This window comes from Gallinula chloropus (genome assembly GCF_964237585.1).
Source record: "Gallinula chloropus genome assembly, chromosome: 2".
NCBI lineage: Eukaryota > Metazoa > Chordata > Aves > Gruiformes > Rallidae > Gallinula > Gallinula chloropus.
The window spans coordinates 113,493,793-113,565,881 of record NC_140086.1 but is presented as its reverse complement, the minus strand read 5'-3'; the positions used below and the strand labels follow the sequence as shown (position 1 = coordinate 113,565,881).

At 42.2% G+C, this 72,089-nt stretch overlaps 1 protein-coding gene across 1 annotated transcript; it reads right to left on the bottom strand.

The window, feature by feature from the left end:
• Nucleotides 1-34,804: 34,804 nt before the first annotated feature.
• Nucleotides 34,805-60,141, bottom strand: DCLK3 (doublecortin like kinase 3; the record flags this gene model as incomplete). The annotated part of the gene is made up of 5 exons (XM_084280192.1): nt 34,805-35,001; nt 35,878-36,045; nt 36,932-37,064; nt 44,092-45,983; nt 60,072-60,141. 5 exons carry the CDS (start codon nt 60,139-60,141, stop codon nt 34,805-34,807), a joined length of 2,460 nt encoding a protein of 819 aa, XP_084136318.1.
• Nucleotides 60,142-72,089: the final 11,948 nt, after the last annotated feature.

The window sequence follows — 72,089 nt, the reverse complement described above, 5'->3', positions numbered from 1 at the left end:
TGTAGTGGGCAAGCGAGAGAAATTTGGCCTTTATTCCTTTCTCTCTTTTCCTCGGGAACTTCCAGCGTTTGGCAAATTCTGTGAAAACTGACCATGACTAATGCTAGGAAGCAGAAGTGCTTCTGGTTGATAATGTGCAGGGATGCTCTGTATTAGTCCTGTCACTAACGTGTCACTTCTATTTTTTCCCAGCTAAGAAATAACAAGCTAGAAAACTTCTAAAGTATTCTAAAAAAGTTTTCCTTTCCCCAGGGCCACCAACCACATGTTAGCCCATGCCATACATCACTGTCTCTCCCTGGCCTCTCTCTATTCCAAAGAGCATAGCTAGTTTCAGGGGTGACTTAGCCCATTTAAAATTTTGACTCAGGCTTAAAACTATTACAATACGATACATTTCATTGACATTTCAGATCAAACTAAGTTGATTGATAGGGAGGGGAGGAGGGGGGAATTCCTCTGAAGTATAACAGTATATCTTTTCTACATTTCTTACATTTTCTACAATATTTTGTGTCTAGAGACCATAAACCGCTCTCCAAATATTAACACATTGAATTTATTCTTCTTAAATAATGTATCTTTCTCCATATTGCAGAGACCCGAAAACATCAAATGAGCTTGCCTGATTTCCACTTTCAAAAGAACTAAGAACAAACTAGGTCTGTTCCAGTTCTAAATCCAATCCTTGGGCCACATAGAAATATTTTTGAATCAGAGTACAATAAAGGGTTAACCACCCTATATTACACCAGATCAAGATTAATCCTTCCCTGTATGTAAGGAGCAGGCTGGAAGATTCCTTTGTTCCTTGCTATTTATCTCACATGAAAAGATAGAGCAAGGACAGAAATTGCTTTGGCTAACCTCAGGAGAATTCCAGCTCCTCAGGCTCAACCACGCTCTGACAACAGTGGAGAGAAGAAACTCTCTATGTCCCAGATATCTGTTATGCTTCCATAGTTTTGCTCCTATCCACACACACGTTACAGATTCAAGCAAGAAAGGGGGAGAAAGGGAATACAAACCTTAAAATGAAGAAATCCTTTTAAAGAATTGAAAGCTTTAAAATTCATTTTGTAATTCTCAACTTACATTGGTTGTCAAGTATAGGCATGGTGGTTCATCCATTTCTAATCCCGCTTTGTGGAATAGCAGGTCAAAACTTGCTAGCTTTCCATCAGTGGAAAGAGGAAATCACAATAACCACTGGCAGTTTACATCTTACATGTTCTCTCCTCTTATTTTATACTTGGGCAATGGTGAATACCTGATCTTTGTGCACGGTCGATCAGATGAAAGTGATCTATTTATTTACCTGCTCAAAAATGAGTTGAATTATCAGTTTTCCAATTAAAAATACAAATACAAAAAAGTACAGACTGCAAAAAACTCTCAAGAGCCTCCAAATCTCCTCTTTTAGGAAATGATGCGGACCCTCTTCCTTTCATAGAGCTTTCTGGAGCTGTCACCCGAGGAAAATTATACTGAATCAGGCTGGAAGATACTCATAGTCCATTTTTCCCTGATATCGTTGTCATTCTTTGGCAAAGGTGTGTATCTTTATGACTCAGTGAAGACTATTGAATATGTTTCCTAGAAAGCTTAGAAAGCAGTAGTTCTCTGTATAAAACCTCACAGATAGTGCTGGGATAACATAACAAACCCACTAACTACATACAAAAAAACCCCACAAAAATAACAAACCCAAGACAAAACAAAACAAAAAATCCAAACAAAAAACAAACCCAAGCAAGCCAAAAAAGCCACCCCACTCCCCCAAATTGTAACCAGCAAATATATTGTATTATTCACATCTCTGTGGACATCTGTAAGAAATGATACTTTGTTCATCTCAACGTTCACAGAACTTTGGCATTTATTGCAAAATGTGAAGAAAAATACCATTTCTTTCAGAGATTCTCTTACAGTGAGGTGCCTTTATGGTTTTACATGTGATTTCACTTCCCAGTCTGCTGGGACCAGTAGCTAATTGTCTCTGTCTATTGTTGAACTTAATAGTCAAGGCTATGATTTTGCCTAATTAAATAGGTCCAATACTCAAAGGATACCTGCCCTTCAAAAGAACTCGCATCAGTAAGTACCTCGAGAGTTGGTTTTATAGATACACTACGGATGAACTGTCCTCAGAGATAAACCCTATAAATGTTCCTTTAATCGAATTCCACCTTATCTCAGAACTTTCTCTCTCCCTTTGGTACCCTGCACTGGCTAACCCACAAAAAGGAAAGGAAAGAAGGTGAAGGGACCAGCCAACCTAAACTTTCAAGACACATTGTTCTCATTGGTGATATGCACACGTTGACAAAAATGCACCTGGGAAACAAATAACCTACATGAGGGCTGTGTGTGCAGGGCAGCATCTGACAGGGACAGTTTTTTGGGAAGCCTGAGAAAGGACCACACCTCCAAGGTTTTCATCTCCTCCTGGGAAAGATACAGCCCAATGTAGAACCACCTCCTATAGCCTGGCAGTCCCAGGGAGGCTTGTCTGCAAACGAGGTGCGTACGCAATCTATACACACGACAATCCCCATGCCAATGCTCAGTCAAGTGCCAGAGGTAATCAACCACCATGTCTGGCTGTTGCTTGCCAATCCTTAATTTCTGAAACCTTCACATGCAGCATCTGTAACTGCAGGATCTCCCCAGAAATGCTCAAGAAGAGTGCTCTGTTTCATGCCAGGCACAGGGAAGTCTGGGATTTAACCCTTCACATCACTAGTTGCAAGCTGAGTCACTAGCTCCTGACACCTGGCAATGAAGCATCCTTACTTATCAACGTGACTGTAACTTCTACCTGCTTCCCACACAGGGAATCCCAGACCAGAGATCTGGAAAGTGTAGGGTTGTGTGGAGGGGCACATTTCCACCATAGTAAAGTCATTAAAAAGTAAACATTTTAAGGGGGGTGGGGAGGTGGTGTTTGTGGGTTTTGGTTTTGTGCTTTTTAAACCACCAACCAAAATGCTTCAGAGAAGCTGCACTTTGGATGCCTTGCATCTTAATTTCTACCAGAGCCCATGCTGTTTAGATCGAGCTACAACTCCCATGGTATCTCTTGCTGGTCTAGGGGGACTTGAGATCATGGCAATTACACAGCAGCTTTGGGAGACAGAGAACAGCCACGGTGCTGGGGAGGAGGTTGGAGCAATGAAGGCTTGAATTCAGCACAACAGTGGTACACCAGTTGTGCTTTCAGTTTAGGTTGAAGCATTTCAGTTTGCAAACAAAAAGGGCACTTTTCACTTTCAGTTGCTCCATTTTCTGAGTAAATGGAAGGTACTGAATGACATGCATGGAACATTTCAGTCCAGAGGAGAGAAATAGGTGCAACAAATCAATATTTTTTTAATAATGTAATTTCAACAACCACTGTTCTGCCAAAACAGAAGAAATGACAGGGCAGGGCTGCCTCTCAGAACCCTTTCACATAGTGGATCATCCCATCCTCCTCCCCACTGCATCCCATTGCGTCAGGAAACTACAACTGCAGTTTGTGTCAGAGCAACTCTTAACAACGCACAAGAGGGAGGTATTTTCCCGAGCTTGATCCCTTCTGAGCTACTGCTGTGCCTCACCAAACACACAGTGCTCCCACAGCTAATCCCTGGGAACGCTAATCCTGCCTGTGAAGTTTTGCCCAGGGAGTTTGTCAGTCGGTGAGGGTGCCCTCTCATTGCAGCTGGATGGGTAGCACCATCCCGCTCTTCCCTCCTTGCAGCCCACTGCCTCCACCACAGGGACCACTAGTTTTACTTCAGGAGCAACCCTCACCACGATTTCAGAAAGAGCCACATGATGAGAAACATGAGTGCAATTACCTCATTCGGTGGTTACAGGACAGATCAGTGGTAAATCCAGCATTAAAGCCCCCGGGGGTCCTCCCAGTCAGCTGCTCATTCTTAGTGCAGAGCACACCTATTAAAGCGAGACAATACTATTCCCTGTAGTTTTCATGACAATAGAATGCAGTAAGATTACATTTAACATTAAGTTTTCATCTATAATTTATTAAAATTGCTTACAAATCTAAAGAGATGTTGCATCAGTAATGTATCTACCTGTTATGCTGTTAGTTGTAAGGCAAGGTTACAAGCAACACAAGTCATTAACTTTAAGGCCAACTGACAAACTCTAATTAAGTAATCACAGACACTTTATTACCAGTATTCTCTATGAATTCATGCCAACAACCTATTGGACACACGGTTTATCTGGGAGAATTCTGGAAAATTTTGTTGTGGGAAATGATCAGTAGAAATCTACAAGTCTTGATAAAAAATTTCTGGTTTTGGGAAAATGATGCTGCCATCCTGAAGCTTTAGTATTCAAAAAATAATATTTCCAAGGAAGATTTCACTGAAGTTGGGTTTAAGTTAGACAATCTAATGGCCCTTCTGGCCTTCTAATCGGTGACTAAGAACTGATACTAAGAAACTCGTTGGAAAGCAACAGGGAAAAAAAAATCAAAGGAATGAAATAGTGCAGCAGATAAGAAAGCACTATTCTCAGTTAAGGTTTTGAATGGTGATGATGTCGTCATCTCACCTTTTTCTAACTGACTAGGACACTGATGTTTCAAAACATTTCCAACCATTAACATACACAGTAAAGTTAAAACTGAATATTCAGGAAACATTCAGGACACCAGTGGGAACATTGTGTTTGAAGCAAGTGGCTGGGCTCCCCCTGTGATTCCTGTGAACACACAGAAGCCATCACAAAAAACAAAGACTGAAAATAAAGAAGCCCACCTCAGATTTAACAGTGCTGAGCTCAGATATTACCAGCAGAACAAATCATTCTACTTTAGAAGGTCACAGTGGTTTTGGGCCATGGGTAGCACCCATGGTTCAATTTTGCACCTCGAGACCTTTGGAAGCATCATGCTGCACCAAGGGTGGTTGAAGAGGACTGCAGCACACTTGATTAATAAGAGCTACTTGACTCTTCTTGCCCAACCAAGTTATTTCTCCCTTTCTCTTCTCTTTCATGCATGGTCAATTCCTTTTCACTCATCCCCACAGACCACTGTGCTGTGCCCACCCCTTCTCAATTCCAGTTTTTGGGTTAACACAACATCATTGCCTTTCACAGATCAATCTTTCACTACCAGGGCTGGAAAGCAAAGTAGGGAGAAATTACAGAAACTAAACACAGGCTCTGATGGTCACACATTGGGCTGACCCTTAGACCTGACCCAGTAGTTTCAATGTGTTATTTGTTCAGATTCATGCCTAGAAGAGGAAAGAGCAGCCAAGGAACATACAGGGCTGGGCAAACACCAGCAAGGAAGCAGAAACTGGAGATTTTTTTATTAAACATCAACAGAAACACATCGGCTTCATAAATGAACATTTAAGGAGGCTTTGTTGCTCCACAGCCCCTGAGATAAATACAATTTTGCTGTTTAACACATGCGGAGGCAACTTGCTGAGAACAGCACCTCTTTTGCTGGGCATGAATTAGGTCCTTCCAGAGTTTTTCTTTGTAATGTTTTGTGTTCGTTCAAATAATGAGAAAGGTTATATCCTCCGTAATAATTATCTCAAACAGAGACATTAATGAATCATTCATCAAATGAAAGGGAACAAGTGTTATATAAAACACTTTAGAAAACTTGCCTTTGTTCTAGTAATTTAGCAGCTGGCAGCTGTCTCATCTTCACGCACACACACACAGGGATTAAAACAAGAGAAAAATTTGGCTTAAAGCAACCATGGCCAAAGGCTAGAGGGTAAAATTTTCAAAAGACCCTGTGTGGTTTATGCACTCACAGCCTACCCAAGAGCACAAGTTTTGAATTTCCATGACGCTCCTCCTCTTGCACAACCGTTACGCAGAAACCCCAGCTCCCCTGCCTTCACTGCAGCCCCCAGGCACAGGGCAAATGCACATACCCCCATCTACAACCACACTGTATCTCTAGGATCCCCTGCACCCAGACATGTGCCCCACAATGCTAGGCTCCTCTCAAGGACTGGTCCCTGGAGAGGTAAACCAGTGTGACTAGAACAAAATCACTGGTACATCCCATGCCCAGAGCCCCTCTTCCAGGCTGAGTGTGGGTGCTATCTTTTGCACACTCTCATCAAATGCTCTAGCTGAAATGTTCTGTCTGCCAAAGGGTCAAACCTGCCCACTCCAACAGCCGAGTCTGCTTGCCTCATACATGTGCTTTATCACCCTTAGCTGCTTAAACAGCCGTTGGGCAGGTTTGGTTTTTTTTTCCATTTCTCTCCTTAGTGTGATGGGTAGTGTGTTATTAAATAAACAGACAAGCCAGATCCTGGGAAAGGTCAGGATTCGTTATGAGTAAGAGGAAACAACTTATCCCCCACATGCACATAATTGGGCCTGACTGCCATTAACATGAGGCAAACAGGCAGCTTCCGACTGGGTACCTCCAGGGAATGGTATAAAAATAGCTGCAGGCTGAACCAAGTTTAGCCAGACAGGAGTGAAGACTAGCACAATAGCTAACAGAGAACCACAAAGATTAGAGAGACACACAAAGAAGACCACAGGTGAATGCCTGCCCCCCAGAAAAACATTTTGCTCCATTAATCATAAAGCCACCCCATACCCAGTTTAGTCTGGAAGGGACAAAGCAGAAAGTCTTTCCAAGTACTTTCATCACATCTTTTGTGAAGATCTGATAGAATCATAGAATAGATCACAGATACTAAAGCAATACTGCATCTTCTGAATAATACTTACATGTTTTTCACATTATTCTTTTCCTGCTGTTAATTTTCAGCCATGCAGAGTCTAACTTGGTAGTCACTATCCCAGGAAGATCAGCTGTTTGGATATCTGTTGGCTTTAGGAAGACAGGAGCATCAGCACAGTTGATGCTACAGCCAACTTTCCACTCTGGTTGAACAAAGGCAATCGTAACCCATGTCTCCAAAGTGTTAACTGAGATCTTGTGACAGCCCTGGAAAAGACAGGCAGTGTTTCACCAGCATGTTATTGCTTTGAACCAAGACAAAGGAGAGGAAAACTCAAGCACGACCTGCCACAGAGAGCCTACATTGATATGGTCAAATCCAGTTCAGATCAGGCTAATAGCATCATTATAACACTCAGGATAAACAGCTGCACCTGCCTAGACCAGTTTAACTTAAGCTTACTCAGCAGATGTTTCAAAACAGTGCAAGCACTTGGTATAAGTCTTTGCAGCACAGGCTAGCTTTGCAAAACTACATCAGAACAAGCTCACACAGAGAAAATGGACTCAGTATGTCAGGCACTACGTCCCTGCTGCTTTAGGAGCCACCCCAAGTGCTCAAAAAACAGCTACCAACCACCTCCCACGCGTAGCCACACCAGTCACCTGAGCCACCTTCACAATTCCTTGCATCCGTGGAGATGGAGAAACTCAATTAAGCATCTCTAACCTTCCATTTGTACTAACCACATTTTTAAAAGATAGATTAGTCGTTCCAGTGGAGGTCCACACCTGGATTTACTCATGTCTTTCATGGTTTTTCATCTCTTTGTGAGGTAGGGACCTCACCACAGAAGCTAAAGACTGACTTCCTAGAAAAAAAACAAACACCTAAAATGTATACAGTTTCACAAAAGTTTAAGAAAAAAAATGAGAGACAGCTCTAAACTCCTTTCAGATGAAACCAATATATAGAAATTGGTACTGAATGCAAAAAACTAAACAAAAAAGGCATTATGTGACACCCTCCATGCCTGCAAAGTTAGTGGTGTGATTGTCACAATAATACCTTTACTATGGAAGTCCAAACGAAAATATAGGCTCTTCAGAATACACAACAGTTCTCAGCTTAATTTATCCCAAATCTGAAGTGAGGTAAGTGCAGGGTTAAAGCCCAGCAGACTCACCTACTTGTTTTTATTCATATGCTCATTTCTTCTTTCTTTTCTTTTTTTTTCTCTGTCTCCTCCAGGAGCCTTTAACTATTTAGAACTTGGTCTGATGAGTATGCAAATAACTGACCCAAGTTTTAGCAATCCACATCTAATTGGATGAACAGCAATGCAAAGCAATATAATTACTGTAAGCTGCCTGTGCTGGGTAGCGAAGAATCTGCCCAAAGAAGTGAAAAATCGTGCTAGTCACTGCCTTTGCTGACAGCAAGAACTTTTCAGATTAAAAATGCTTCCTTTTTGCTATCCCATACCCCTGAAATTATCATAGCCTATTAATATAAAAGCAGAAAACGGCACCATTCAGCGATGCAGGCTTGTTACATAAAGTACCATCAACACACCATTAAATTTAGACTGTGCGTAAGCCTCCCCAGTTTCAGAGCAGATTCAGACGCTCTTCTGAATGGATGCCTAAATGCACTGCCTAAAGACATGTAAGCTGAAGAGTGGCAGCATCCTCCTAGGAGGTCCAAGCTGGCTGGAAAAGCAGAGCTTCCCTGCAGAAGAGTGGCTGCTTTCCTGCTCAGCCTGCACATGCTCTTGGGACACTGCAAAGAGGCGCTGTGGGCCTAGCCTGAGTCAGCATGTTCCTTTAGGTGCTAAACCATAGGCGTTTGAGGGAGCCTGGTTTGTAGAGCCATGACACCAGGAAGGAGCAAGGCAGGCCAAACATTGCTGGGATCAATGAGGACGGAAGCCTAATGTTCTCTGACAGTGGAAGGGGCTGGAGATGGCAGCGACCTGTGACAAGGAAAGTGAAGACCAGCTTTTGATATGATGCACGATCATTAACTAGCTCCTCTGTGCAAGGTGAGGCATTTCACCTCCCTCCCTGGAACACTACGAAAAAATTAAGGAGAAAATGCTACTGGTACCTTGTGCTGCCAGGCACTGTTCTTTCATGGGAGGACAGGGGAATTTGGTGTCAAAGGCTCAGGCTTTTGTCTGCGGTCTCCAAAGCTCATATACTTCTCCATGGACTTCGTTCTATGCCAAAGGCTGGATCTGGCTCTGGGTGGGTCAGAGGGACTGCAGCTATCACAGTGGGATATCATGGGAACCACAGGTACTCCAAGCTTATCTGCTGCCCTGGGCATAGACGTGCCACCAAGGGAGAGCAGAGGCACTAATGAATTGGTGAGACTGGTCTGACAAAATAATGGGAATAAAAAATGCTACTGGTTGTACTAATACGTGCAACTGAGATGAGCGAGGTCCTCCCAAATGATGATGTGTGTGACTAGTCTGGTTTGGGCTGAGGGGAAGCATGATTTGCTCCCGCTGGTTTAACAGAGAGAGGAATTAAAAGGGTTTTTATACCTTTTCTGTAGTTCCTGGTGAACAATATTGGTAATGCTTTCAGATGAATTGGAAGATCCCTGAAATGCAGTAAAAGCCTCAATTGTTGGCTAAGCTACAGCGGGAAAGATACTCAACATTGAGAAACACGGGTAAGACTTTCCTGCCAGTCTCTCATTAACCACAGAACAAGTAGGGGGGAAAAAAGTATCTGTCTTATCATAAGAAATACAACATGATACTTTGCCAGTGACAATCGATTGGCGACATTGCTCTGCCCTCTGAAATGCTTTGGCAACTTTCCCAAGAGAGATATGATTCTTTTTTGTTTTCTTTTAATCTTTAGTGACTCTCAAGTCATGTAACAGGCAGCTCACGTAATTCACTAAGCTATATAACTGCTTTCTTCACCAGCAGCAAGCCAAAAAACACAGACTTGCCCTTGCACTGGTTCTGTGCCTATCGATTATATCATTAGGTAAGCAAATTGGTTACCTCACTTGAAACTCAGTGCTAAATTACAGTCACTAAGGTTTGTCATCACCTTAATAGGGTATCGACTGCCATGAGAAGAACACATTGAAAATCCCTGTATCCCAGGAGAAGTGATTCCGAAGGAGCATTCCTAGCTCAGGTATGCTCTAGAGCATGACATGCATCGTAATAAATTGTAATCTATAGCAAGGTCAAAATTCAGATCATTGAATATGCTGCAAACACTCATTTTAACAGATCAAACAGGCTACCTATCAAACACAGGTTTTCCTAATACTTAAATTGCTCTGTCAATGGACAGCAAACTGGCCTCCCTGCAGACAGAAGCACTCACGGTGCATTAGTGATGGCTCAGTTTCCTAGTGGACAGAGGATGGGACGGCAGGGATGCTAATCTGGTCCTGAAGGTACAACTCCTGGATTTTAGCTCTGATTCTGCCACTGCCTTGCCTGAGGACTCTGGGTTCTGCTCATCTCTGTCCTTTCGAGAAGAGGAGCTCATGCTGCTTTCACCCATTTGCAGGATAGCCCTGATGAAGGAGAACGTTCATCAAAGTGACTGAACCTCACCAGACACAGGACTAGCCTAACCCCCTCATCTGATTCCTCCTACTCACAGAGTGCATGCTTTGAGCAGGACCCACAGCCAGCAAATAATCTACTTCAGCCTGCACTCGGACCCACTCTTCACCTTTTAGCACAGATATAATGAGTATGTTTCCTTTTTAGGCAGGTCAGCTTAAAGGGACATACTGACTCAGGGCCAACAGCGCATCCTGACTTCAGCCACAGGGAAAGCATCTTATCGCTGCTCTGCAAAATGCCTCAGCCTGCATTAAAAGGGCCAAGGCACAAAGCAAATTTGTTTAGGTCCTGAGGGCAGAAAGATGGGCAGAGCTGGCTCTTGCAGCCAGAGAAGATACCAGGCAGCCTGCAGGTAAGGTCTCCATCCCACAACAGCCCATACAAACACTTAACCCATTTTGTCTGGACTACTGATGAATGAAAAAGTAGATACAGTCTTCTGGAAGGACCTCTCTATTAGTCATTGAAAATGTTCATTGATTTCCATTGGCTTTTAAATTAGGCCCTTAATTACTATTAACTTGGGCTGGGGGTTACAAAGCACTTACAAAGCAGCAAAAAGGCTCCATTTTCTCCTAGAACATATCTGAACTCCTCAGTCACTCTGCCAGGCACTGTGCTGGGCTCAGCTCAGGTTTGGGGTGGATATAACAGGTTTTCACACACTGAGAGAAAATAGACTTTCTTCTTTTTAACTTTATTTTGCATCTCACACGCATCAGTATTCCTCCTCTTCATCCATATATACTCTTCATGGGATTTTGCTAGAAAGGACAATTAGCCAGCAAGTTATTTATATTTCCCAAGAAGCATCGTTAAGGGTATGTGACACCCCTTTCTGCAGCGGGGCAATTAAAATGCTCAGCCCAGAAGGCTGTCCAGGCAGATCACACAACATGAACCCAACACTGGAAGGAGGCAAGATGTGGGGAGACAGGAGGAAACAAAGGAGGACACTGCACAGCCTTGGAGCTAGGGCTGAAGGAAAGTAATCCCTTTACTATTCACTGGTATCTCAGCTGTCATTTCACCTAAGAAATGGAGCTCTGCATTTCCCTCTACAATGGGAAAAAACCCCAAATTGATGTGGTACAAAGTACATGGAGCTGTGGTTGCAGGACAGGCCACAGGCAGGCCTTATCACACCTACATAAGCAGCAACTACTGCCAGAACAGTTCATGTCAAGTATAAATGTATCCTTGGTGTACAGCTCTCAGGACCGCAATACCTGGATTATTTGAGGAAGCTTATCATCATCCCAGGCATTGAATTCAATGGATTCACTGAAGCAAACACAAATCTAAGCAGCTCCAAGGAAAAGAGATAACTTAGATGAACTGACCTGTACCACAGAAATTAAAGTCTGAGGCATATTTATCCATAGAACACACTCCCTTACGAACAGTCTGATGTTTGTTTAACTGATGTCTAACCAGCTTTATCAATAACACATCTATTTAATGGGTATCTTTTATGAATTCTCTGGAGCAGAAACATTAGAATCCCATGGAAAGACACGTGGACGCTCTCAGAAAACTGAGCTGAACAGAAAGCAAGCTGAAGCAGATCAGGTGTAGTCATTCCCTGCCATGCAAATTGAAAAGGAAATTCAGGGTTTATGCTCCACATTTTGTTTACCTCCATACTCCCATGAAGCTGAAAAGCTCAGTGCTTTTTGTGGCAAGACTTCCTCACCCCAAAGCAGGAAGGGCCTCCTGCACTCGTGCTTAAAAAAGAAAATGCAAACACACACGCCCACATAGACAATCCATAAACACTAACTTCACCCTCAAAAAGGCACCAAGAAAGGAAAAACTGTATGGAGAGCAGCCTTGCTACCTGGGGACCTGATGGTTCCTTGAGGTTCAGTAACACTTCTGCACCTGAGCACACAGCTTTGTAAGGAAGCCATCTAACATGCATGTCTTCATCTCACCAACCCTGGTGCAAGGACAGTTAACCTGCTCAGTGGGTGCTGAGATGAAGAATCAATCCCTGCTGGGACATGGACCAAGGCTACAAATGGTTGTTCTTCCACCCAAAACATGAGCGGTTTCCACATACCATCATTCATGGCTAGGCAGCTCTTTCCCCAGCTCCAGCCATAGGGCATGACACACGTGGACCCCACATCACTAACCCCAAACTGGCAGGAGCAGGAGCAACATGCCCCATTTACTGTGAAAGCACCATCAATTCAGGCAATGGGGGGAAATGCTTAACAGCTGGAAAGGACAGGTTGGAGAGCCTGGACATGGAGTCTCAGTGACAGCAGCAGCAAAAGCAGTGGCTGTTCTCTGGCCAGGCTGAGCTGTTGAGAGTCAAACAGATCTCTTTATGCTCTCTATAGGACACTATAGGATCCCATGTGTTGGCTGAAAGGACAGTCCTCCAGCTGAGACTATGAAAACTGGAACTGTGCACTCTGCATGTACGCTGAAGAGCTCGCGGCTTTGTTTCACTTGAGATGCTCTTTCCTGCAAGGGTCCTTAGAAAAATCATAGTGTGGGTCTCATTCAATAGTACCTTGGGAACTTGAGTCCCAGTTTCACAAAATGATATGTTTTGGTGCACCTAATCCACTTGGGTGCTTTCAAGTAGTACTACGACAGGTAATTTTCTTCTGCCAGTTGGAGAAAGAAACAGAAATTACAGCGACGTGTGGATACCTGCACCTGAGTACTTGAGAAGGATGCAGGAGTCAAGAGAGCTTGCAAGTAAGGACCTGAGACACTGGTGCTGAGAAGGCACCGTTCCCAAAATACACCAGAGGAAATGAAGGATAACAAAGTTGGCCTAAGAAAATGATCAGATGAATTAAACAGAAATGGGAGGGGAATTACCGAGAGACTTCAGGAAGGGTATCAGCTTGGAAACAAGCGTGAAAGATGCATGAAAATTTGCAGCAGTGGAGAGAAAAGTGGCAACAACTGCAGGCAAACCTCAGTCCAGCACCGCCAGAAAGTCAGGAGTATTAGTTATTGGTGGGAGTTTAGGCATTTATGAGCATTAATTAACATCTTGTAAGTGTCTTTGTCCCCAGGTTTATCTTTTACATTGCTAATACTGATGCTGAATATATAGATCAGTGGTTGCCTGGTTAATACACACACGTAATGAAAAAAACAAAGCCCTTTGACCCCAATTTCATTAAAACCACGCGAGTCAAGTAGATTTTCCCTGCGACACGCCAGAAGTTTTCCTGACTGCAGGAGAGAACACAACAGGAGGATCAGGCTTACAGGTCCAAATCCCAAATCCTTCACTCAACTCTGAAAACATGACTCACCCAGCTGTAATGGTTCCCACCGTCTGGAATTTTAGAGCACCATTTTAGTGCTTCATGGAGTGCTTTGAGATAAAAGATGCCATATAAAAATATTTTATGTTTAACACTTTGGCAGGTGTGTCATTCCATCTCATAAGGGATAATCAGAGGTATATACGGGATAACACGTTACAACTTTATCATATGAATCAACCCCAGCAGAGCTTAAGTGCTTATCCAGCAAGTCAGACAGAGGAAAACCAGAAACCACCCAGAGGATTTTTCTTTTTAAATGTTATATTTGATTCCCTTTCAAACCCATTTTGTTTTTTTTTTTTTTTCAAGAGCTGAAAGAAGTCAGATTAGGTATTTAAACTCAGGTGCCTTTTCAAATGGGAACAGATAAATTCAGAGCTCAACATTTAAAGCCTACATAAACCCTAGGTATTTCTGTAGCTCCAAGCAGAACCATATTGCCATTTATGCTCCATTCAAGGCAAGACAGATGCAGTCCCAAAACCAAATATGCCTAGATAATAAAGACTGCTATAAACCAGGCATTTTCTGAACTTGTGCAATCGACCGATTCTCTAATAGAGACTACTTGGCAGACTTCTCTTTTTCTCACCCCAACAGCTTTATATGTACTGGTTAAAGAACCCAATCCTGAAGTTTCTGTTCACAAATTTATGAGTATGGCTAATCTCAACCCTCATTATGAGCTGAGATGTTTTTTCCTTCGGTAAGTTTCTTACACCCACTGTTTGAGGTTTGTTCCAGGGGATTTATAAAACTAACACTGAAGAAGAAAATCCAGGACGAGAGAAATTTGTACACTTAGGGCAGTTTATCAACTCAGTATCAACACAGATTTGAAACATGATGGGAGTTCGTAAGGTTTGGGTTTGGTTTTTTTTCTACATAGGAAACAAACTGCAGGAGAAACCTGGCTCAAAGCAATGCCTGCAGCACAGGGACAAAGACAGGTTGAGGAAGCAAAGGAGGCACAAGTTTGTCTTCTAAAGGTTTTCCATGTTTTCCAAGGATGTTACAGAAGCACAGCAAAATCTGTTAAGGAAAACTGTGTGCATGATTCCTAATGCTCCTCCATCTTTGGTGCACTTGGATGAAAAAAGTGTCTCTCTAAAAGGCTTCCCTCCAAAATTTATTCCTTGTAAGCACCTCAGTACTCCACCTGGTCTGTAAAGTGAGCTATCAAATCCACATTTCAGGGGTTTACAAGAGTAGCAGACCACCCACCTGCTCACAGATGAAGCAGGTACACAAATGCTCAACAAATTCCCATTTTTTTTAAAATACAAAACCAAAGCACTAGCCCTTGTCACTGTATCCTCAGTCCTGTACATAGGGATATGCCTGACATCTGGCAGCTACTAATGAACTTTCGGGTACTGCAGTGACCTACTTTTAAATAGAATCTACACAGCAGGTCTAGGAAGCTCACCCTCGTCATTCTTCTGTGCTGAACAGTCAGCCCAGGTAGCAAGTGCCTGTAGCACAAACAGATATTTTCTTTGTGGTTTCATAGAGTTCTGGCCACTTTTCACTTCAAGGCATGCAAAGCAAATTGCATTTCATGTGTAGACTTTTTCCCCCTAAGCTACGCCTGTGAACCGCTCCCTTTACTCTTTCAAAAGCATCATTTTCTTGTTAAAAACATGTTCTAGACAGGGAATTTCTTTTAAAGCAAATTACTTACCAACAGCTCAAATCAGCCCATTTAGTTTCCAGGCCACTGAATCGGTGCAATTTTGGTTCTTTTCAATACCCAAATGTCCTTTTACTTACGCCAGTACGACACTGATGTATCCCTCACCTGTTCATACATAGGCTCAGGCCTCCAGAGGCAGTTCTAATGCCCGCCACAGAATTTCTCAGCCTACCCCCCATTTAGAAACCCCAAGACCTGAACCTTGTGCCTTTTACCAAGAAGGAGCCAGCAGCACCAAGGAGAACGACAAGATGCTGTGGGACTCACACCAGGGAAGAGAAAATGGTGCTAACCCAGAGCAAACCCACCTGCCAGCAACGTGCCCACCTCTGCTGGAGGAAGCAGGTCACCCCAAGGGCCTGAGCCATGAGTAACCCAATGTTTGCACGACTGGGTCCTTCAGGCACTGCCAGCACAAGAAGGGCTTTGATTTTCACCTACAGCCGAGAAGAAAATATTTAAAGAAATTTAACATCCATTCAAGAGTTTTGTCTCCATTCATTTACATCTTATTTTTGCACAGAGCTTTTTCACAAGAAAAAGGACTGTCCAGGAACTGAACAGTGTGTTCAGTCTCAAGAACTGAAAAGTCTCAATCTCTAGATCAGTTATTTATCTAGATCAGATAACTTATTTCCCGTCAAAAATTAATCAGCTCAATTTGATTTTAAAAATCTAGAAATTCTATCAATGCATGCTGTTAAAAGGGGTTGTGTATGGCAAAAAAAAAAAGGTCATAGGGATGTACAAAACATATCCCAGCTCACTCTGGCACCATTTTCAATATAGAAGCATCTGCAGAGGGGGACTCTCGTAGCTCGACTTTTTATTACCAAGTTCAGCTCCTGTGAGCTTTGTAAGAAGACAGGGAGACCTCTTGTGAAGGAACGATGTACTGCAAGCACACATACTGCACCACCTACCTTGGTAGCTTCCTCGTCCTTTTCCTTTCCCCATAGCAGTGGGCTCTGAGTGAACACACCCATCTTCTATTCCTCATCGATTTTATCTCACTCACCAGCACCGTGGTGGAAGGAATGAGTGCAGGTCCTGCAGCTGACAGGATGCACAGGCCCTTTGCATCTGTGGGAGACCCTGGAGGGCTTGCACCCTGACCAATGGCTTCTACTGTAAGCTAATTTTGTGCTCAAAAAATAGAGGGAAATCACCTCAGAGGGCCTGCTCCTCACTGTCCTTTGAGTTGAGCAGCACAGTCCAAGAGGAGGGTCAGTCTAACCCAGGAAGGAGAATTTTTCATCCATCATAAAATTTTCCGTGTAGTTTAACAGACTTGAAAACAGATCCACATTTGTTTTCAAAGTGCTTTACAAGCATCTGAAAGTTCATATTTTATATTTTTGGGCTCTTAAAGAGTACAAGAATATAAGCAAGGGCAAAAAATAGTTATTGTGATGAGCAATAGACATGAAAAAAGCCAAAGATGATGCATGGAAACCTGTTTTCTCTAAAATTGAAAGCCCATTTGCATCTTAGGGAGCTTTTGCTCCTCTTGGTTGGTTGCAGGACTAACAGCAAAAGCAGTTGACCCAGAGTGCAAGTCTACCTGTAAATCTAGCTTCTGCAAGGGATCTATACACACATGCCATTAGTAAATAGGATGCTAAGATATTATCAGGTGAGGTTGTCTGCATATCAGTGCTCAAGAGCTCATGTACCCTGATTCAACTCTAGGAACAGCTCCAGTGTCACCACAGCCTTCCTCATCAGAAAACTTTTTATACAGCCCAAGGTTAATTCAACAGAGCTTGCAAAGCAAAGGCACCACACTAAGAGACCTATCTCCTGCAAGCCCAAACTCCAGCTCCTGCACTCACCCCTCAAAGTGGGTCTGGGGCAGGCACGTGCAGGTACCACCTCGCTGCAGTTGCAAGCAGGATGGCTTAAATCCATGACTGGAAAGATCAAGTCTCAAAACTTGGGATGAAAATACAGCCCAGCAGAACGTACAGCACGGCCCAAAGAATCAGGAGCCAGAGGTGGCTGCGATTGTTTTAGTAGCCATTGCAAGGGAAATATAAACAGCTCAGGGTCCCTGAGTACAGCTTGAAAATGAAGGAAGAAATAAATTTGCTGCCAGACAATGGTTTTTCATAGATTTAGAGCAGTGATGAGCCACTGAAGGATGACTGCACACGGACATGCCAGTGTTCCATTCAGTGCTTGTTCGTTTTTAATGTAACCCACTACAGGTGTACCAGCAGTGGTCAGTGTTTTCTATACTGGACCAGCTGCTCCCAGGCAGTAATTTGGGAAGGCCAGTGATGTCAGGCAACCTACCCTGTGCCCAAAATGAAAGCTAGTGGCCAGGTGCTGGGTTGCCATTTCCTGCAGCAGGGAGAGAACTGCTCACCAGCACCTCAAAGGGCCTTTCTCTGCCAGATGTCTCATCTTCTCATGATGACCCTGGAAGATGCAGGGACGGGGGTGCAAACCAAGTGCAGGAACTTGAAGAGGCAGAGCGAAATCAAAATTGAGCATTTAGTCCTAGATAAAGAAAGACATTGGGGAAAAACAAAAGAGGTGGGGAGAAGGACAGTGTGAGATCCCAAGTCCTCCTCAGAGATCCTGTCTGGGGATTAAAAACCCCTTTTCAGCTGCACCCTTCCTACACCAGCAGCTTCAGCTGCTTATAAAAGACTGGTCCCGGACCAGAGAGTCGAAGCTCCAGCAGCGCAGGGACAAAGCTCCGTGCCTGTGACTCAAATGAAAGGAAACAGCCCACAGAGCTTAGTAAGATACAGAACAAAATAACATGTTTTATCTCCAGCTTCTTCACCCACCCTCAGTCTATTCATCACTGAGATACAGAATCACAAGGTTTGAAAAGACCTTTGAGATCATCGAGTCCAGCCATACCTGTCCTCTACTAACCCATATCCCTGAGGACCTCATCTACCCATCTTTTAAATACATCCAGGGTCAGTGATTCAACCACCTCGCTGAGCAGCCCATTCCAGTGCCTGACAACTCTTTCACTGAAGAACTTTATCCTATTGGCCAATCTGAACCTGCCCTGGTGCAGCTTGAGCCCATTCCCCCTCGTCCTATCACATGTTGCCTGGGTGAAGAGACCAACACCCACCTCTCTGCAGCCTCCTTTCAGGTAATCAGCGAGCACAAATCTTGATGTTTACCTCCAAAACAGACAAGCTGAATAGGAGATGAGGACAAAACAGTGACCAAAATAACCAAGCCCTGAAACGGTATAAAAATGGCTGCTATTCTCTGCCAAAGAGTGTTTGCTACAGGCACAGTTTGCATCAGAGGAACCATACCAGGAAAAAAACAGGGTGTATGTATCTCCCCAGGGCAGCCCCTTGGAACCAGCAAGGGGAGAGAGGTTTTCCAGGGAAGCAGGCAGAGGAAAGGCATCTCCTCAGCATTTTTGCTTGGGGAGATTCAGAATAAAGATACCACATTTCCACCCCTGCTGCCCACAGCAGCTGTGGCACATGTCCCAAAAGCTATGCTGGCACGCCCAGCCCTCCCTCAAACAGAGGTAGGGCATCATCACTGCTCCCTGTCCAGGGGGAAGTTTCCCATTTTAGAATGTGTCCTTCCCCCGCCCCAAACACACACACAGAGCCTTTGAAGGAACTGGAAGGAGATGCCTATATTTAAACCGCTTTTCCTGGACTTATTTCAAAGCCTTTTGCGCATCCTGGGGATGAGAGGGCCGTTCGTGTCAAAGTTCGTTGGCTAATTACTGCCGGAGCCACCCCGAAAGCTTCGGTGCGCGACGGGACCGGGTGCGGAGAGAGGAGCATCCTGCTGCGCCCGAGTCCCCCCATTTCTGCGCCAAGAGCACCACCCCGTGGCCTCCCCCAAACCCTAACAAAGCTAAAATATTCGAAGGGGAGGTAAAGAGGAAAGTAAAAGATAGCAGCTTGGGGTCGTGTTAAGGAGCTGTATGGATCAGCTGGACCGAAGCCTCTGTGTGTTTGTGGTATGAAGCCTGGGCTGTAAGTGAGCAATGAACGAGGTCCTGCATTCCAGGCAGTTGGTGGGAAATGGAAGAGCCACAGGGTGGGTTTTGCTGGGACCAGATGTGCAGGGCTCTAGAGGCTTTCAGAGGGCAAGCTCTGGTCCCACTCACATCAGACACTTGCTTCCTCCTCCTCCAGCACCTCACCTCCCAAGAGAGCAACCCCGGGGTTGCTCACAGGGTGCAAATACCACCACCCCAAAGGTGCTGCATTGCACAGCAGCATGGCCCTGCTCCACGAGCAGCTCCCCAGGATGTCAGCAAATAAAGACAGGTCTGGTATGGCTGGCCTGGGCAGTGACCATCATCCACCTCCCCACTTCCACTCTCCCACCCCCAGTATCAGTTCACTTCTACAACAGGGTGTTTTGTGGGTTTACTGCACGTTTCTCTGAAGCTTTGAAGATCTTGGGGTCTAAACCCACATGTTTAACATATGCCTATCAGTAATTATCTACATACAGCTCCCAGGCTTTGGCTGGAGTTGTGCATTCACTGTGCTCCCTGGGGCACACTCACCAGAGAAGACCTTCTTGAGTGTGTTGGGGTTCCTGTGTGCATCCTCTGTCTGCCTGAAGCAAGCATACATTGAATAATTCATTCCTGGCTAGGGAGACAGCCCCGCAGGACATAATTTATACAGCCTGGCACTGGAGACCTTATCAAACGGGCAAGTGAACTCACTAGTTACCTGAAGTGCTAATAAATAAAAAGACCTCACCACAACACGAGCATGAAGGAGGAAAGAGTCAAACAGGACTAATTTAGGAGTGAGTAACACACACCAAGAAAATTATAAAAAAATAAATGGTAAAGCTTGTGGGTTGATATAAAGACTATTTAATAGGACAGAAAAGGAGGACAAAATAAAATATACAATAAAATATAAAGGGCAGGACAGCCTGGCAGGACAGGAGCAGCTGGACATGCAAGTTCAGGTCACCCAATGCACCTTTAATTCCTTAGGTTGCAGAAACCATGTCAAAAGCATTCAGTCAGCTTGTGTGGTCCTTCACCTTTCTCCTTCCTTTCAACTTTCATTTTCCTTAAGAATTTAGAAACAACATTTTCCATTGTCTGTAAATAGACCAGCTGGCAGGTCACGCAGCCCTGCCTGTGATCAATACTACAAATGTGTGATAAATACATCCAGCATGTACTTGTCCTGTTTATCTTCTGGATGTCACTCTACCTAAATGCATCCACATCACAAGAGCCTTCTTTTTTTTTTTTTTCTAAAAAAAAAATAAAAATCAAAGTGCTTTAGTAAAGATAGAATTACCTAAAAGGCTCTTCACTTCAAGAGACTGTTCAAGACACCGCAGCGCTGCAAACCTTTATCATTTTAGTTGATAGAAAAATCCTCTCAAGTGTTTTGTACAGTGAGCTGTATAGTTCCTGGGACCAGCCAGCATCACTGGAAAAAAATTAGTTAAGTGCGAACACATGCAGTCATTAGATTCAATACACACACACACATGTTGTGTTACAAAATGTAGTGTCAAGCTGTAGTTGCCTAAAATTGCAGAGGTCCAATTTTATAGGGAGACACTGAAAAGATAAGCCCAGGCTAACTTGAAACTTAAAGCCAGTATTACCTTCATATTTGGTTTTTTCCAGGTGTTAGCAGCCACTTGGTGAACATCATCATAAAAATTTCATCAGAATACAAAAACAAAAAATAAGGAAGAATCCAAAATGATCTGTCTCATGTTTAAAGCTCTTTGGGAGTTCATTCAGATGCTTTTGTCTTAAACCATCGTACCTTTGTTCCTAAGAAGCAGATGATCACAAAAGCTTTTAAAACACAGCAGCGTTATTGGATTTTACTTTGACATAAACGTTCTCGATGCCACAATATGTAAAGCAACATTTTCCACAGGTTAATACAGTTTCCTTAGCTGTATCCTTTCCTAAACACATTTTCTCATATTGTCTTTTTCCCCCCTCTGAAATGTCTTTCACACTGTAACACTTGTCAGCTTGAATCTATAGCCACATCTATTTTTTACAGCCAAACTTGCAGACTCTAGCAAAGGAAGGATGCAAGAAGAAGGTGGTTTCTCCACAGCAACTGCAAAGAAATATGGCTTGCTGCTCACTGTCATGGTGAATTACCACAAAGATGGCTTTCAGGAGTGAAATTAGGAAGAAAGGCATTAGGGAATTTTGTTTGTAAGCTGCTGCTTACACCCTGCTTGAACCTTTCCTAGCACAAGAAGAATCCACCCTGGGAGGTCTCTGGATGCTGCCTCACAGAAGGTATTTTAATTACTCTTTGTAGACCTCCTTTTTCTTAAAGCCCATAGTACCAATCTAAGTAAAGTACTTAAAATCTCTATATAAAGAGTCACTAAATCTCAGTTCATAAAAGTATTTCTCCAGCAGCAACTTCCCAAGCTAGGAAGATTTGTGTGTACTACAGCCACATGTAAAGGAATTAAACTGGTTCAAAGGGGGGGACAAGACTAGACCTGAAAAGTGCTTGTAGCTTACAGCACTGAAATGAGGTGTACACAGCAAAGTGAAACATGCACTTGAGCATAGACATTGATCCCACTGTAAGCTTGATCAACTCAAGCCATTGCTAGTATCTGAGAAAATGACAGTAGGCCTGCCAGAGGACAGACCTGAGAATGTCAAAACTTTTACCCATCTTCCAAGTGTTTTCACATCTCTGGAGAGGTGACTGCAGACGGAACAACCTTCAGGTGCAGAAGGAGAAAGGGAATAACCTGTTCTCCGAGCCTACTCTGGCTGTGAACAGAAGCAATAAGCTAAGGTTTTGGCAAGAGACTCTCACTTGGCAAGAGAGAAATTAGGAAACACTTTCTGACAGTAAGAAGAACAAATTACTATTGATTTCCTGAAAAGCATCCAAGATCTCTTTCTTCAACCTTGGGATCTTTTTCTCCAAGCTTTCAAAGAACACCCTCAGCAGTATCCATCTGAAAGGCCACAGGCATCTTACCTTGGAAGAAGGAGGAGTGGTGCCCTCCTGAAATGACTTGTAGTCCCCTGGGAAGTCACAGAAAACATCTAGGGGAGACAGCATCAGATAAGCAAGCTCTTAGCTACCCCTTTAAGCCTGGGGTTTTCTCTTGGTAACAATTACCAGCTCAGGTCCCCCCTGTTTGTGACCTTTTTCCTCCTCTCCACACTACCACGGTAGACAGCTTGGTCCAGCAGCACAGGATCTCACAGCTCACAGAGTTGCATCGTGCAATGTATGGCACAATGTATAGCAAGTGCAAAGGAGGGAGCAGAGTACACGAGTCACACACTTGTTGCACAAAGTCTGGTGGATTTGTTCACTAAAGTCATCTTCTGACTGTACCTGGCTGGCTAGGAAAAGTGAGTAATAATTGTATCTGCTCACTGTATTCATCATACATACAATGCTTATAATGTGCATTACTATATGTAGTCATAACTAAGGAATTGTTGCTTATCATTCCATCTCCAACTGCCCTTAAATATCTTCTGTCTGGGACACCTGAGTTTATCTCCCGAGTACCAGCTTCTAGCACTTTAAATGCTAACTACTGTTCAACACCACAGTAAGAAACATCTATGTTGGTGTATATCAGCCTCACACTGACCTCCTTCCTGCAAGACATGAAGGGAAGCTGTCATTCTCCAGCAAAACAAAAGTCCAGATTAGAGTCTGAATCTGTGCTTAAGCACAAAGCAGCCTACCTCAGTCCCTTGCTGGGGCTACTCCTCCTCCTTGCTGCTACTAGAGATTTTCACTTCGCAATTCTCCTGCTGAAACAACCCCAGTTACAAAGACTGACTTTAACTCCAGGTTAACTCAAGCCTCTTTGAAGATACTTTGCAGCAATCACAAACCAGTTTCCCTGGCTGCCTTTAAAGACACCACTGACAGCCACCCTTGCCTTTCCCTGACTGAAGGTTCCCCCTCACACTCCACATAATTCCTCCTTCTTCCCAGGCTAACCCTTTCTAAACACAACTTACCTGGGGGAGCCTATCCAATTAGACATTTAAGTCAATTAGGCTGATTGACACCAGGATTGTGTCTAGCATATTCTTAATTGTGAATGCAAACACTCAGCTGGAATAAATACCTGCCTCATAAGGGCTTGGTGAGGCTTAATTAGTTAATGTTTGTGAAGAGCTTTGAGCACATGAAGCTCTGTACAAGCACTAAGTGCTATTCTCACCATTCTGGGTAGCAGAGACTTCCAAGTTGGACATGGCAAAGATGAGGTGAAAGGATTTCAAGGACTAAAGGTGGCCCTAACCCACAGCTGCTGAGGACCACAGCTGCAGGAGCAAGAGGACAGACTAACATCAGGCAGGGGTTTGCTCTTACTGAAGGTCACTACTCTTCTGCACTCATGAAGCCTTTCTTGTTCCTCAGCAGGGTGTCAGCAGCCCACAAACCTCCAGACCTCTGCACCAGCCTTTTTTTTCCCAGAGCCAGGGTCAGTGGATGATCAGCTTGGCTGGCAGGGCAGGAGTGAATTCTATGACTCTTAGATCCCAGCTGTCCCACATCCTGAGCTCTAGCATTCCTCCCAGGATTGAATGCAAAGTTGCTCTGCTTTTCCAGAAGGCCTATTGCAAAGCCATTCTCTGAGGCAACGATAAACAAACAAGAGCTAAAGTTCATTAAAGGCCTCTGAGGATCCCCAGAAGCATCACTGTTGTTACTGTTACTAGCTAACACAGATGTAGGAAAGCCTTATGTTAACAAAAACCATCCACACACCTCAGTGATGCAAAGGATCTTTTTCCAAAGAATCATCTATAAAGAAATAGTCACCTTGAGAAACTAAACAAACGCTTGTGCTTGTATGGGGTTAACTACAGATTTTGTTTTGCAAGTTGTATTTTTCACCAAAAAACCCCACACCTGAAAATTGTTAAAGTAACTAAGTACATACAGCTAACATAATACCAATGAAAATAAATCATGCTTTTTTTCAACCCACACAGAACTGTCCTGTCCAAAACTGCAAGGCTGTATGCATGTGTGAACTGATGCTTCAGAAAGCCGGAACAGAAACTTAAAGGCCTTGGTGACTGTTAAGCAGGTATCCTTCGTTGCAGTGCTGGGCACAAAGGGGATCGCTCCTCCAGATGTGTGCCCATTTAAGCCAGATTTCTCAGATTTATACAGATTAACTCTACATATTCATTGTAATTTCTAAGAAAACGCAGGGTCATGCAAATTATTTCTAAGAAGTCATCTATATTAATTCCTCCCAGATAGAGCATGCTCATTGACACTCAGGGGGTCTTCCGGTGGTCTTCAGGGATGAAGGCTGGACATCTTCCTCTCTCTTAGCGCAAGCTCTTTATGTTTCTTCTCCATAGTTATCTGAGTTCAAAAACACATTCCTGCACAAACTAGTTAGGAACCCCTTTTCGCTGAAAACAAGATATATTCTGTCTCTTAATTGGTTGTTGGTCTCATTATCTTTAACTCCCCTATCTTCACTTCCTTTAGTTTCAAGGCTGTTGCACTGTTATGGCTAAGTTTTGTAGCCACTTTCACAAAACAGCTCACATGGATACAGCCAAATTCTGCTAAGATCCAAAGCTAATCTATTCTTAAAAACACACAAATACTGTCTATTCTAAACCACACAAATTCTTACTTCTTTATCTTCAAGCCTGTTGCGCTGTTATGGCTAAATTTTGTAGCTGCTCACACAGTTACAGCCATATTCTACTAAAATCCAAAACTATTCTTAATAACATGAAAATTCTTATATTAAACTTATATTAATTGTCTCTTAAGCTACATCTATATCAATCTATCCAGCATGACTACATTTCATTGAATCAGAACTGAAAAGTTTCTAGTTAAGGACTCACAAAATAGTTTGTACTGGCATTTCAAAAAAATATTCCCAGAATCCAAACAATTGTAGCCTACCAATAAGACAACTTCCACTTACAAACAAAGCTGTCCCATCCTTACCCTTTCTCCATCAGTCCATTTGACATTGAAAAAAACCTGAAGGACAGCAAATCCAGATTCTTGGTGGTTTGTCTTGCCACAATGAAGCTGCTGAATTCCTTGTCTATTCTCTTCTCAGGATCCCTCATACAGAATCTATCCAAGAGCTCATCCAAAGTACCATAGAATGGTCTGGGTTGGAAGGGACCCTGAGGATCACAGAGTTCCAACCCCCTTCCACAGGTAGGGCTGCCAACCTCCAGGCATAATCTAGACAAGGTTGCCCAGGGCCCCATCCAACCTGGCCTTGAACACCTCCAGGAATGTATCCTCCTGGTAAAGATGTGTTCAGTTACTGGTACAATTCATAGCAGTCCCATCACTGATGCATTAAACCAATGATGTAATGGCACTATTTTTGACAGTGTGTTTCAAATAATGTATTCATTTTTCTGCTACATGGAAAAGTAGTAACACCAGCAGATAGCTCCAAGAACTAAACTACAGAAGAGCCAGTGCAAAATACAGCTTTTAGATCATTAAAACACACGTGCACCCCTCATGGAAGCTGCTAACCTGAAAAACCTCAAGCAATAGTTATGTGCAACTGTGGAGCAAAAGCATCTCTCAGTGGACACCCGCTCAAACCCACTGAAACAGAGAGGAATGTCCTCAGAAACATCAGCAGGTCTTCCAGTTTTGAAATACACCCTTTGGAAGATATTTGTGAAGGAATCTTTGCTGCTGACAAGCACACAGGAGCCAAGTTTCATGACGTATAGATCTGTTTCTGTTTTCCTTAAGAACTGGATAAACAACCAGCAGAAAAGTACTTTAAACGGAGGATGGGATTTTCAAAGCTGATTACTGCAAAAGCATAAACCGTACCATTTTTTCCACTGAAAGCAATAATCTAACCCCCTTTTTCATGGCTTTTAAGATCCCACCCTCAGATCTTAAAATAAATAAAAAATATTTCATCACAAAAGAAGTATAGGATCATTTTTATTAACCACCCCATTTGGGGGTCTGTTTTGGCAATTAAAGAACCAATTCATTTTCCTGCTCATTAGGGTCAGATCCACATATCTTTGTTCAAGTTTTCTTCATATTTCCTGCCACTTTTCTTCAGGAGAACAGTGTACCCTAACACAGGGCTCAGATTATGCTAATTTTCCAACCTTACCAGTCATTTGCCAGTAATATATGTGAGGCTTCATCTGTCAGTAGGAGTTTATTGTTGTTATATCCGGGCATCCCACTGTAACTATTTGTCCCTTGAACATTAACTGTGTGAGTTATGAAGGCTTTTAAAAATAAACTTCCCTAAAATTCTTGTGTGCTGGAGATTTATTTACATGGTGGCACAGTTTTGCTTTTATTTCTTTTAAGGGATTCTCTTCCTGTCCCATTGTTTGGGAATTACGATCCAGGTGGGATAAAGCTAACGCTTGCTATATTGCCTGCTTGGAATCAGTTATCCCCAGCCACATAGAAGTAGCTGGGGGAACCATCACAGGAATGTTACACACCAGCAAGAGAAGAGACATTTATTTCGATCATAAAGTTCTGTTGGATTTCTCCAGAGCATTGATTTACTTAAAACTGAAACATTTTGGGAAAAGTTATGTTTTTTTTTTTCTTCAGCTTTTCTTTCTCTTGCTCTTTTCCCACATTTTTCTTTCATAATCTTTTTTTCTTTCAAATAGTATTTCTTTCTCTTTCTCTCTCTTTGTTTAAAGTACACATGTTTAAGGGCACCACATTTGAAGCACTGGTCAATAATACCCGTTTCACCCATCAGTCACCACGTGAACATTATTGTGGCCAGTACATTTCCAGCCAAGCTGAAACAAATAAAATGTATTCGACCCACTTAGTTCCACCCTTACTTACACCAGGCACACAGGTTTCTTCTGAGAATAAGTTTATATGCTGAAGCATTACACTGTCATTAGAACTGTTAACATTCCAAGCTGAGTAGTTGCAAACGCTTAGGATCATGAAATCAAGCTCTTTTTGAAAATCCAGCAATAAGATTTGCTGGGCAACTTACGGTAGTAGTTAATAATCACACGCTTGTATTTTCTAGTCAAATTGCCTTCATTGCTGAAATCCTTGACATTAAACATGACCTGAAATATTTTATGCTGAAATCCTTCATGAGAAACGCCTCCTTAGAATGCAGTGGTTGCATCTCAAATCTAGAAAACTTTACCAACTGACACAGCAATGACAAGGCGGGAATAATCCTTTGTCACATTTCTCCAGCGTTTAGAATGAGCACCCCTTGTCCAGTCCCACACCCTCTCTCTCGATATAGCAATCTCAAACACATTTGGAAGTTGGCTGTTGTACCACCCCTTCTTATCCCTAGCAATGTACGGCATGTCTCAGTGTCCTCACTGGGTGAATCATTCTTATTGCTTGAATTTCTGAAACATTTATTATAGAAATAATCCTGCATTTCTCTAAGTTTTTAGATATTCCAGCTTTTCATTTCAGTTCCTGAATTCAGAAACCAAAATACATTTCTGTCAGCAGTCTAAGCTCCGTAGCTTTACATTTTCTGGGTTTTCTATTTGCTATGTTATCAAATCAGTTCTAATTTCAATTTAAGATTAAATCCTGTAGAAATACAACAATCTGCTTATAGCACAAGGCAATGGAGTGAATCAACAAACCAGATGATATAAAGGATCACCTCTTCTTTAAAAAAATAAATAAATAGAAATACTGTGTAGCAGTAGAAACTTTAATGGCCCAGTTAGAAAAAAATATTGCCAGACTGATTTCAACTACCAGTACCACAGGAAACACAGCTGAATCCCAATTCCAACAGCAAAGCATTAAATCAATTTTAATTAGCTGCCTATACATAGCATTAAAATGCACTGCAATAAATGTGTGTGATTATCACAGAAGTCAGTCACTCCTAACAGGCTACAGTTACTCTAAGAGTAGTGGGGAGGATGTGGTCTCCTTAAGTACCAGTACACAAGGAATGAGAGCTGGTACCGATTCTCGCCTGCAGCCACTTCATCACACACACTCATATCCAGGGAAGGCAGCTTCTTCGAAAACACCATCAATATATTAGATGCATTTTTATTTCTGCTGCTTTAGCTGGTACTGCAGCCCGGCAGGAAAATACCATTTTTAATAACAAAAGTGAAATACACACAAGCTGCTAAGAAATGCCTTTGAATAAGCCACTTTTGCAGTCACCACAACTTCAATCGGAATGTCTGTTTCCACAAGCAAAGCAAAGCATTTTTTTCTCTAGGTAAACTCAAATTTTACAGAGTAAGAATTAATGAGAGGAGATTTCAGTTCTGTGCACATTAAGCTTCAATGAAACTAGCCCTGCTTGTCATGATTGCTTCAACGTCATAGCAAAGAGAATGGGGGTAAAAACAGTGTTGGAATGAATCTCAGCTCCATCTTTACAAAGAATTGTGTTGGTTTTAATGGGACTACACAGAGCAGCAAAGAAAAAACACATCTGTAAGCACTCAAGGGCTGCAGCATTAGAAGAAATCCTTCTAAATGCAAACAAATGTACACACAATACTTAATGAACTTGCAAAACTTCTAAAACAAGCGCGTCCCAAATAGATAAGTTGTTGTGGAGGGGGGGAGCGAACAACGACGCCAACAAACCACAAGTCAAAATACTTGGCCACGCAATTGTTTCTCGATTTATTGGAAAGAAGATTGAAATATAACATCTATTATATACTCTGCCTTTATTGGTGGGAGGAACAGCAACTTTTCCGCTGAAGTTTGTAATGTATTTTAATTTAGAAAATGACACATTTAGCCCAGTTGCAAATAAACTATACTTGTACAACAACAGTGTCAAATATATGCTGTTAGTCCAGTTAAAGTGCTCATATTCCTTTCAGGAGCAAGAATGTCAACAGCAAAGGATCATACTGGTGGACTCAGAGAGGACAGAAAAATGTATGCCCAGCAGCATAAAAGAACATTTTCCATAAATTGTTTAAATTAAAAGAAATCTAGGCAACAGAAGAAATGACAGGACAAAGATTTCAGACTGATACTTTCTTGTCTTTGGGAAGATCAGTTTACAAGCACAGCACATTTATTCTCAAACAGACTGAATACCACCCCAAATCCAGGTACTTGCAGTAAATCAAGCAGTCCACTCCAGAAATTTCACTTTTGCAGTAGGACCATAACCCAAATAACTCAAGCTCAGACAATAACATTCCACTACCCCTCTTTTACCCTACAGCCAAAAATTGTAATAACTGAGATACAACAGATACACCTATCATGCTGGTCAGAACAATATACTGAGATGGCAGATTTAATGATTTAAATCAGAGTTCAGCTATCCACAGAGCAGCTAAACAAGTCGTAGGTGAAGAAGTGGGGTCCCTGAGTTAGAGATATTGGAGTGTCTATGTCTCAGAAGCAATAACCTCTCTGCTGTACTGAGTTTCTGTCTCTTGGGCACTCATCTTTAAATATTAGGCGACTAAAGTACAGACAAGGACCAAATTCTCATTATTCATTTTAAGGCCTTTAAGCACCATGCAGGGTGAAATGCTAGTACCATTTGCACACTTTCTGATATCTAAACACTTAAAAAAAAATTTCTCATTTCCTGCACTGGCCACAATCATCAATGTGATGATACCAGCCCAATGCTGATTTACTTTTATTCTTATGTGTCCAGAAGAAAAACATACTGGTACGTGAAAATTTCACAATTTCTCAGTAATGAGTGATCTGAGGAGGGAAGATAGGTAGGTGACAACAGGCAGATGCTAGGTGACAGAAAACAGGTAGGTGAGGTGTAGAAACCGTGAAATGTAATAGCATGCATGAAAGTGAAGACATTGGTGGACAAACTGAGGAGGACTTCAAGGGACAACTTCATCTTTAGACACTGGAAAGTCTATCAGTGAAGAGAGTTACCACTTTGTTTGTCAGCCACAAGCAGCTACTAAAAGCCTGGACTTAATATTCAGAAACTCCTAACACACACACAGTCAAGGAAAGTTTATGATGCACAAAGCTAGTAATGCTGCCTTTCAATAATGCTCTAAATGCTTCACAGGACTCTCTAGCTGATCTTGGGGAGTAGCACACCCTTACATAGACAGCAACTATCCTGTAGTGATCACTTTTGTCAATACCATAGTTCAAAGCCCTGACTGTGATTTTAAGTGTTGATGTAGTAATAATAAAAATCCTATTAAAAAATTGCAATAAAAGTCACAGAATCACAGAATTGTAGGGGTTGGAAGGGACCACGAGAGATCATCGGGTCCAACCCCCCTGCCAAAGCAGCTCCCCAGCTCATACTGCACAGATAGGCGTCCAGATGGGTCTTGAATATCTCCAGAGAAGGAGACTCCACCACCTCCCTGGGCAGCCTGTCCCAGGGCTCTGTCACCCTCACTGTGAAAAAGTTCTTCTGCATGTTGGTGCGGAACTTCCTATGCTCCAGTTTACAGCCATTGCCCCTTGTCCTGTCCCCACAGACCACTGAAAAGGGGCTGGCTAATTCCCCCTGCATTCCATGCTTAAGATCCTTATAGACATTAGATCCTTATAGATCATTACTGGTTGTGAGACAGGAATCAAACACCACCTTTAGAAGGCATGAAAGGATCCCTACGCAGCTGACTCATGAAAGTTTTCTGAAAATAACCAGGTTCTTCCCTTCTTTTGCCTTAGACCTAGCAAATCTTCTGTAAGTGGAACTTTCCTATTGAGGTTTGCAATATGAATTTGTATTTTGTAATTTGTTTCCTGGGGTTGGTTGGGGTTTTTTTTTTCTTGCTTTTCTTGGTGGCATATTCTGACTTTCTTCATTGCTAATACCTAAAGAGCTAGGGATACTATAACTAGTTTTACTTTCAGTGGAGTATAAGCTTATATGAGAGTCTAAATCACAAAGATTTAACAAAGGGCAAGGAGTGATATTTCTTCCTATCGAATCAGCAAGAACTTGCTCTCTACAAGACTCTCATCTTCCCCAGCTTAGAGCTTCCTCAGACTTCCTGTAGACCAAGGGACCAATCAAGAAATGCAAGCGTAAGGGGAAGATTACTTCAGAAACCAAGCAGACAGCAATCAGGAACTCTCAGGAAAGGAAGGAAGAACAGCAAAAACTCTTCACCTCTAGACTGTGAATTTGGTTTGTGTATTAGAAACTGTCTTATAGGGCATAAAGGTCAGGTTTGAGCTGGAATGTCATGCAGTGGGAAGAGAAAAGCTTGAAAAAAGGCAGTAGGAGGTGACAGGGCACTGGAGAACTTCAGACCAAATAAAGGATATTTGCTGGGTTGTTGGCTTTTTTTTTTGGTCTGAGTCCTCTGTAATCTTACTAACTTTCAACATCAGCAAGCAATGCTTGAGGCTGAGCTCACCAAAATCTGACATGTTCTCATTGCTTCGAACAACTTAAACCCTAATGACTGGAGATATATAATAACGCAGCACAGAGGCAGAGCAAGAACAATGGATACAACAGGAGAAAAGAGGGACTAACTAAGTAGGAGAGAGAAAGAAAGAGGCGAAAACCCTGAGAAGCACCTGGAAGCTTTTTTGGCCTCCAACCTGAATAAGAAGGGCCTAATGCCACGTGTCTATTAGCAATACCAACTTACCAGTCCCCTTGCTGCCACAGCAGTGTCTGTACTTCCAGATTCAATGCAGGAACAGCACACAGCTCAGTCCATGTTTAGTCTGTCTGGGACCCAGAGCACAGAACTTGAGAAGAAAAATTCTTTGAAAAAAATAATTACATTGCAAGCAAGTTATCTGTCTTCTGCACTATGAATAAGGCTCTTAAAGGTGAAGAGGTGAAAAAGGCAACTCATAACACAATCTCCAAACTGTCAGATGCATTGCTTATAAAGTATTCTTTTTGTCACTTCAAACTTTATTCCTAAATGACTATATTAAAAATAAGATCATTACAAAATATAATATTGCAAGTCAAAAGTTATTTTTCCAGTTTCCTATCCAAAATAAAATTAACAGAGGAAAAATTATTACTAATGCTCAAAGACCACATAATGCATTTAGAATACGAGGTTACATGTAGCTTTAACTCAAGAAAGCACTTAAATCTATTCTTCTTTTCAGGAAAAGGGAAAGTCTTCCTGACTCAGGGCCTCTAAAGCAGAGGTATTGATATTTATGAAAAGTTTTTCACTTTACAGGGATAGAAACACATTTGGGTTAGTGCTTAGGGATAAATATACTGAATAGCTTTGCTAACAAATATACCCTTGAAGGGAAGCTGATGAAAAGGAAACATCAGAGAGCTGGGCAATTGCCAAAGAGGCCTGAAGTCAACAAAAATCTGCCATAATTGAGGGAAAGGTAAAGGTGACAGGGGGAAATCTCAACCACTGACTCAGTTAAAGGACTATGCAAATTAGCCCCCACAAGCACCCTCAAAGAGCATGCATGCTAATTTATATATGTTTAGCCAACAGCAGATGATGTGGTAATTAGTAACCAACAAGCATAATTTTAGGTAGGTTTTCTAGTCCTGTAACAAGATAAATATGTTGAAGTTCCTTTGTGTAGTGTGCTGGCTTTGTGGAATTACCACCTAGCACCCATGAAATAAACAAAAAGCCTCTGCTCTGTGTGTATATTGGCATATTGCACAGGGCTTAACTATCCTACTTTTGGGACAACAGTGTGACATATCATATACATACTACTTGGGCATACAGTAAGGATTTGACTGGTTTGTTTCACAAATTCTTGAACTCCACAGCAAGTCTTATTTCAGAATTCAAAGTGCAATTCTCTTTTAAGAGCCAAGTTGTCTCTACTTTCACACATCATTCTTGCAGCAAAGCTGTCACAAGTTGAAATAGAAACATGATGATGGTACCCCACGCTTTTTGGTAATTCATAAAGTTTGCACAAAATATTAGCACTCACCAAAAATAATATTCTGGGTCATACAGTTATGAAAACATTCTATTGATTCTACTGATTCTGAAATGCTGCTGACATTTCTCATTATGAAATACATAGGCAGAGCACCAGTTCTGCAGTTGTAAAATACCCTTATTTATTTATATAAACTAGGATTTCAATAATAATACCACTGATATTTTAACATCAATATTATTTGCTACCACATAGTATTGGTAGACAAAACATAAAAGACACAGCTCAAGTGCTTTTTGGATTTGATTAGTTAACCAAAATTCCGAAATTCAAAGGCTGTTCTAGGTCACGGCCCTTCTCAGGATGGTATTTCTCACCCCAGTCCCACAGGAATTCTTTAAAACAGCATCCAATCCAATTATAGAAAACATATGCATGATAATTTTCTGGGAAATCTTTCCACAGCCAACAAGTTGTTGTTTTTCTCCACGTTGAATTTTAAAGTAATTTCATGCCATTTCCCATCCTTACGAAGCAAGGAGAAAGAGTCCCCAGGGAAGGCAAAAGTTAAAAAAACCCTCATGAACAACTGTTAAACTACAATGAAAAAGTGCATAAAAGCAATTCAGCTGTGAAGTGTGCTGATGAAAGGGGAACCATAAAGATACGGGTTCTCTTAAGTCACAAAAGCAGCTTCTAATCTCCAACAGCTTGGAAGAGTCACAGATGTATATGGATGGCTCCTGAGAAGAAAATCAGTATGAAAAAATTCTTGGGTTATCATTCCATAAATATACTCTTGAGAAAAGAACTAAAGTTCCTTTAGAATTGTTTAACTTCCTGCTTTCCAGGGTAGGAAGAGAAGAACTTTGAAAGTTACTATTACAGCCTTGAAAAGGTATCAACCATGATATCTTCCCACTTCTTCTCACAAACAAAACTAGCATATTACACAGAACTACCATTGTTTAAACAGAAAGATTGTTCAGTCTATTGACCTGCCCATGAGAACATACAACAAAAGATCTTGCCAAGCAAGGTATCATAAAATATCTGATTTAATCTATAAGGATTTTTCTTCCCTCTCAATTTAATAAATACTATCTTGCTGCTTATTTAACATATTTTACTGCAAAAGGGTTCTTTTTTTCTTTATTATTCCTTCACTTTCTCCATTGCTAGCAAGAACTGGTGAAAAGACAGTTTAGAGAGTAAGTGCAGAATGTGTACGCAGACAGCTATTTTGAAAACATTAGAAACACAAAACATTATAAACACAAAACTCCTAGAAGGTATCATACAAAAACAGAGAAGAGAAAAAGCATTTCATAGTCATCACTAGTGTCAGCCACAGAAGCAAGTATTTGTCATCTAAAAGATATACATAATGTAAAAGCCCAAATCAGTATTTCAAGAAAAATAATAGATACCCTCCAGGAAATATCTAGTCCCCACTGCTGTCAAGGGAGAGACTGCTATGTAACATCAGAGGGAAGTGGGTGCAAATTTGATCTCCGTCCTTCTTCAGAATCTCAGAATCAAAAAAAGGCATGGCAACTGCCAGCAACAGCTATACACTAAAGGCCCAATTCATTTAGAAAACATAAATCACTTGTTAATCAATAAAAAGACAAAATGAGCTTGAAGAGAATTCATGTGTCCTTATCTGTAACTTCCTTTCGGCGCTGGGCCCGGAAATGACGCTCAATATTTATTGTTACTTCCCTCTGCAAATTTCTGCTGTTATTTTTTCCAGCTGTTCTGATCCAAGGGTGCTGAAGTACTTGTCGTGCTGTGTAGCGCTTCTGGGGATCCACTATCAACAGCCTGGTTATGAGGTCTTTTGCTGCTGTTATTGAAAGAAAAGGAGAGAGGGGAGAAGAACAGTGATGTGAAGATCCTCACAATTATACCTGCACAAAATGTCCACCTTATTTTTTCTTCTTGGTTTTAACTGCAATGACTTTTGTGACTATCCCCTGGAGATACTCTAACAATCGCATTGAGAAGTAGTAACAAGAGAAGCCAAATTTCCAACAAACCCTTTGCTGATATCATTCACCCCTTCCAAGGAGGAAGTGAAGGGAATTTAATCTTGAAAGCACACTGAAGGCATCAGGCTAGAACAGGAATTAGCTTTGGTGTCTCATTCCTCAAGGAGCGTAAAAATCATAGAAAGCTGTTGAGCTGTTGAGTCTGAAGACTGTACAGGGAGAGGTGGTTCTAGGGTTTCTGATTCTGAAGAGCGCACAAAAAACACTGTACTAGCCTGTCAGAAGGGAAAAAAAAAAAAACCCAACTGCTACATGCAGATCCGACTGATCCCAACAGAAAATCCACACTGCATTCTGCAAAGCAAAGATTTCAGTCTCAGCCCGGGATTTCTGTGAAAATCTTTACAATCAAACATAACCCTAGAGATTAATTTGGTAAGAAACCTTTTTCTACAGACACAATTCATGTAAGCAAGGTGAGGATAACCTTGCTCTTGCCTCAGAAAGGGAGTGATTCATTGAATCAGTCAGGCCTAATATTCAGATTCACAGCCATTGATACAACCAGAGGACTAAATTCACATTTAAAGCCAAGACAAAAACAACACATGAGAGACCTGTAAGACACCCCGAAGTTCACTGAGCTCACTGTCCTGAACAAAAGGGAGTTCTTCCCACTGCAGGCAAGAAGTCCACAACTTCTCAGATCTGCTACATATGTTGTGTCTTACCTGCAGAAATATTGTCCCAGTATGGGGACAGGAACTCGTAGTGACCCAGCTGTATGATCTGAAACAGCTCTTCTTGATCACGGTCCTGACTGCGAAAAGGGGGGAAACCGCAGAGCAGAATGTAAAGGATCACACCCGCAGCCCACATATCGACTTCGAGCCCATAGCCTAAGGAAAAAAAGTCAGACCACAATTCCTGTTTTAGAAAGAAACTGGTAAGGAACTGTTTCTTTGTCATTCTTTTTTTTCCCCAAGAAACACAGAAGCTCTGCTCAGCTTCTCAGAAACATGAGGTCAGCGGAAGAATAAGTAGCTGATAGACCACACTCACAACCTGAACTGTTCTGCCTGCTAATAACTGCAGCTCTCACAAAGCGCCTCTCTTCATCATCATGTTTCACAAACACTGTCTCACAAGGCCAGTGTCAATTGGAGACTAATTGAGAAAACACAGCGTATATTTCTAAAATAGTCCTCCTCAGACTGCCTCTGAAAAAGCACTAAGAGTGCCAAGTTTCCATTGAAATTGGATATAACTGGAGATGTGCAACCCAGCTCCACAGAACAAAAAACAGAAATAGCTTTGCTTGAGTCATCAGCAGAACTGACTTCATTCCAGATCTGAATCTTTTCGGATATAAAAATCTCCAAAATTTCCTCTGATGTGAAACATGTTTTGGCTTCTTATGTAAGTTTAACATACATATTCACAATGCTTTTGCATCATTAGGGGCTTTGAAACGTTGCTTGGGGGTTAGTCATGAGAAGTGGCTGACACCCTCAGATTGCAACATGAACTTTTGCTCACTTCCCCACTTCAGCAATTGCCACCTAGGATATTTTATGGACTCTCTGTTTAGAAATCCATGTTATATTACCATAGACATTAATAATGCAAACATGACTGATGTCATGCTTGTGTTTGTCAAAAACAGATTATTATACTGTAGCCATCCCCCTACCTGTGATTAGAAAAGTTCAGAGATTAGTTTAGTGATTGGAAAGTTCAGAGCAATTGTATGATTTATGACAAATTAGAAATATACACACTCACCCTTCTCAGCAAGTATTTCAGGGGCAACATATGTTGGTGTTCCACACACGGTAAATATGGGCTTTGTAACCTGCTTTGCCAGGCCAAAATCTGCTAGTTTCAGTGTAGTAGATTTATCAGCATTATGCTGAACCTATGAATGAAATGAAAGGTAATGAAAAATACCTATGTTTAGTCCAGATGCATTTTAAGACAGCAAAAGATAAAGGAAGCAGTTAATAATAAACAGGAAGAAGTTCCAGTAAAACAGTATTTTAATACAACAGTATTCAGAAAGTGGTTTTCCCCTCCCCTCACCCACAAATACCATGAGGATGCACTATTTAGGAGGACAAGAAATACCAGAAAAACAAAACTTTGTTCTACAAACTCTAACACACAAATTTCCAAGAAATTAAAAGGAGGAAGACATCAACAACAAAAACCCCACAAAAAACCTCCAACCAACCAACAAACCAAAAAAAAATCAAACAAAAGAGTCAATTAAATGTTATTATTTTCTCTTGGGAAAGTGATATTTTCTTTTCCCCTGGGAAAGCAAAGCATAGTGTTGTGGGTGTCTTTAAACTTAAATGTGATATTCCCTGGTAAACTACTGACTTGACTTTGTCACTTGAAAAGCGTATCTGCATCATAACAGACAAACAAAAGCTTTACTTTCTTTGCAAATTACTCTGCTACTCCACCTGATGCCCTGAAAATAAAGGTCATAGTCATCATGTAGTAACAGTTGGAGAAATGGATCCCTTCATAATGCTCTCCCAAATGTGTCTTTTCAGTAGTTTCCATCTCCTACATCCACCTGGAAAGTAATCAAAACACTTCTTCCCATTCTAATGTTGTGTGCACAGGTCTCCAGTATTAATTTGTAATGGAGTTAATGAAACATTGTTTTAAGAAACAAAATCTGCTAATGACATACAGTGGGATCGAGTGCACCTTTAGCAAGTTTGTGATTCTCCCCCTCTACTTTGTTGTGGTGAGACCCCACCTGGAGTACTGCATCCAGCTTTGGGGTCTTCCGCATAGGAGCAGGTCCAGAGGACGGCCACAGTGATGATCAGAGGGCTGCAGCACCTCTCCTATGGAGACAGGCTGAGAGAGTTGGGCTTGTTCAGACTGGAGAAGAAAGGCTCTAGGGACAACTTATTGTGGCCTTTCAGCATATAAAAAAGGCTTATGAGGAACGTGGAGACAGGTTTTAGCAGAGCATGTAATGATAGGACAAGGGGAAATGGTTTAAATTAATGGGGTGCAGGTTCAGACTAAGTATAAGGAAGACATTTATCACAGTGAGGGTGGTGAAACACTAGAACAAGTTAACCAGAGAGGTGGTAGATGCCCCAAGCCTGGAAGCATTCAAGGTCAGGTAGGAGAGGGCTCTGAGCAACCTGATCTAGGTGAAGGTGTCCCTGCTCACTGCAGGGGGAAAGAGTGGACTAAAGGTCCCTTCCAAGCCAAACCCTTCTATGATTCAAAGGCCAAGTTGTGAATAATGTAGCAGTATAATTAAACACATCAGCATTATTAATACCTGTCGCAGTTTTGCGTAGCTGGGTGTTGAGAGAGAGACCGGGGGCTGCAGAAAATGGCTGCTGGAATGCCTTGCCGGCCCCCAGAAGTGTAAACATCATGAGATTCAAGGCCAAAGTTGCTCTGACCAGGGCTGAACCAATCAGAGATGGATTCATAGCGCCTCTGAGAATCACATATAGGAGGAAAAAAACTGGAAGCAGCTGCATTTTGCCACCGGAGAAGGGTGTAAGAAGATGTAACGAGCTGTGCAGACACCAAGGCCGGGAAAGGGTGGGGGAGGAGGTGGCCCAGGTGCTGGAGAGAAAGATGCCCCTGCAGCCTGTTGAAAAACCCACGGAAAAGGCCAAGACCCCACCTGCAGCGCACGGAGGGGCTCCACACTGGATGGAGCAGGTGGAGACATAGAGAAGATGCTGTGACCCTACGTTGGGACAAGCCCCTGCCAGCACGAGAATCAAGAGACGCAGAAATGAGCAAGAGAGAGAGTTTTGCGTCGGAACAGGTTTGCTGGGCGAGGCTTATAACCCTGTGGAGGACTGGAACTGAAGGACATTGTGATAAAGAGATAAAGCCCTGTGGGAAAGGATTCACTCGAAGTTTGTGGAGGACTGTCTCCTGTGGGTGAGACCCCACGGTGCAGCATGGGGAGGGTGTGGAATGAATGCCCCCTCCCACCCCCAGCAGAGAAGGAAACCAACTTGCAAGGGACTGACCGAAGCCCCCATCTCCCAGTCCCTGCCCCCTGTGCTGCGATCAGGGGGAAGAAGAGAGCAAAATCATGGCTAAAGGGAAGTCTGCTTAGAATGGAGGGGTGGGGGGAAGGTGCTACCAAGAACCCCATTTTCCTCAGTCCCTGCCCCCCCGTGCTGTGAGCTGGGGGGAAGAAGGGAGCAAAATTCTGACTAGAGTCTGATAAGAAGGGAGTGGTGGGGGAAAAGTGTTTTAAGATCTGGTTGTGTTTGGTTTAAGATCTGGTCAAGCTTCTGACTCTGGTTTTCACTGTCCTTTGTAGTGTAGTGTAATAAATTAGGTAGTTTCTCTCTTCTTCACTCTGCGTTGAGTCTGTTTTGCCCATGTCATTGATGACAGGATGATCTCTCCCTGTCCTTATTTTGACTCCTGAGCCTCTTAATATATATTTTCTCACCTGTCCAACTAAAAAGGGGAGTAATAGACTGACTTTGGTGGGCATCTGGCATCCAGCCAGGGCTAAACAATACTAAACCCTCTTTATCTTTTTTTAATAGAGAATATAAGCCCTCCTCTAGTTTTTAATTAAGCAAATTACATTATGCTTTTTTCTGTTTTTCTAAGAAAAAATATTATTCAGTATCAAACTGAAAATAAATTTTACTACAACCATGCAGTTAAAATTCCTCCAGGAGAAAGCTAAAATGCCATCGCCATTTTGTCTATTGCATTAGTCATCTTCAGAATGATTTTTTGCCATGATGCACTGTGGACAAAAATGAAAAATAAGTTTCAAAGGTAATGGTTACTTTCTAGAGTATCCACACAATTTATATTCTAACAATAAGGGTTATAGTGGTAGAATAGAACATACTTAAAATTTAAATGCTCGATTTTGTATGTACTATGAAGATCTGAGAATCAATATATTTTCCTATTGTATAAATAAAGCTTTTAAAATTAGATAAGAAAATTCAATGTCACGATGAATTTCAACGAAGATCTTGCATGCTACTGTACCATGAAAAATAATATTTATTTAATTTTTTAGAAACCAGCAGGGGAGTGCGGGAGGGTAGAGAACACGCTGGTTTTAACCCCAATCCCAAAATCAGCAGGAAATGTCTTGTTTTGTAAAATACAGGGTTGCAGTTTTTCTTTTACCAGGATGCCTAATCTCTCATCGCAGCACAAGGTGGCAACACTGCACCATCTGTTCTTCCAGGAGAAACCCACCGAGCTTTCACGTCACTTCACAGCCGCACAGGTAGGAACAGCATGCACTGCGGGTATATTTTCACAGCTTTATGACAGTCATTTCAAAGACAGCATGTAACCTGCCAGCACACCTGAAAACCTCAGCCCAGAACTCTTCAGCACCTTCACTAACGCTGTGCTCAGAACAATTCAAAGTCAGCTCAGGCAAAGTGAGCAATCCCTTTATACCCAACTCTGTACTCTCTGGTCTACCCTTCTGTCACCTGGCATCACCTCCAGCATGCAAATAATGCTTCACTGTAGAAACAAAAGTTGCTCAGTTCACTTTTATGAAGGCCAGACTACTTACTCATAGCAATATCTCAGAAACATACAACCTGTGCAAGGGAAATCTAGCCTGACATCTACAGGACGTGCTGGGTGAAACGGCAAGAACAAAGCAAGAGCGGTAACATCAGATGAACATACTAGCCTTACTGTGACACCTAAAGACAGCTATTTCTATTTCTGCATTCAAGACCACAAAAAATGGTTCCAAAAGTCCACAGCGGGATATTAGAATATTGCCTGAGGATTTCTAGTTATCCCAACCACACACCCAGAAGACCATAATATACTCATACAAAGCCAACTTCATCATCATTAAAGGGATAAATTGATCTTTTGTCCTGACTGTTGATGACTCCCAGTTCTTCGTGCTCTTGTTTGGTTTTCTATCTATCTTGAGAAATCCATCAGGGTGTTTAAAATGATGATTTACATCTTTAATATTTCTCTGTATGTGTATGCATTTGGTAGTGGAGACTCTTCTATATATCATGAAAGCAAGTTAGCCCATGGGACATGCAAATGTATATTAGAAATAGGTAGAGCTAAAGAAAAAGTACTGTTTACACAGAGTTTCAGACATCCGTTGCTGCTAGCTAGAAGAATCTCTATGAAAAATCTTACAGAAAATTCCCTGTGTAGGTTTATCATACTGAAAGCTCTTGACAGGTAGCTAGTTAAACAGAATTTTAACTCAAATGCACTGGGAAACCCCTGGCAGCATATGTGTTTATGTAAATTGTGTCACAAAAGAAAAGTTAAAGGATAAAAAGGCTATACTTGAAATTCTCATACATATAAGGAAACTTGAGAGAGAAAAAAAGAGGAAGGGAGAAAGAAAAAAGCTCAAATGCATAAAAAGCTGTAACAGCTTATATATATATTTATATTAATGAAGCTTAGTGTTAAACAATTACCACACTAATACATTTGGGAAGCGTACAAGGAGATGAGTACACAATCAGAAATACAACCCTTCCCTTTCCCCCTTAAAAGGGGGCAAGGAGGTGATTTTGTGTCTTTGACAATTCTAACCTGGAAAAACACCTTTGAAATTAATTTCTCACAAGTCAGAAAATGCCAACACCTGTAGAACTAAACAGATCATTAGCTGAAAACCTTGCCAGCAAATTCCATTCCTCCAGGTAGCATTAAAGCGAGTGGCTGCTTCTGAGGGATCAAATACACCACATTGCTCATCCTTGGTAGCAAAGGTTTCCTTGCTGAACACCTAGTCCCAAATGTGGTGATTCTGTTAGCAGATGGGAGGGAGTTGGAGCAGCTGTCTTCACACCAGCTGTCAAACAGATTTTGTTTTTGTAGCGCAAGTCACCACCCTTCTGCCTTACAGCTACGTTGCAGGGAGCCTCATCATTGTGGGCAGACACAGCAGTGAAAGAGGGAGGGAGGAAAACAAGAAAGGGGGACTGTAGACTCTTACAGAAGTTTATAACTAGAGGGCAGTTCCATAAAGAGGAACAGTAGTGCAGTTAACTAATAATTAAACCAGGTTTCCAACTCTCTCCAGTGTCAATAACTTTACAAACCCCTAGAGACTCTATAGGGACAGAAATGTTTTTCCTTCTTTCCCCAGCTGCTTATTTTCATGAAACTTATGGAAATATTTTTTCCCTGTTTTGCTGGTTCTCTGTCAGCTTTGATGGTAATTAGCCAGTAGGTTCAAAGGTCATTAGGGAAAGGGTTAGGTTCTCACAAAAAGCAGATTTACAGTAGAAAACGCAGTTCCTTAGTAAAACAGACCAAGGATCTTTCCCATTTCCCATTTCCTGGAAAGGGTTAGGTGAAAATGGTTGACAAGAAAAATAAAGGACAAGATTCACCTGATCAAAAGAAGACCCCAAAGTAGGGCAAACGAGTCAACAGCTGAAAAATATTTATGTCCTCCATGTACAAAGAAAGTCTAGGAAGACTAATTCCTCAAACATCCTAAATGTAGGAATCTGAAGTAAAGCAAGAGGAATGGCCCAACCAAGGACATCCCTACAGGATGCCAGAACTTCCAGCCTTGTGCTTCCTCTACAGAAGGCTGCCCCCAGCCTCTGACCCACCAACAGCAGATGAACCCAAAACATTTGTTTCAGTGCTGTTTGTTATTGTTCAGCACTGGCTGACATTAAGATTAATAGCAGCTCTCCTTCCTACTGAGCTGCTACTGTTCCAGTCCCTCTGAGCAGTCAAGTGGCAGCACATTAAAAAGTCAGAAACTTGCCCAAATGACCTGTGTTTATAGGGATGCTTATTAAATAGCAAGTGAGCTATCCACCACTGTCAGGAGCTTATAAGCTCATGTGGATTGTTGAACAGGACAACTTTTCAAAAGGATGTTTTACGTAAATGATCTCTAATACGGTTGTTGACACCACCTACCAACAATTTCCATCAGACTAAGCAAGGATGCATAGCAAGAGCTAGTATAGATGCCATTGGTCAGCAAACCCTTCAGACCCAGCTTTGTGTAACCTCTGCATGTCCTACAGGCTACACTGCTGCTTTTCTCCAGAAATTCACACAGATTTCTTCCTAAAATTAATTCCTTAAAGAGATGAATGGCACATAGGACTAAATGATTTATTACCTTTTTTTGTCATCCAGCAATTACCTTTCAGCAACAGATCAAATATAATTTGTTAGAGACAGGCAAATATTTGGTATCTATCTGTCAGGAAATTTGGAGCCCTACTACAAGAGCATAACAGACGATTAGCAAGGGAGAGTTGCATACTGTTACCCTTCTACAATGGGTGTCTTGTCAAGTGTCAACACTGCAAACATTTCTATGGACATTCACACATGTGAGTAACTATTGACTTGAGTGCTGGGTGCAAAGAATGTAGCCTCAGAAATGTGCTGGGAAAAAAAGGAACTTTTCTCTTCAGCATGAAGATAGTATTTGAGCTGACTTTAATGCTGTATTTCACCAAAACACTCACATTTTACTGTCAGATTATTTCCATCAGCTGCATCATACTTCTGCTCCTAAGAAATAGCTACACGACTAGCACAGTGGTCTGTGTGACAGCACTAGACAAAGAGTCCACCAAATAAATAAGCTAAATTGGCAATTTTTCTAAATTGTGATTTGCAAAGAAGATGCCTTATGATTCAGTGTATGCTTTATGGAAAAAAGTGAGATGCTAAGTAATAAGACTGATATCCAGAAAAATACAAGAGCTTACTACCACTGAAAGCCAGGTCATTTTTATTTGAATTTGGTAATTTCACTTCAAAATTGTATCCATTTTTCCAAATGGTCCCACCACAGCACATTATCTCTGCACAGTATTAGCTTAAAAATATTCAAAGATCCATAACTAAAAGGAAAATAAACTCGATTCCCTCACACATGCAATGTGTTTGCCAGTGCTTACCAAGAGATTCTCTGGTTTGAGGTCCCTGTGGACAATTTTCTTGCTGTGAATATAAACGAGCGCTTCACACAGGTCGGTGATCATGACAGCAGCATCATGCTCTGTGAACTTCACACTTTCTATGATGGCATCAAATAAGTCCCCTCCTGGGACATACTCTAGGATTAGGTAGATCTCAGCTTCTGTCTCATACACTTCAATTAAGCTTACGATATTGGGATGAGAGAGACTCCTAATGATCAGAATTTCACTTTCCATCATGTCCTCTTTCCCCATCAGCTTGGACTTATCAACAATTTTCATGGCATAGATCTGATTGGAGTCGCAATGGCGACATTCCTTCACCACCGCAAAGTTCCCATCCCCGATAGTTCTGCCAATCTCGTAGTGTTTCTCCACATCAGTTCTGTTTTTAATGGCATGCCTCCTGCTTGTGCTTTCCAGGCCCTGAGCTTTGTTTTCTTCTTTGGTCGCCCTGCGCTCCCCTGTTTTTTCTCGTCGTGTCATGTCACTCTCTCTACACATGATATTCCCCTCTCTTCTGGCACCCTCCTCTTTAGCTCTCTGTCCCTCTCTGCCCCCCTCCCTGTGTGTTTTAGATGGTTTCTCAGCATCCCTCAGAGTGTCTTTTTTCAGCCAACCACTTTGGTTCATTACACAGCTACTTCTGTTCTCTTCCTTCACTTCCTGAGTTAGCTGCAGCCCTTCTACAGTATTCTTCTTGATTTTTACTACCTCCTTCCCATGGTTTTCATGTTTCTCCACATCTCTTTCTTTTTCTATGCTCCTTTTTTGCTTCTCCAGCCCCTCATTAACATTTCTATGCCGGGGCTTCCATGTGCTCCTACAGCCATTATCTTTCCAACCAACTTCTTCACCTTCCAAACAAGTTTCTGAAGATTTTCGGCAATGTCTGATTTTTGCATTTCTTTCTACATGGTACCTCTGACATACACCTGTGTCTATGTCTCTGTTCTCAAACGAGGCCTCAGCCTGCCTTTCCCTTTGTAACTTTTGTCTGGCCTGTCTTTCCTGTTCACACTTCTCACACCTCACCATCTCCTCTGAACCCTCTTTTAATCCCTCCTCAGGACTCATCTCACGGTTGAGATATCTCTCGCTTTCTCGGATTTTTCTAGAAGGCTTCACTCCTTGTTCACCACCCCAGCTCTCTCTAGTCCACTTTTTTTTGGCTCTCATTTTTTCTTCTTGCTTTCCCTTGGCTTGACTTTTTCCTTCATGCCCAGCCACCAGTGAAGGAGACATGCCATCGCTGCAGTTCTTGGCAATCTCTGCCTCATCGAAGCCACTGTCCACTTTTGAAGCCTTATCATACAGCCGGCTCTTCAGTTTTTGGGAGTCCTCCTTGTTCTGCTGAATAGCAGCACTGGCAGCATAAGGATTTTCAGGATAAAGCTCTTGTAATACCACTTCCAGACTCTTCAGAGTGAGGGGCTCCTTCCCCATAGCTATGAATGCATCACCTTCCCTGAAGAAGTCAGAAACACTTCGAATTTCTCTGCCTCTCAGATTGTAAAGCTTTCTCACACGGTCATTCTTCCATCGTGGAAATCCCAGAGCTTCTGATATATCAGCCATCAGCTGTTCAAATGTCTGGACTGATCTCCTGTTGAGGAGCAAGGTTATCCTTCTGAGCGTATGTCCACCAGGTTTCACCACTGTAATTATCCTGGGCTTCACGGGACTGTGCTCTGAATGTATTGTGTGAAAACCATTACGGGCATTAAAAAATGGGGACCTATGACTGCTTTCACTCAAACATGGTTTTCCACAGTTTCCATGACCAACAGGAGGACAAGTCCCTTGTAGTTTCCTCTCTTTTACTTTTGAGCTTGCATTGTGGGGCGAATGGTCAAACAAGCCTCGGCGACCTAAAGCAATCAAAGAGTAAACTTATTATTTATTTTGCATCATCAGATCTGCATATCAGTGTATGTGCCCTCAGAGAGCAAGTGTGCATGCATTCAATGCTTATAAAGAACTTTAACCACCACTAAAGAGTAACTCCCCATACATGAACTACAAACATTTTCAAGTTTGTGAGAAAATCGTGACAGAGGAATGCTATTTAAAAAAACAATATTGGAAACAAATCGTTCCTTCTCCCAAATCCTCCCATCTTCAAGAAATCCTAAAATAAAAAATTAAATAATTGAGTTAATTGTGCTTGGATTGCTTCCAGATTGTTTAGCATCCTCATATGAATCTACTTACCATCAACTCTTTCAATTCCATTCTGAACCCAATTACAATTGTGGCCTCTCTAAACCCTGTGGCAACAAGTTCCACAATTACATTGCATGAAGCAAAAGAAATTAAATACTTCTGTTTTAAAATTGCTACCAGATGGCTATGTGTGTGCAACCTTATAGTCTTGTAAATAATTATCTCCTCTTCGTTTTCCCTGGACCTTTTATTTAGTTTCCAGACTTCTATAACAAATTAAGCATCATAGAATAATAGAATGATTTGGAAGCGACATTAAAGACCATCTAGTTCCACCCCTCTGCCATGGGCAGAGACATGCTCCACTAGACCAGGTTGCCCAAAACCCCATCCAACCTGGCCTTGAACACTGCCAGGGTGGGGGCAGCCACAGCTTCTCTGAGCAGCCTGTGCCAGCGCCTCACCACTCTCACAGTAGGCAATTTCTTCCTATCTAATCTAAAACTACCCTCTTTCAGTTCAAAGGCATTACTCCTTGTTCTGTCACTATATGCCATTTCGAACAGTCCCTCCCCAATTAATAAGATTCTTCTTTAAAAGTATTAATTTTACGGCAATTTTATAGCACATTTAAGAGCAATATAATTTTTTCCACCTTAAAGAAAGTCCGTCTTAGTTTTGTTTGATAATTGAGTCCTAGTTTTCCAAAGTTTTGGTTTGACTTTTTTATTCTAGAAATGATGTAAAATAACACAAAGTCCTGAATATCCTCTAACGACATTAACAATTATCCCTCCAATATTTCCTCTTAGAACACCAATGAAAGAAAACTGCATCATTTGTTACATGTAATTCTGAAAAAGAACTGAATACATAGCATGTGGTTATGGACAAATCAGGCTGTAACAAAATTCAGTGTCTATAAACACAACAAGAAGCTATGAATAAAAACATCCCCTTAAAGTACTCTGATTTATTGTACTTATTAAGATCAAGACTTGATTATAATGCAATTTTTTCAGACTCAAGAAATAAACTTTCAGAAAGAGACCACAGAGTGCTCCCAACTCCACTTCACAGTCTTGCAGTTCAGTTGGGAGCAAACATTCAATACGTATGAACTAACAGGATTGAGCCAAAAGAAAGCAGCCAGAACAATTGCTGAACCATTACAAGGGAATCCCCACACACAAATGGCTTATCTCCCAGAAAATCCCACCCATGTTCACCTGTTACATAGTCACAGTGCAGTGGGCAAATGGAGAGGAAAATCTGCGCATGTGCCTTCCACTTGGTGCTAGGGTTCACAGGCACATCTTCAATGCTGTTGGCAAGCTTGAACCTACTACATATTGGGTTTCAACTGCTGAAAAGCCGTTTTCGGTATTTCAAGCTCTATGGTTTTATTTGGCCCTTTCATCAAGGCACAACAGAGTCAAGAGGAAATGTGCCTCCTCACCTACAATAACAAACAAAAGGGAAATCTACAAGTGCTGAAGCAGTCACTTGCTCTGCCTCAGAAGCAGTGGATCCCAAATGCCAGGGCTTGAGTGGGGAAAGCACAAGAAGAGACACTGATTCAGATCTCCACTCGGTTGTTGGCTTTGATGCACAACAATGGACACTTCTTAGCTGCAGTGCTCTCACCAGCTAAGAGCTGTGTGCCCCCCAGCATGTCCCTTAACTCTTGGCTTCATTTCCTTCCTCTGACAAACGAGACAGATACTTCTTCTCCAAGTAAATATTACAAAGAAGCCCAGCTGCCAGCACGCTCATTGAAGACGTAAGCATTATATAAGAGCTATGTGTGACTAATGCTTGGTGGTTGTATGAGTTATTTCTGTCTTCATTCTGATTTTTAAGGATGATCTCTTGTTGATCAAAAGACGATTACATACTTGCTGGTGATTTTTCACAAACCAGATATTTACATTCCACCTAGAACAAAGGCTACTGTGAAGGGGAAAGGATGGGTGGCAGAATTAAAAATTCAGATGTAATAATAGTTCTCTGAAATCTAAATCAACCCCAGAACATGTTGGTTACCAGGAACTGCTGAAGCTCTGAATTTAATAAACATTTCCAGATTCTTGAGTACCCACTGTCATCAAAGCATTAACTTGCTTATGGGAACAGTGCGTGACATTTCTACTGCTTATAATCTTGGTACAGCATAAAAACAATGCTGCACTAATAATGACTTTTCCCAGAGATTACATTCCTCCCAGCTATGCTGCTATTATCACACCTTTCTACAAACCATTCATTTTACGTGCCTGGCTGTGCTGTTGATTGTTTCAATTACCCAAACATCAATAACGTTTCTTTTCTTTGCTAAATTGACTAACCTTTAAACAGAAACCAAGATTATTTTTTTAATGCTATAACTAATGGAATAAGAGCAGTTTTATGTAATTATTAAGAACAATCCATGAATGTGTTGTTGGGTTTGACCAGTTTAAACTGGATTAATTCCTAGCCAAAACCAGTTTGACATAAGCTACAAGTTAATATATACTCATTTTAGGAATAATATTGTATATTTTTCTAAGATGAAAGAGAAAGTCACATGAATGCATAAATCAATGCATAAAGAAATCTCCTAATGTTTTCTAAGAAAAAGGGGAAATGTCAAATTTCATCCAAGTGGCGGTCACAATGACTAATCCATATGTTACATTAAAAAAAAAAAACAAAATAAATTGCCTGTTAAAACTATTTCAGTCATAATTTCTGTTATTTTCCAGTTATGCTGTGTTTATTTTAACTGACAGACATGAAGCAAGCCTCAATCTGTCAGGAAAGTGCACACTCTTAAAGCAGCAACAAGCATCTCTAGAAAGCCTCCAAAGGTCACACACACACCACACACACAGATCCTATAGCTACAACTTATATTGCGTCAAAATCTTGTTCCCATATTTATATACAAGTGGGAGAGGGAGGAAGAGGGAAGTGGGATCAGGAACACACTTCGCCGAGTCTCAGAACTGGCAAATTATACATCAGAGAATAACGTGGGTTCTTTCTTTTTTCTTTTACTGCCCTACTGAGAGCTAACAGTTACCAAACATACTTATTTTTGAAGGCTGTTGAGGACTGCTGCTGTAGAAGGGCAGGGGCAAAGCAGCACGGCTGGCCAAGGGCACCACATGTGCCACGTAAGCTGCGCACATGGGCACAGGCAAAAGAAAACTGGGACACTCGGAGCGATAAGGAGCTCCAGATGATCAAGGCATGATGGTGTTAGAGGATAAATGATCACACCAAGTCCCTAGAGGAGCGGGGATCGTGGGACAAATGGGGATTTGAAGGCTCAAACAGGTATTGGGAACAGGAATTTTAGCACCTGCTGACCAGAGCACAAGTGATCCCTGGAGACAAAACAGCTGCTGCAGGGAGAACACACCACAGCTTTTTAAAAACCAATTTACAAACTGCTTGTGATAGTCACAGTCAATCCCACTGGTGAGGCTGAGGGGAAACCACAAAAATTCCTTAAGAAGACCTTTCTTTATAGGGTTTTGACTCATACCCTGGGCCTGGAATAAAATAAAGTGAATTCAGAAGACTTAAACTCTGAATAAGATGTGCATGCAGAGCTTAAGCCAGTCTGTATCACAAGGAATACACCCCTTACAACAGCAGAGTAACGGAAAAAAAAGTATTGCTGTCATTTGTCCTTCAAAACTTATCCCTTCCCTTGACCAGTCTATAAGTTTTTATTCATTAATTAAAATATTTCCCCTCTTCTTCATCTTGCATTCCCTTCTTGGCTCTCCTGATTGAGATCACAGTTTCAGCAATTAACTGAATGGTTTACCCAGCAGCTATTTCTCCTATCAAGTCACAGGTTTCAGTGAAATTAAATTTTTACAAGGAATATTACAACACAATGTAAAACAGAAGGCAACACCGAAACAAGACCTAGCTATGGCATTGCTTTCTGGGAATAAGATGGTGTTAATTAAGCCCCGCAATTTCTTTAGAGGGCCTTGGATCAATATGAAAGCCTCCAGTCACAAAAGCAACTGTGGAAACTCCTCAAAACATTAGCAGCATTCTGCAGGCACATAAAGCTGCACATGACAGAAATCATGTATCTGGGAGGTGTTTTGATATATCGGTCCCCATATAGCATAAAACACACCCCACACCCCCCCCCCCCAGCTGTTTCAAATAGGAATGGAAAGAATAGCATTAAATAAGTCTGCTTTTTCCTTAAGTCTCAGCAAATCCTGCTGAGGGCATGCAAAACAAAGACCATAGGGGAAAAATTAATCTTAATTGGAACCAAAACCACTTCATTCATGTCAAAGTATCAACAATATGCTAAAGTACTTGAGGGTACGTAATGCCTCTGGCCTTTAACTCAGAGCAGCCAAATAAGCAGTTCACACAGGTTACATGCACATCAGCAGATGGCTCCAGGATGCAATCCGAGTCCTCTAGAAGCATGCCACCTTGATCTCCTCTTCTTGCTGTAAATTATTAAATGCTGCAACTTTCAGGGCTAGCACACAGCTGTTAGTGCCCAAGACTGAAGCAGCCGCATGACAACTCTTAATGTACTAAATTAGTTACATGGAAACAAAATACGATCACAGGCATCCTTTTACAGCAAGTAAATTTTACATGGGCATTACTTACAGCCCTACTGTTGGAAACACTACTGGTGATTTTTTCTCTAAAGAGAAGTAGCTGTAGCACCCTCTCTTTTCTTTCCACCCACTCAGCCATGCCTCCCTGCCAGGTTTTACAGCGTTTTAGGGCAGAGATTTTGTTTCAGCCAGGACTAGTGGTTATTTCAGCAGCAACAAAAGACAACCACACTGTCAGTTTTGTCCAGATGAAATCCTGAGCAGAAAAAGAAAGTCAAGTTTCACAAGGGCTGGATCAGGACGGTGTCACGGGTAGTAGGACAGTCCCTGCTAATTCTTTGGCTGAGAAAGTTCCAAAAGCTCAGAGGTATCATAGACCTTGAGGACCCCAGCACACTTCAAGCCAAACTTCAAAAATGTCTTTATCCCCTGCAATAGCTACTTCAGTAAGTGCTTGAGTAAAGTCAAGCACCAGAACTGCGAAGATAGTTTGTATCTCCATTCTCTTGGCCATCCCATTTCTCTCCTCCGTGTATGAACTGTTTAATTTGGACAAAGGCAGACAGAACTGATTGTGATGGAAAGGAGCATCTGAAAATACAGCATTCAGCAGTATTATGTAAGCTGTTTTGGTGGGAGGTCAGTGTCTGGTTACTTTCAAAAGCCCCACCAGCTATGAGGCAGAGACAGTGATGTTAATAGAAAAAGCGGAACAGTTGAACCAAAAGATTGGGATTAAGTCAAAGTGGCTGGGCTTTTCACATGGAGACTGAGAGTCAATGAGGGAAACCAAGGAGCCTGAAAATGGCTTGTCAGAAGACGAAAAGGTGGAGCACGGCAATTTTGCTACCAATGGAAACTAAGACTATAAAAAACCCATATATAGACACATACGAACAGGAGTGGGGAAAGGAGGTCACCCTGACCTCCCATGTGTTAGAAACTGGCCCAGCAAAGAGGCAAGATTAGAAATTTCTTATAAAACAGGGTACAACAAAGGATTAAAAATGGAAGCTGATGGGGGAAATGTCACAGAATCACAGTTATTAAGGTTGGAAAAGACCTCCAAGATCATCTAGCCCAACCATCCCCCTACCACCTATATTACTAACTAAACCATGTCCTTAAGTACCCCACCTAACCTTTCCTTGAACACCCCAAGGGAGTCAAGGAGTGACACAATGCAGTAAGTGTTGAGAGAGAGAGAGACAGAGTTGGAACTTGCAGGAAGAGGATGACTGGGAATAGGAGAGAGGACTGGAATGGCCATTGCTCTCTTGATATCACCATCCAGAAGTGAACCAGCTTGTTAGTGGGGCCAGACACTGAAACTGAAAAAGGAAAACTAGTGGAAAATTGGACTGTGAGGCTAAGAGAAGTTATAAGAGGGACTGGAACAAATAGAACCATAGTTAGACACTGGTGACAGTAATCCCTATTAACTTTGATACTGGCTGACAGCAATTTCCATGAACTTTGCTGACACTATGGAGACTGCAATAGGAAAACAGTAAAAAGTGAGGGTGAGAAAAAGAGCAGGTGAGGAAGTCAGGCTGGATGCTGAATTTAAGCAAAGGGACGGGATTGAGAGAGAGGAACAGAATTGTCCTCACATAGTCTAATCCTTTGCAGCTCTTTATAAAGAACATCTACCTGCCTTTGCTGTCACTTGTATTAGTTCACCTTTTTTTTTTATTAAAGAAAAAGAAAAACTGGGCACACACAAACAGGTGACTGTTAGGAGAACATTACCAAGGTCATCATTAAGACAGAACAAAATTAAAGTTGCCAGAATGACTTGGATTCACCTTTTCCTTACACACACTCCTTACACACAAGATAATTTAGAAGTCCATACAGTTTTTCCTATGTCTACTCCAGAGTACAGTGGAACTGGAAGCAGGACTGTGCCATAAAAAAACCCTGTTGTCTGTAGAGAACTTAAGCTCTGTAATTAGAATAGCTGAAAAGTGTGTAGTGATATAAAACAGGAAGAATAGTTTCTCTCCATAAGGCAATACAGCCAAAAGAACTGTATTTTCTCTCAACATACCCCATAGAGTTTCAAAGCAATTGACTTAATCTAGACTTCTCAGAGAAGAATATGTTCTGGTGGCCAAAACAATGTCTTGAGACCTGATACAACAAACCTACTCAGTGCTCATAGCTGCACGAGAACATACTGGAAGTGGTACTTTGCACTCAAGGTAATATAATACAACACACAAATAATATGAAGTCATGTTTATAAATATCTTAAGTATGGGATGCAGGGGGAAATGGCCAGCCCCTTTTCAGTGGTCTGTGGAGACAGAACAAGGGGCAGTGGCTGGAAGTTGGAGCATAGGAAATTCTGCACCAACATGGGTAAGAACTTTTTCACAGTGAGGGTGACAGAGCCCTGGGACAGGCTGCCCAGGGGGGTGGTGGAGTCTCCATCTCTGGAGATACTCAAGACCTGTCTGGATGCCTATGCAATATGTGCTAGGGAGCTGCTTTGGCATGGGGGTTGGGCCCAATGATCTCTCGAGGTCCCTTCCAACCTCTATGATTCTATGATTCCATGATCCCAAAATTCAGGAACCGGGCACCTCAAGTTGCATTCTTCCCCAAACTAAAGTAACTTTGACTTTATTTTTTCCACCTTGATTCCTATTGAATGCAGCCCATGCCCTCTCTTTACAGGTATCGCAGAGATTCATGTTTGTTGCTGTAGCAATAACAACAACTGAAAAAGCCCACGAGTTAGTAAGCCTGTAATAACAGCAGGGCTCAGAAAGCATGCAGTGAAAGGCACAAAAGGGCAGGGTAAACAGTAGGTAGATGGTCATTAGGTGAGCTTTGTCCATCATATGCTCTGATTGAGGCAGAGACCCCAGGGGAGGAAAAAGCAGCATCTGATAGTGTAATTAATGTTTATATATTAATGCACAGAACAGGGGTTGGGAGGACAGGACTGCTAATCAATAGTCATAAAGGCTTGACTTTGTAACCTGAATCATGTTAGTTAAGTACCTGGCCTCACAGAAAAACATCTTTTTAATACAAAGAATAAATAGATTGAACAAATTGTATCATGCTCAGAATACATATAATGGTAAGGTAGTTATAAAATATACTGTGCAAGAAACTGTTCCTATAAATCGCATGGTATTATAAACATGGTTTACTAAACCAAATAAACACAATCTAAGTATTTTTAGAAGAACAAAGTGTATTTTATCTAATTACATTAAAAAATGAACTCATCATGGTATTTGCATGAATTCTTACCTTCATTAACTAAAGGTGCAGAAGGAAAACTAAACCATGTTCAATATTACAATCACCATTTATCAGCTGAAATCTTTCAAGAATAGTTTCAATACTTTCATGATAAAAAAAAAATGAAGAGGGAATCAGTTTAATTTCTGTAACATTATTTCTGCTACCCTAATGGGCATTTCAAGTCATACTGATGCCAACACATCTATCTCCAATTTGCACGAGTGTAACACAGATCAAGCACTCATCCAGTCTAACCCAACCTGTAGAAAACTAAAATCATAAATCACTCAGCAGTTGAGGCAGTACTCTAAGTTCACCAAAGAAAAACTAATTTGGGCTTATCAACAACAAACAAAAAAACCCCCAAACAAACCACAAAAAAACCCAAAACCAAACCAAACCACACAAACAGAACAAAAATAAAACAAATCCCACATATCTCTGTCTCATAAATATACAGCTTTAGCCCTAAGAGATCCCATAAAATTATTATGATGGAATTCCAAGTTCATTATCTTTCACATTTTCACATCAAGCATGCTTAAATTCACATGCAATATTATCTTTCCCTCAGCTGTCAGCCCTGCAAACTCAGCTGTGTGTCAAGTTGGGTTCCTTCTGTCCCACACATCTCCAGCAGAACTAACGTTTCTCACGGCCAAATATGTCTGGTCCCATTAAGTGAGTGCTAAAGTGTCAGCTACAAAGAAAGAAAACATCCTTTGTGGCTACTCCTAGAGTGTGAGACACACACATACCTTTGTACCCACTCCCTGCCCTCATAAGGGCAAGCAAAAGGACCTTCAAAATTTTGCATCTCGCACCAATTCTTCGATATATCTGCTTTTTATTTTGAGAATAAAAGCTTTCTTTATTTGAAGAATAAAACAAGCAACCATTGCATCATGCCAACTGGTAACGAGAGGTCGCCAAAGTCTTTCAGTCCCGTAAACATCCATTCTCATTCTTCCCCAGTCTCTCACCCTAGAAAGAAATAAGGGACTCCCTCCTCCCTGTCTATATCTCTCACTCCCTTTTCACTGCCACTTTTGGGACATAGACCTCTTAGTTTGAGAGATCCTAGAGGGCAAAGCTATAAAGCAGGCAGATGCTGTAGCAAAGGAGTTCCTAAAATGCGAAGGACTGTCTGGAGAGACAGCCTGGGTGGTAAACCTTACAGCTGGCTGGACTTCAGCCAAAGGAAGGATCCTGAGGGATGCCCACATTGTATCACTTGCTATGGCCAGATGAGCTCTGGATTTTTCCATTCTGAGGACGGATGGTGGCTCTGTGTCAGCCCCAGTCCCAGTGTGGGTGCCATCCTGCAGTGAAATGCCTGTAGGAGGCTCAGCATGTAGCAACATGTGACCATATTTACTGTATGACAACCACGAGGGATAAGTGGTATTTAGCAGCCACCTCTCTTTCTCCTGAAACAAGAGAAACTCGGGGTTATCCTTGCTTCTTCTCCTCCTTCACTAGATGTTCAGAGGCTCTTTGCAGCCTGCCCTGCCCCTCTCCTGTCCACCTCCCTCCAAAATGGAGCAGCAGGGGCCAGACTGCTGCAGGGCAGCCTGGTTTGCTCTCTCAGTGTTATGGTCCCTCTTCCAACGTGGCGACAGTGGTTGGGCAAAAATTACCTCCCCAGGTGCCCACCTTCTTCCTCTGCAGGCCCACAGCCACCTAACTGTATGGCTTAAGATTTTCTAAATCAAGCCATTTGTAATTAAAAAAAAATAAAATATTTACAGCAAACACAGATGGCTATTGCCATGTGTTAGAGTTAAACTGAGCTGAATCACCCCCAGAGCAGCAGATGAAGGTAAAGACTTGATGTAGTCTGGTAATGAGTCACAAGTGCCATCACTTTTAACTTTTTTTTTTTGAGCAGAACCCCACTTTCATTATCTTCTTTCTGACATTTTAAGGGTAGCAAATTAAAAAGTGAGCATAAAGAAAGCCCTTTAAAGAAGTATACAGATGCATAATCTGTAAAGACTAAGTGAAATGTAAGACTGCACGTGAAATGAATCAGTGCCTTTGGAGGTGTGAAGCTCAGTTTAAGTTATTACCTTGCATAAAACCAAAAAAAGAATATTATGAAACTGCTCATTTATTTCATTTCTTTCAAAGATGACAGGCTGTGTATTTTATTTGGAACAGCCATGGCTGCTTTCTGCAGTTTGACAGCTTTAGGGTCTGCCCCAGTAATCAGGGGAAGGAGCTCCACAGTCCAGGACTTTCCATCAAGAATCTTTCAGGAGAGGGACAGAACTGACAGGGGGAAGCAAAACTGTCTTAGTCAACTGCGATATTTGCCAGGATCCATCTGGCAAAGCCCCCTGTGTGTTTCTCAAGGCTCAGTGTACAGTGAGTTTCACTTTCACGTTGATGCTCTTGACTCTTGAGCTACCACATATTTCAAATTAATTATTCATGTTTCATCACAAAGTAAGCTTTCACTGCCTTTTAATCCTGTTAGCCAGCGTTGCCTCAGTCAAAGGAGGAGGATTCTGTTTCTTCTTGTGGGGGATTTTATTTGCATTGCTTCCTAAATCTCAACTTGATGACTAATCTGTTGCAACTGAGCAAACCCAATGAAAATAAGACAGCTTGCAGAGGTGTCACTGAGGCTTCCAGATCCTTTATTACCAATAACCTTGTTGCATAACTAAAAGAAAGACCCAGCCAAGAGTCTGATCTGGTTTGCAAAAATGGCGATTGCTCGAAAGTTTTCTTTGTAATTTTAACAGATTTAAGAGGTTAACTCACATTTAAATATAGAATTCCCAACTACATTGTTAAAGAACCTCATTTTCAGAAGAGACTCATATATTAAAGTCAACATTGCAAAATAAATTGTTTTCTAGAACTTATAAAAGAAAATAGCTTTCTCAGGGAAAACTGTACGCCAGTGTTAATTAGACTTAAAAGCATGATGACAAGCAGAAAGATCAGGATTTTCACACCACCAGACATGTCTCAGCATTTTGATTAACTACATTATTTGGGGTGACAAGAAAACTACAACATTGGAGTATATACATAGGCTAGCAATACTGATTGAGCAGGAGATGATGTTTTCATAATGATTACCCAGAGCTTCTTGTAAGAATACATGACAAAAATTAGATTGAGTAAACTATACTAGCAGCAGAGGGAAGATGGTAAACATGCTTGACTTTCACTTGCAGTGAAGGCAAACTACTGCTAGATAAGATGGACAGTTTGCAAGCATTACCAAAACTCCAAATTCACATTAGAACCGATTGGGGCAGTAGCTCCATCTCCTTTTTTCATTGTTTCCAGTATCTGGTGAACACTCCAAAAGGACAGACCCCATACTCTGAAAATAATAAAAACCTGGAAAGCAGTACACTGTTAAGAAGAGAAATCTCACATTCACCTCAACTACTCCATTTTCAGCTCTGATCCAAGTGGCAGCAAAGCTAATTGAAAGATTTCCATTACTTTCAGTGAGAGCTGGATCAGCTCTAAGACTGTAAAGTCACCATAATGTTCTGATGCTAATTATATTTACAAGAAAATCTACACAAACAGTGATTTCAAATGTTGTTAAGTGTTTAGAAATCATCGAGTCAAAGGAAAAGAGAAAAAGCAGTGACAGAAACCAACTCAATCCACCCTAGAGCTACTGAAAAAGAGAGAAGGACCTTCAGCTTCCTTGACTTTTACAAAACCATATATGTGTTCTGCAGAAAACAAACTAAGCTAAGTAATCTTAGAAATAGGGAAATGAATCCCACACAACTTCCCTTAGTCACCACATGCTGAAAGTCCCACAGATGCCAAAATTGTGAAGCTCTGCAGAACACGACTAGGAAAAGCAGCAATGCAGACAGATACTAAGCACATAGTGACACTACCAGTTCAAGGTACACTGAAAACTCAGGTTAGTATGCCCAAGGTCATGGAGTATTAAAAAAAAAAAAAAAAAAACAGGTAACTTCAGCACAACACAAATTCAGAGGCTTGAACAGCTGCCAATACTTTGAATTAAAACCAAGTTATCTTTGGTGACAGTTTAAGTCCAATTAACCAATTCAGGTTAATGAACCACAGATGGAGATTTACCATAAGGTAGCTGTCATCTGATGCGTCCTAACATCCTTTAAAAAATTTCATGGAAAGAATCACATCATTTCAGGAGATCCACACCTGTTACACTGGAAGAAAGAGGCTCCAACTCTACAGGATCAGTTTTATCCAGAAAGCCATAGGATGTCTTCCAGCGATAGACTATACAGCCACCCCTTGAGAAGAACGTGACAGAGTTGCTATACTAACTGGCACTTCTACTTCATAAAGTAGCTGTAATATGTTTTGTAAGTCTTGGTTTCACGTGCTGACTGTTTTGGGACTTTGTGCTGGTTCTTAACATTTCAAAGAGCCAAAATTACATCTAGACCATATAAAAAAAAATACAAGAAGCATCAGAAGGAGAAAAAGGGGCTAAAGAAAAAGGAAGCAAGGAGGCAGGAAGACAAATCTACATGTAAATGTGCATAGACATACATTTTCATTCCTATATAATGCTAACAGGAAAAACATGCGTGGTAAACTATTAGGTTTGGTGATAAACTCTTCAGGCAAGGTGGGTGTCACTCTAAAAGTTCAAAGGAAGAAGCCGGAATTTCCTTATGCTGCTGCAAAAAAGTTTTGTTTGTTTTTAGAAAAAGGAAATACAATGTAGCAACAGTTTCCCTTTATGGGGTTATTTCCAAACACAGCATCTCACAACTTGATCTTTAGATCAAACCAGGAGCCCCTCCAGTCCTGCTGACACTGTATACTGAATGTCCCCTGAAGAAAGCAGAAAACAATGCTACACAGTGAAAAGTTACAGAATAGCTTTCCTATAAATACCCATTCTGTTATTGAATGGAGGCAAACAGAACAGATATAACTACAGAAGTCGGAGGATACAAGGACACAACCTGTGTTCTTCCCCAGAGAGGTTTGCCTACCACGTCACACACAGCACACAGCAGCCCTCCCCACCCTTTGAAACCCACCTAACTCCAGCTACAGAAGTTTCCCAGCTGCAGCAAAACTCACACACAGTTAAGAAACAGCTTAAACTCTTTACAACATGTGCTGTTTACGTTGGGGTACTGGGTTTTTTTTGCAGAGCATCGGTGCTCTCCAAACAAGCGTTCATTCTGAGCGATTTACACTCGCATCGGCTATTTAAGACTGCAAGTTACTTTTAATCTTTGGGGGGTTTATTGTGGTAGGGAGTGATGCTGTACATGCCTTTTGGAATAGCAAGAGATTCAACTTGACATTCAGGCTTCAAAGCTTGTTCTTGTGTCTCACACAGCTGCTGAGGCGGTCGCTCAGCCTGGGAAAAGGGCGGAGAGGTGACCTGACCCCCACCCAGCACCCCCGGGGAAAGGAAGGAGCAGCCCCGCTCTCCGTGTAGTAGCAGCCTCTTGTTTCACTTCCCAAAGGCTGAGCAACATATCAACTTCATTAGTTTCCACTGCGATCCAAAGCGGGGGCGGGGAGGACTTCTCTTTAACCAAAAATACAAGTAATAAAAGAAGCACAGTGGAATAAGCATCATCCTAACCTCGCACCTTCGGGGATGCCCCCTTTTAAAAGCCTTCCATCCCTGGCAAAGCCTCAATCCCACCGCCAAGCAGGAGACGCTGCTTCCCCCGTCCCTCTCAAGCCCCCGTTCCCAGACCAAACGCCACCGAAAGCTCCCCACACCCCACCCCGCTCTCCGCAGCCCCACAGAACCGCAAGGAAGTTTCGCCACCGCCAAAGCCACCTCACGCCCCTCCGAAGCCGGGGCGCGGCGCCCCCAGGTCGCCCCCCTCCTCCCTCCCTCAACCTGCGAGCAGCGGCGGTGTGGCGCGGGGGCTGCCCCCCGGGGCGGGGGAAGGGGAGACTCACCCGCGCAGTGGCCGTAGGGGCAGCAGGAGCCCGCCGCGGGGTGAAGCGGGGGTGGCGCGGCGGCCGGCATGGCGCGGAGGCTCGGCTCGGTTCGGCTTCGGCCGGGGGCTGCCCGCACCGCGCCCCACCGCACGCACGGCCTCTCCGCGCCGCCTCCCGGCTGCCAGGGCAGTGAGAGGGAGGGCACCCGGCGGGGAGGCGGTGCCGCGCAACGGTCACACCAGCGGTCACACCTCCGCACCCCTCCCCGGCGCAGGCGGGCGGTCAGCGGTCTACCCTCACGGGGCAGCCCCGCGACGCGGTGCCTCTCCGCCGCCATCTCCTCAGGCGGCCGCCCGCCCCCGGGCCCGCTTCCCTCGGAGCCACAGCCGCTTCCCGCCTTTCCCCGGGCTCCCTCATCCCGTCGGCTCCCGGCGGAGACGTCGCGCTCGGCCCCAGCCACAGAGAAGTTTTCGTTTCCCCGCCCTCAGCCAGACGCCCACGCACCCGGCGCGGGAGCTGGTGATGTGGTGGGGCTTCAGGCGTCCCCGCCGCCGTTCCCCGTGCGGCGGGAGACCGGGCGTAGCAGCAAGGCCGCTCTGGGGTGCAAACACTCCCGTTGTATCCAGCCGCACACCGATTAGACTCCCTAAGTCATTTCATTTGTATTGGATTAAAGAAAGACAGGCAGTGAGTGAGCAGCCCGGCGGAAATGGCTTGGGGATACTGATGGACAAAACTCTGGGCATGAGCCAACAATGTGCACTCGCAGCCCAGAAGCCCCATCGCATCCTGGGCTGCATCACAAGAAGCACGGCCAGCGGATCACGAGTGATCGTTCCCTTATACTCTGCTCTGGTCAGACCCCACCTGGAATACTGTGTCCAGCTCTGGAGCCCTCAGCAGAAGAAGGACATGGACCTCTTGGAGCAGGTCCAGAGGACGGTCACAAGGATGATCGGAAGGCTGGAGCACCTCCTATGAAGACAGGCTGAGAGAGTTTGTTCAGCCTGGAGAAGAGAAGGCTCCGGGGACACTTTATAGCAGCCTCCTAGTTACCTGAAAGGGCCTACAGGAAAGCTGGGGAGGGACTGTTTGTGAGGGCAGGTAGCGGTAGGACGAGGCACAATGTTTTTAAGCTAGAGCAGGGTAGGTTTAGATTAGACATTAGGAAGAAGTTCTTCACTGTGAGAGTGGTGAGACACAGAACAGGTTGCCCAGAGAGGTGGTGGAGGCCCCATCCCTCAAGATATTCAAGGTCAGGCTTGATGAAGCTCTGAGCAACCTGATCTAATTAAAGGTGTCCCTGCTGACTGCGGGAGGGTTGGACTAGATGACCTTTAAAGGTCCCTTCCAACCTAACACGTTCTGTGATTATAAGTGATGTCAGTGCGTACACCGGATGCATGAACACCTGGTTGCCCAACGTCTTTGTAAAGTATGAGAAAATGAGGAGGAGCAAGGAGTTAATTCTATCTCCCTGTGCTGCAGCATCCAGGCTGCGTGTGGGATGTTTGCTGCACACCTGGCACAAGTAATCGTTAGGTACACGTTTCAAAAATACGTGAGACTGAAGTGACAAGCCACAAAGCTGATTTAAGGACTGTATATATATATATATATATATATATATATATATATATATATAAAAGTCAGACCGCTTACCGTACTAAAAAGGAGATGCGATTTGGTAACAGCACCTTCTTCATAGGAGAAAATGCCAGGAATTAAAAGGCCCCTTAATCCTGTAGAGGAAAAGAAGAACATAGAGTTGACATCTTGAAGCTGAAGTAGGACACATTCAAATTAGAAATTTTATTAATGGAATTGAGTAATCATTGGGGCAAATTACAGAGGGAAGCTGTGGGTTTTTTCTCAGCAAATCTTCAAATAAATCAAGGTATCTCTGAGGAAAATACACTGTATCCAAACAGAAGTAGTTAGACATACCGTAGGTATAATCGGATAAAACTTAGTAGCTAGAGATATGTAGTAGGTCAGACTAAAAGGCTTAGAGCTGTATTGTTCTGGACTCAAATTGCCCAATTAGGACAAACCAGAACATGTTTAATGCACACACCTTCTACACTGGTTTCTCTCATTTACTGCAAGTTTTGTGCTGCTGCCCTATTTATTAAAGTTTTCTTCTATGATTTTACTCCCATAGTGTTTCATCATTTGAAGTAATACAGCCCAATACAAACACCTTTGTAAATGTAGAACTTGGTCAATATTGATCCTGAAATGTGTTTCACTGTGCTTTTTAAGAGTTGAGTGTAATGACATGGACAGAAAGCTCAAGTGTCTTCTCTGGATCTTTGACACAGAGATGAATGATCAATGAAGACATGTAAAATAATAGCATTAAAAAGTACTGTCACATAAACGAGTGAAAACCCAGGTTGTTAAAACCTGTAACACATTATAAGTTAGCAACTTGCTATATAAAAATTTAGCATAATTCCACTTAGGTTCAAAATCTTCCAGTTTGTTTAAAATCTCAAATACTCTGCGATTCTGTTTTTGGTTTTGGTGTTTTGGGGGGTTTTGCCTTACCCCATTGTCTAGACCCTGTTAATCCTACAGTCCTCATTATCTGCTTGCCCTCAGTATAAAAGTTATTTTCAAAAAGAAGGTCCTCAGGATTAGAACTGCTTAGAGGACCATAACTGAAGCATTGGTGTTGCTTTTCGGTCATTTTTGACACATGCAGCTCATACAGTGTCACAGCCAACCTTTTCTATCACGCTCCAGGCCCGTGTGAAATCTTGGCTTCACTAAAGTCAATGGGAGATGTCTTCCTCTATTCCCCATCTTTCACGTGGTCTTTCTCCAGTTCTTGGATTCCTCCAGCAGGTTATTCACCATATAACACCAGTTAAAGGGATTTGCTGTCTATAGGTGCAAAATCATAGTACCAATTCCAGTTATCTTGTATTACTCCCTGCATTTGGTTTCTACTATAAGAATGCAACATGACTTAAAAGTCAGCATTCATCAGCAGTACTCACATCTCTTACTGTAGAATGAAAAACAGATGAAGACTGACTACAGACTTCTGAAGGCATCTGATTCCTACTTGCCTCTGGAAATTTGTCACCTCTCTCTTCAACAGCCAGTGAAGCTGATTTCCCTTTAATCCACTTTTTAACCAGCCGGTGATCTCAACCACCCGGTTCCCCTGCTACACCATCTGCAGCTTCCTTACTAGTTCTTAATGGTACAAAGAGGAAGTCAAGATTTGCTTCTCAATAACAGCCTTTTAACCTGTAAGAATGCTTAATTTCACAGACTGAAATTACAGGCTAATAAATAATTAGCAGAAAGCTGTCAAATACATGTCTCTGTGTGTCACACACCCAGGTCTCTACATATGCCTAAAACCGACAACAGGTATGTCAGTACACCCTTGGAAATGGATGTTCTTTTAGGAAGAGCTCCTGCTTTCTTTTGACCTTGCCTTAAACTCAATTATTTCCTTCTGTCTTAGAAACCATCTATTCTTTCTCTCCCTTTTCCTCCTCACTTTGGACCGGGGATTCTGCTGGCACCTGCTGTGTTCCAAGGGCTGTACCTAAATTAAAGGTCTTACTGATCCTCCTGAGGAATTGTTCTGCATAGATGATCATGCTAAGAGATTTCATTTTGTGTGCTTCTTATCATGTTCTTAGAAAAATACCATGATAATAAAATCCACATTATTTCATGGTGGATCTATTACATTGTACACCACATATGACCGTCCCTTCTGATACCACAGCACATTGTTTTCAAAATGATAAATCACGTGTACACACTTATGATGTCAAGTGTGGAAAAAGTAGCAAGAACAGAGGAACAGCTCAACTACATGTATTTCTTTGCCTCTATTCGTTTTACATAAGGTAAAAGACATTATGATTGCCTGTTGACAAGAAAAAACCCAGCTCCTTCAAGCTTAATCAGTTTATTCACAAAGCCTGATGAGAGCTGTCTTCCTAATGTCCAGAAATCTAATCTAGAATATTGAAGAAATCAGGATAAAAGTAGCAGTTTCATAATGTGCCTTCAATAATAAAAACGTTAGCTTGTCAGTTGTACGTGAAAGTCATTCGCTCGCAGTGGTTTTCCAGCTTGCTAATAGTCCTTCAGGAGGCAAATTAGGTTTGAAGTCTCAAAGCCCAGCGCTGTGACGTCATCTGCCCTCAGTCTATCACAAAAAGTGTGTGCATCCTTTTCTGATGAATCTGGATACCCCGCGGCGCTGGGATTTTCCAAACACCCGGGAGATGATGGTCGCTTTGGGCGCATTCAACTTTGTCACACCCTGCGGCGTGGTGTTGCTCTCGCCGTCACAGAGCTTGAAATTCAGATGGCGTGTGACAGGCATCCTGACACTGCTGCTGCTGCCAGAACTAACAGGGGTGATTTCGTATTTGCAAAAATATCCACGGTAAATAAGACAGCAGCTAATGCAGCTCCCTTTAAAAAAAGAAGCCAAATGCATTTGATATAAAAATAAAGGCAAAAAACCCTGACCTTTACAGAGGACTAAAAATAGGACTGAGTTTTCTCCAAACCATTTTTCTATTTCATGTTCCCTGCCTTGAGTATATGAGATACAAGGGGCAAAAGATGAAGGAATTAATCTGAATAAAGGTGGTAGCAGCTAACAGTAGGCTGCTTGTTAAAGGCTCCAGAAGCAGATTTTTCAGAGGTCCTCAGTGAGAAATCAAAAGCCAGCAGTAAAAATAACAAAAATGACAGGCATTATTCAAACCACAAAAAAGAAATGACAAACTGTATGTGAACAACACAGGTTTTACCCTCCATCCTCAAAAATAAATAATAACAATTTCAAAAATCAAAGCGTTTGCATCTATGATGCATGCCAAATGTAATGAAGAACATAGGTCCCAATAGAAACCTAATGCTTGAGTGGAACCAAGGGAATGTATCGTTATGCCAGAACAATGTTGTACACAGCAACATTACCAAACAAATTCACAAGATCAAGAGCAAAAATCAGGATCCAAAACTTCCTCAGCCAACAGACCAGCAAATAGATACTCAAAGCAAAAACCAGACTTTTGGCGATACATTACCTAACCAAGAATAATGATAACGAACAAAATTCTGTGCTTCCTTCCAGAATTAACTTTTTGTTTAAAGGGCATATTTAGGAAAAAAAGCACTGTAGTTTCCCCAGAGTAAGTTGTGTTATCTTCCTCTAACATACCAGCTTATTTCAGTTTCCAAGTCATGAATGTACTTAATCAGTGTCAAATTCAGGTAATTAGAAGCTGAAATGGAAAAGGGCATTGATAATAGGTGTATTATAAATGGCAACATTCTGATGATGTGGGATAATTCTCAAAGACTTGTTTTAGAAACTGTTAATATAATATTTTAAGAGACAATCACCAGTATCAAATGAGTAGGAACTGTGACCCCCTAATATCCCCTGACACTCCAGACTTGTTCTTTACCTGTGCTAAACTAATAGGTGCAGGATTGTGACTCTCGCCTTCTAGGAAGACTCACAGAATCATAGAATCATAGAATAGAATCATAGAATGGTCTGGGTTGGAAGGGATCCCAAGGATCATAGAGCTCCAACCCCCCTGCCACAGTCAGGGACACCAACCTCTAGGCCTGGATCTACACAAGGCTGCCCAGGGCCCCAGCCAACCTGGCCTTGAACACCTCCAGGGACGAAGAATCCACTACCTCTCTGGGCAGCCTGTTCCAGCACCTCACCATGTCTTTAATGTTTGTCATTAAAGACACTTTTCAAAGGAGACATTTTATATACTAATACTGCCTTTCACTCAAGTATCTGAAAGCTCATCAGCATTCAGTTAAATGTCACACAATGCAAGACTTGTAGGAACTTCATTAATAGGTGACCTGATCAATACCTAGAGCTCAAGAAAAACAGTTAAGGTACACAAAAAATTATTTTATTTTATTTTATTTTATTAAGTCAATATTAGAAGTGAGAAGATTGAGATAAAAAGTCTCAATGAGGGTCATACAGCAAGTCATAGAATGGAAATAGAAATAGAACCCAAACTGCTTGACATTTTGTGCCTCAATATTTACCATTATTATTACAATATTTGATGCTGGATATGTTTCTTGAAAGTACCCAAGGTATTTAGACACCTACACACACACACAAGCTCCTTGTGGATTTTTAAGCAGCCAAATTTCCTGGTTGACAGCCTAGCTTTAAAAGCATGCTCCTTCCCTTGCTTAGAAATTTCAAGTGTTCTCCCTGCTGTCAGTACCTCCGCTTGCTACACGTTGGCTTATTTCACGCCTCACGTAAAGCGGAGAGCCTTCGCTTATGGGAGACACTGATTTTCATTGCCACTAATGGCTCAGGCAACAGGGAATTTAGCTGCAAACAGTGTGAGACAGTGTTTGTACAGATACATTTTTAAATGACACGATTCATCCTGTTTGGAAGCAGACAGTTTATACTTACTAATCATGTCTATATTCTTTCTGTAGAAATGGAATACAACCAGAAAATAAAGATGGATGGCAAAAACAGATCAGCAAACCATAAATAACAGTGCCAGTCTGACACCATCTTTTAGCTCAAGGTCATTTAATCTAACACAGGTCAGTACTGATGAATGTGCCTGACTTCTGAGTACCACCAGAACAAGGCAGTTGCTGCTGCCAAGTCAAGAGAGTCATCAGTGATCTTCTGGGCGCCTCTTCACCTAAAGTGATGGGCAATGTATGTTTCTCTCCCCACATTCAGCAGCTGGACTTGATGAGTAAATTCAATTCCTCACTTCTGTATTGAATGAAAAGGCTGGAACAAGGAAAGCGTTTCTGTTTCCAGGAGCGGGTGAACAGGTCTCAAACTGCCCAACCTCTGCTGCTTCTTTGGCAAATGCGGCCACAGCTTGTTGTGCTCATACATGCAAAAGGGAGGGACTCTCTGAGATACTGCAGTCATGTATAATACATCTGGAGATCTTAAATTAATTCTCATGTAGAGCCTTTTGAAGTAAGGACTTGCCACAGAAACAAATGCCATGGCCTGTGGTTGGTGGGAAAAGCAAGAATTTCAAAATTGAAAGTTGATTTGAGAAACCTCCCAAATAATACAAAAACATGGGCGTTAGCATCATCATAAGAAACATCCCAACTTCTGTACCTTCGTTACGAACACTGGAAAACTTTCTTTTGCGCAAGGTCCAGTCTAACTAATAATGCTTATGATTCTCAGGAAAGATGGATAAGGAATCCCTATCTTCCTCCTCAATCTTGAATACGTTATGCTGGAGTTAAAATTCAGGCAGCAAACAGGGCACTATTACTGTTACTTTCTGCTTTCTTGCAGTATCACTTCTCCCTTTCTTTCCCAGGACAGAACTTGTTGATTCCCCATGCTTTTGGGGTGCAGACCACATCAGAGTTCCTCAGTCTTTCCATAAGAAGCACGTATGACACAGAGGGAACTCAGGCATGCAGGGACTGAGCATTTTGCCACTTCCCCGCAAGAAGTCACTGGCCAAGCTCACACAGGCTGTGATCTCATGGACACAGACATCAGTATGACTCCTCAGCAAGCACGTCAGGCAGGTCAGACCACCTGGGAAAGACAGCGTATAGCACCGGCCTGCCTGCTCTTACTGTATCCTCATGAGAGCTGAAAGGAGCCAGACCTTTATACAGAAATATAAAGCCCCTGCAACCGGAGGTAATCTGCTGCTTTGTACCCAATAGGGATGAGAATTGGGAACATATAACGTACTTTTACTTGTACTATGTACTACCCTAACCCCCCAAAGGATCACAATCTCAGGTATTCAATCCATTATCATCACAGTACAGTAATACTGAGAGGCGATGACATAAAGTGGCACATCTTTGCACCTGGAATTACCCGAACGGATTGTGATAAACAGGTCTAACAGTCTGATGAGCTGGGCTCCAAAACTATGCTTTAATTAATTGTGGTTTGTCAGTTAAAATAACAAAAAAGGCCAAGGTTAAACCACGTTGAATAAGACTGTTTCTAATGGATTACAACCCACACAAGAAGTTTTTGTTTGTATGATTCATAACCCCTTTCATATCCACAGGGACCTGCGTGTAGCTATTTAGTTTAGAAGAACAGGGAAAGATAGACCATTTGCGACCCAAGTCAGTAACAAAGAAAGAAAAGCCCTACAAGAGAGAAAAGCATATTAAAGAAAAGAGTGTGGTGGGGGGGGAAAAAAGGTACATGTATCACTGACAAGGCCAAGAGACAAGACAAGCCCACGTATGGTCAACGCATGGAACATTCACACATTTCTGCTAAAGCCAACGTAAACTCAAATATACTTAATGAGACTGTAATTCCCATGAGAGGTCACAGCCACGTGACAAAAGTGTATGATGAAGCAGAATCCTTGAAATAAATTATTTTTCCCTCCCCCTTTTTTTCCCTTGTCTCAATAAAGATTTTAACAACCTTGCATAAAAGTGAGTGAACGCTGCTCAGCCATACCCCAAGACACAGCGTGTTTGGAGTGTTTTGCAGAGTTTTCTATATTTATTAAGTATTCATGTTTCCTTAAAACTTTGAGTTTCATAACACCACATTAAAAATGCAGCATTTTATTTGGGATCTTGCAATGCGGTGGGGGAACCCAGGGAAGAGATTCTGATGGGGAGGCGGGAGGCTGAGCTCTATTCTCAGCTGAGACACCGATCAGCTCTGGAGCCAGGCAGAAGTCACCTCATCTTGTGGCACCCATCTTTCCTCTTCCACTCTTTGCCTAATTAGCTATGATATTTTAGGGGAAACACGTGGAGGGGAACTGGGGACAGGATTATCTGCTATAGCACACAAATACAAAAAATAGTACCTTCAGGCTCCACTTTCAGCTAGGACCTCTTGGTATTACTGAAGTATGAATAATAATATTACATTGCAAAACACCCTCTAACATTTAGAGGAAAGTGGTGTGTAAAAAGAGTCAGCAGCTGTTCCTTTTCTGCATGCTTAGGCTGACTGGTGCCACTCTAAAACTTTTGGGAGCCATGGTTAAAATTAGCTATTTATATCAGACTTTGATGGACAAGACACAAAATCACCACGAGAACCTAAACAGGAGAACCTGTTCCAGCGACTTCTTTTTTTCTTTTTTTTTTTTAAATTCATCTCACAATGTAACAATGATTTTCTGAGGCCTCAGCTACAGTTGCAGAAGAATTTCTATTACTGTAAGAAAATGCTCAGCCCTCCTGATTGAGAAAGATTACCTCGAAAATATCAGTCTTACAGATTGAAAGAGCAGACAAATACACAATAACGGGCATTAACTGTTTCAAGCCCAACTTCCCAAGGAAGAAAGACTTCTGAGGCCATTATTTTCTCTACCTGTCTTATTTGGCATTTTCCCACTCCTCACCCAACAATTTTGAAACCAAAACATTTGAAATATGTCTCCTATATACGTTTTGAGAAAACATAAAGCTGGCTAGCACACAAGCAGCCAAATTCTTTTCCCATATGAGGGAAAAGCAACTGAGACATAGCCACTCTTCACACATGCAACTGCTGACAACCAAACGGCAGTTGAACATGGGTGATCATCTGTGGGCAGCTTCACATTAGCCCTGGCTCTGTTTCTCAGGGCAAGCATCGATGGCTGCTGTGTTAACAGCGCATGGTGGAGTGATGAAATGATTCAAATTGGAGGAAACCATGAGGTGCAGGGGGGAAATTAAGGACTGGAGGCAAAGGACAATTCATAGGAAACAAGGATTCCTTCGTTCCACTGCTCACAGAATAATCCGTTTCAATCTCACTGATTTTAACACAGGGGCCAAGTAACAGCACAGACAACATCAATTTTAGGAAAACACAGTAAAATGAGCACATGGCCTTAATTTTCACCCATCAGAGAAGCACTTTAAAAGTCTTACCACCTTTTTTGATAGCACTTTCCTTTGATTCTTGTGCCAATACACAGCAGCCTTACATTATTTACAAGCTTTTGAGCTCTTCATGCATTAATTTCATTGCTTTCCTGACTTAGCCTTGCAAAACAAGAAAGCAAGAGATGCACGTAACTGGACAAGATGAAAAATAATCCGAAAGCACGTGGTTTTCCAAGGGCCCTAATGAACTTTGCTTGAACACAGGAAGCTGAAGTACTGAGAGTGTGCCTATATAGCTGCCAATCCACCCATACACAAGTAAAGGAGAAAAACGTAAAAGTCAAGAGCAGGCAGTTAAGTGCTTTATTAGGATTTTGATGGAGATGGTATTTTAGCACAGAGCAGCATGCCAATTTTTTTTTTTTTCCTGGTTTTGCCCTTCTCATCATGGTGCAGTAAAAGAAAGTGAAGAAAAAGTTAAGGGGCCTCCCAACCCATGGCTGCCCAACCTAGAGGGCTGTGCCTCATCTAGCCTTTCAACTGGCACATGTCCTTCAGACACAGTAATACATTTCTTCAGAGGAAGAGGGAAACACTCTCCCTGCTCCTACCCACCTACGTGACACATCAAATGGTATGGGCACAATCCCTCACCCTGCTTCCCAGCTCAGTCAGGTCGGAGCTGCCCATATCTCAGAGGCTCTGAGTGTCTCTCTCTCAAGTAAGGAAGCAGGAGCCAAGCAGTTCAGAGTAAGCTAATGGTTTCTAATCCCTCTACACTTGTTAGGACCAGGCGGGCAGCAGAGTGTTTGCTCACAGCCTGGGAGCCTGGGGACGAGATTTTGCTACCCAGGCAACTTATTCACATGTCAGCAAAGCCCCGGGGATAGTATCTGCAAATCTAACTGAATGAAAAGCCCTGCATCTCACCACCTAGGTCTTATTTACTTAACAAGATATAAATACAGCATCTGCCTGACAGTTTTTATATAGAAAAAGAGTGAAGTTTATAATGAAAACTTGGAAGTTGTTAGCCAGCGCTTTGTGCTCCCGCGACTGCGCTAGAGATTATCATAAGACAGTCCAACACACTCCAAGGATGGATTTTCCTTATGTGAAGCTGGACTTGTTCAGCCTAGAGAAGAGAAGGCTGCAGGGGGGCCTCATTGCAGCCTTCCAGTACCTGTTTGTATGCTCCCTTCAGGAGGGGAATCAACTTTTTAAAAGGGTAGACAATGGCAGGACAAGGGGGAATGGGCTAAAGCCAAAGGAGGGAAGGTTTAGATTAGGTATTAGGGGGAAGTTCTTTACAGAGAGAGTGGTGAGGTGCTGTAACAGGCTGCTCAGAGAAGTGGTGGATGCCCTGACCCTGGAGGTGTTCAAGACCAGGTTGGATGGGGCCCTGGGCAACCTTGTGTAGATCCAGGCCTGGAGGTTGGTGGCCCTGCCTGTGGCAGGGGGGCTGGAGCTCTGTGATCCTTGGGGTCCCTTCCAACCCAGACCATTCTATGACTCTATGAAGCTGGTGTTGAAATGAGCCATAACTGAGATCTTTGTATGCAGTTGAAGATGCAATTGAAAACACCATCTTTCTATCATGGAGTAATTAGAATGATCTGTTGAGTTCTGCCATCAAAGATGAACAAAAGAACAAGTCAGTCCTCACTCAAGTTGTAAAAACTCTTAGTCCCTTTGCTGGAACCAAGCAGATGAGATGCTTTTATGGTGATTTTAAGGGTAAACTTAAGAGACTTTTTAAAGAGAGAACAGACAATCTCTGTATAAATTTTTGCCCACTTCAAGTAATTGATTGAGGACATCTGGCATTTTTAAATACTATCAGACATTCTTAAATACTGACTGTATTAAATACATCGGTCACGCATGTGCCAATGCAGGTATTGGGCATACATCAATACTGTCCAGCATGTGACAAATTCCCAAGAACCAGAGCTGAAGAAATGAATTCAGCCTGTGCAGATCTGTCCTTATCATTATGTTCTGAAAAGGGGGCAGCCTAGCTGTTCCCCTGCCCTTTCCACTGGAAGATTTAAGGAGGCTACACCCATTATTTCACAGCTCTTCCTGCCCTGCCATGAGGGTGAGTGTGATTTGCACTTGAAAAATCTAGATGATAACAAAAAGGTCGTCTCTCTGGCA